General features: G+C 35.2%; 1 protein-coding gene across 8 annotated transcripts; it reads right to left on the bottom strand.

Annotated features, from left to right (window-relative positions):
• Positions 1-28,858: 28,858 nt before the first annotated feature.
• LOC145693646 (uncharacterized) lies at positions 28,859-70,037 on the bottom strand. 8 transcript variants are annotated; one of them, XM_081769848.1, is made up of 4 exons: positions 70,018-70,037; positions 59,467-59,594; positions 55,720-56,259; positions 28,859-41,507 (listed from the first exon to the last, which is right to left on the bottom strand). In XM_081769848.1, the coding sequence occupies exons 3-4, from the start codon at positions 56,097-56,099 to the stop codon at positions 40,328-40,330; spliced, it is 1,560 nt and encodes a 519-aa protein (XP_081625974.1). In that variant the 5' UTR covers positions 56,100-56,259; positions 59,467-59,594; positions 70,018-70,037; the 3' UTR covers positions 28,859-40,327. The 8 variants fall into 8 exon arrangements, with proteins under 8 accessions (XP_081625974.1, XP_081625967.1, XP_081625972.1 ...); XM_081769841.1 differs by lacking the exon at positions 70,018-70,037 and adding an exon at positions 67,395-67,552; XM_081769846.1 differs by lacking the exon at positions 70,018-70,037 and adding an exon at positions 67,037-67,150.
• Positions 70,038-72,089: the final 2,052 nt, after the last annotated feature.

Genomic DNA, 72,089 nt, shown 5'->3' with positions numbered 1-72,089 from the left:
ATTTTTTTTTTAAATTTCAACCTCCCCCCCAATTTTGAACTTGTCGCTTACGATTTATTTAACGTACAACTCTGAACTGAAATTACCAGCTGAGATGTTGCAATACACAATTCATGGATAAAGTAGATAGTGATTGGGTCCTGCATCACATTTTGACCTATCGCCGAAATGAACAAAGACTTCATAGTTGACGACACTTCGATTACGTTCTTTCACCGTCGTCCCTCTTAAGTTTTTTTTTAATCCATTGGTCACTTTTCTTTCTGTTTTGGTTTTTGTTTACCTTGTAGTTGACCTGGGCCCGGAAATTGTATTTTGGTTTATCTAGTTATATCTTTAGGAATGCTCTGTGTTACGTGCCTGCCTCACAAAGTTTTTTTTATTTAAGCACGAATTGATTATATAAAAGTTGAAATTTATAGACGCGCGGTATCAGGTAAAAAGATCAATTTTCTTTTTCAAATGTAATGTCGGAAGTCATTTGTTTTCTTGTACTTGCAACCTTTTCAAAAATTATTGTTGGGGTGATTAATTTAAATGTGTGCGCATTTATTATAAATATATATACGTCGAAATGTATATGTACTTAGTATGTGAAGATGATTTTAAAGTAAAAGTATGATATTAAATGTATTATATGAATATATGTGAGAGCGCTCGTGTCTGTCCCCCCAAACGTGTATTGGTTGCTATAGTTTACCAGTAAGTTTTCCGACGAATATAAGAATGTAGATTTTGTCAAGAATACCGCCGTGCACTCAAGTAATTTTCCTTTTCTTCTGAATAGATGTAAATGATAACCTATGTAATTATTTAATGGCATATATTAAAAGTAACGGCAGGTCTAAACGTAACCCACATCATGATGAATATTATCCCTGAACTACCAACCTAAAACCATTGTGGAAAGTGCACCTTGAATCCTTCTCACCTGCATATGTATCCTGTGACTTGACCAGTTTTTTTTATCCTCAATTTAAACCATCACACTTCGTACACCTGTGGAAGATCGTTTTAAATCCGAACCATGTATACATATATACAAACGTGATCTAAAGGAAAGGTCTCATGACGTGTCCCAGTGTTGAACGAATAACTTGAAATTATTCAATTAATAAGCTTGGAAATGGACTGTCTAAGAGGAGAAACATCCTCTGGCGAAAGTGATTTTTTTCGAAATCCCTAAATGGGTATAAACGTCGCAGTGTGCGAGTGCAGATATAAACTGCTAAGAGTGACAAACTAAATATAGTCGATGAATGGTTCTTATAAACCAATAGTTATATACATACATATATATATATATATATATATATATATATATATATATATATATATATATATATATATATATATATATATATATATATATAAACACAAACTAAGCTAAATGGAGCGAAATGTTTTTGGACACTACGAGTAGTGCGTGATTTGTGATTTGAACGCTCAGAATTATTAATATTTTATTGCTCAATGTGAGGTAGAGACTCATATAAGTTTTAATACACCCAAAAGTTTTTTTTTCTTTTTCTTTCTTTCCTCTTTGTCCAATTTTTTTTAAAGTGAAATAAGTGTCTCCTTTGCGTATGTCGCAAATCATAATTTTGCTTTAGCATGCCTAAGATACAATATATGTAATTATTTTTATTTGTCAAGATGATTGGATATATAAAAATTTACTAGAATATAACACTATGTACTCTATTAATATATAACCAAGAACTTGTGCTTTTAAGATTTTCTTTGTAATTACTTTTTCCTTTTCACTATGAATGTAATGAACTATTTGTATCTTTGTAGTTAGTTGGTTTCCTTTAAACATATATACACTGTCCTGAGTGAGTGAGCGTGTGAATGCATGATAGATTTAATATAAGTAATTTTAGTGATATCATTTGTCATATTAACATCTGTAATATATGTGTCATGTTTTAATATATGTGTTAAGGTAAATAACCTAGGTCATGAAGGACCGCTACTAATGGTTTAAATCGGCTCTAGGAGTGAAACGGAAATAGCAGGATGAGCCTAAATACATCTTTCTTCCAGGAAGTTGAAATTCTTATTGATACGATACATAAATTTATATTGAGTTTATAAGTTTTTTTTCTTTCTTTCTTGGCTAATTCATATGTGTGGTCGATCCTAGAGAACAGAGTTCAGATGCTGGATGGTTATCAATCACCGGTTGGAATAACAGTACAAAGAATGATTTCACTTTTCTCGTTTCCAGGTCTAGGTCTGGGCAACCCCACGATCGTGGTGCCTGGAGCTGGGTCTGGGTGGTATGAGGGAACATGTGTCTATTCCGAAGCATTCCAAAATTGATTAGTCGTTAATAACATTTAGAATGATTCATCTTTCAAGGACTTTCTCGAATTCTTACTATATTTCCGGAATTATCCAGTAATCTGTTTCTTATTAAAATACCCTCTGTCTTTTTTCTTTCTTCTTTTTCTACCTCCTTCTTTTACCCTTCTACTTTCTTCTCTTTCTTTCCTATTTCTAAATGAAAGAAAACGGAGTCATGATTGAGAGTAGTCGCTATTGGCACGGTCAATAAGTTGTTTCGATGAGTTTTCTTCGGGAGTCCGATATGGGATAATTAACAATGAGATGAGTATGCATTGAGGGACGAACAATAACAAGAAAGTTTATTGGAATTTACTTTATTGGAGAATAATCTGGATTTCAATTAGTAGGTGATGTTTCGTAATCGCCCTCGTTCAAAGAGAATTAATTTTAGCGACTCCTCTACATTGCTCTTTTCTTCGTTTACTACTACTTTTTTTTTTACGTTTTCTTTCACTGTGTTGTTTCTTAATATAATTGCTGAAACAACTTAATTTACTGTGCGTATTCCGTTCGATCCTGGATGTAAACAACCATTAGCAGGATTGCTAACTGCCTTATAGAAAAGTTTCATACGAACTATGTTACCAGCTCATGTCAATTTTGTCACACAATCCAGTGATTTGTGAATCATCATAAATAAACTTTGGGAAATAAATACAGTATAAGATATGGACATATAATTATGATTACCTTCAATGCTATCAGCATTCTGATTATTAAACAGTAAGCGAGCGCTACAAGATTTATTTGTTTTTTTTTCGTTTTTCTTCTCTCTTCTCAATATGGGTGTTTGCAGTAAATGTTCTAAACCCGTGGCGCGGCAGGATATTAATTTGAAAATTCAATGTAGTGAGTGTAATAATATATTTCACAACACTTGTGTTAATTTGAATGAAGAAGATGTAAAATATTTGCGATTTTCAAATACCATTTTGGATGCGGAAATTGTGAGAAATCGAGGCGAAAATTTATGTCCGGTAAAACTTCAACGAGTGTTGAAAAAAAACCTACATTGGAAGAAGTGTATCAGTTGTTACTTACCATAAAGAAGGAAGTTGATGATATTAAAACGTGTAACACAAAATTAGAGAACGATTTGGGGAGGTCATTGAATGTTACACACGAAAAATTGGATGAAAACTCAAAATTACTGAAAAATCAAAATGAGGAAATAATGAAATGTAGGACTACCATTGAAGCGCTAAAAAATGAAAATTCTTTATTGAAAAAACAGGTTGACAAGTTAAAGTTACAATTAGATGAAGTAGACCAATATGGTCGGAGAAATACTATTGAGTTACATGGTATACCCATTCTTCAGAATGAGGATGTCAACTCTATTGTCAAAAAGGTTGGTTCTGCATTAGATCTTAATGTAACAGACGATATGATAGATATTTGCCATAGAATGAAAAAAAACACCTACTCAGCCTAACCCATGTATAATAGTTAAATTTGTAAGAAGATGTGATAAAGATTCTTTTATGAAAAAAAAGAAAAGTTAAAAGAAATTTAAGTTGTAGTGATATTGGTTACACAACTGGTGGAACTATTTATGTGAATCAGAATTTAACATCAGATAGGAAAATGGTATTCAAAGAGACAAGGAGGGTTAAGAAAGAAAAGAATTATGACTTTGTCTGGATAGATTATGCGGGTAATGTTAAACTGAAAAAAGAGAGGGAGTGACACCTATGTGTATACACTTGGTACTATCGATGAAGTTAATGCTTGCTTTAAATACAAAAATGAATCTTAGTCAAACGTTGTCAATTTATTATCAAAATGTTCAAGGGTTAAGGTCAAAATTGAATGAATTATATACAAGTGTCCTTGTCTCTCATTTTGATATGATTTTACTTACAGAAACCTGGCTGTTGGAAGGTATATTTGATAGTGAATTTATAGATCATAGGTATGATGTGTATCGACAGGATAGAAAGAATAAAAATGGGGGAGGAGTTCTGATAGCAGTTTTAAAGGATTTCCAGGTTGAAAATATACCTATACACATTGATTCATTAGAGATTGTATGTATAAGGTTAAGTTTATTATACAAAACCTATTACATATTCTTAGTATATATACCACCAAAAACAAAAATTGATAAATATAATGAATTCTTTTTAAAAATTGAAAGCATTGTTACTTGTAGTAGTAAGCGTAATAATTTGATAATTTTGGGAGATTTTAACATACCAGCGATTACTGGTTGCGATTATAATTTATTACAGGGCGATTCAATATGTATTTCGTTAGCAAATTTCCTTTCTTTATTTGATCTGAAACTATTTAATAATGTAAAAAATGATAATGGGAAGACTTTGGATTTAGTTATAACCGATATTCAAAATGGAATTACGGTAAATAAATCTGAATTTCCACTGCTACCTGAAGATACACATCATCCCTCATTAAAATGTGAATACTTGTTAAAAAAAAACCATACCAAAGGTTTTATTAAGCCCAGTTACTGTATATAATTACATTAAGGCAGATTTTTTAAATATATACAAAATGCTACAGCTACAAAATTGGAAAAGTTTACTAGAATGTAATAATGTTGATGATGCTGTTAAACAATTTTATGATATTCTTAATTATATTATTGACAAAAATGTGCCTAAGAAAAGAATGTTTAAAAAGAACAGATATTCAAGTTGGTTTACCTCTGAAGTTGTTAATATTTTAAAAGAAAAAGAATATTATAGGAGGCATAAAAATGAATCGGACTATAACTATGACAAATATGTTAATTTACGTGGACAATTAAAAAGTAAAATATCTCAAGTTTACAAATCATATATAATGCAAATTGAGGATACAATAAAAGGCAATGCTCAACCGTTCTGGAATTTTATTAAACGTAAAAAGAAAAATAATAACAAAATCAATTGTATGTATTATAATAATCAACAGTTGATTACTAGTAATTCTATTGTAGATGGTTTTGCACGATATTTTAGAAGTGTATATCCCGTTCACTCTGCTACATATGATTTCCCTCAAGCAGGTAAATTGGATGTTTCTCACCCGTTATTAATTGATGCAATTACAGATAACGAAATTTTAATCTCTATAAATAAGTTAAAATCCTCGAAATCAAGTGGTCCTGATATGATTCCAATTCATATTTTTAAGGGGTGTGCTGATGTATTAATAATACCTCTTGCTCACATATTTAATCTTATTTTAAGAACATCCACTTTTCCGGCATTTTGGAAGACAAGTAAGGTATGTCCAATACTTAAGAAAGGTAATCCAGACAAAATAGAAAATTACAGGCCGATTTCTTTGATTTCAGGCCCAGCTAAAATATTTGAACAGATATTATATACAAAAATTTTCAACCATGTAAAACCATATATTTCGATTTATCAGCATGGATTTTATGCAGGACGGTCTACCACTACGAATTTATTTACATTTATTCAAGACATTTTCGACTATCTTAATAACAAATCTACAGTTGATGCTATATACACAGACTTTGCAAAGGCTTTTGATAGACTTGACCATGATATACTGCTAATGAAATTATCAAATATGTTTTTTTCTGACAAATTGTTGATGTTGCTATGCTCTTATTTACAAGGTAGGAAGCAGTACGTAACATTCAATCAAACTAACTCAATAGTATATGACATAACTTCAGGTATACCCCAAGGCTCTAATCTTGGCCCATTATTGTTTTTGTTATTTATAAATGATTTGCCTACTGTCATTAGATATTCAAAATGTCTACTATATGCAGATGATATAAAAATATATAAGGAGATAAGAGATAGTAATGATGTATCACAACTGCAAGCAGATTTGGATAACTGTTATGCATGGAGTATTAAGAATAAGTTACCATTTAATATCAATAAATGTGTATCAATTTCGTTTTCGAGAAAGGTCTCTAATTACGATCATGACTATAAAATTAACAATATTATTATACAAAAAGTGTATGAAGTAAATTATTTAGGTATACTTGTAAATAGTAAATTATGTTTCAAACAACATATTGACAATATTGTAAACGATGCATTTAAATCTCTTGGTTTTTTAATACGAAATACAAGGGAGTTTAAACAGATTAAAGCTTATACAACCCTATTTAACAGTATGGTTCGTAGTAAAATTGAATATGTTTCTATTATATGGCCGCCTTACTATAAGTGTTATGAAAAGAAAATTGAACGTATTCAGAAGAAATTTTTGAGATATTTGTATTATCAAATTTATAAGCTAAATTCCATTAGAGAAAACATATCTTATAAGGAATAATTAAATACATTTAACTATTCTATGTTATCTGTAAGACGGGAGATTTCCCTGTTACTTTTTTTCTTCAAGCTAGTAAATGGCACTGTAGATAATCAGGAATTGCTGAGTAAATTACATTTTAATGTAAAAAATACCTATCTTCGTAACAGGGTGCCATTCCATCTCACAAGAGCTAAAACTGAAGCATACTTGAATTCACCACTAATGAGAATGTGTAAAACTTACAATAATTTATCGGTAACCAATATTGAGTTAGATTTTTCATCATCTTTTTCATCTGACATAAAAACAATTAAATCTATTGTAATATAAGCAGTGTGTGAGTAAATACTAAGCCTTGTTGTAAAAATATTTAAGTTGAATATTATATTTTCAAATCATCTTGTACGCTATGGAGTTACATTATTAGTATCTTTTTAACTGTTATTTATCTGTTTTCTTTTCTCTTTTTTCTTTTCCTTTTTATATTATACTCACTGATGTTTTACTAATATGTAAGCCTATTGTAATTGGGATTTATTTCCTGTAATAGGTACAAATAAATAAATAAATAAAATAAATAAATAAATAAGTAAATAAAATAAATATGCCGGAAGACCAACAAATGTACAAAATGAAGATCTTCACGCAGCAATTGAGGCCAACAGTAGCCAGACATGTGAGGAACTTGAACTAAAATTCAGTGTGAGTGCAGTAACTATTCGACAGCACCTCCAAGAACTTGCGAAGCACTACAAGTTAGGTCGATGGATCCCACATGATTTGACTCCGGGCCATAAGGCAACGCGAGCAGATACCTGTTTCTTTGCTGTCTCGTCTGAGGAAGGAGCCATTTCTGGACAGGATGTTGACATGTAATGAGAATTAGGTCCTGTACGAAGCTACACGGTGCCGTCATCTTTGGTTAGCATCCCATGAACCGGTTCCAAAACAACCAAAACCAGCACTACACCAGAAGAAGTTCCTCCTGTGTGTTTGGTGGACTACTTGCGGCATCGTGCATCGGGAACTGGTACCAGCTAGTCAGAGCATTAATACAACTGAGTACTGTCAGCAGTTGAGCCGTGTTCAAGAAAAATTCAAAGCTCTGGAGCCAGCACTTCAGAATCGTAAAGGGTCCTCCTGTCAGAGTACAATGATAAGCCGTACGTACCTAAGATGACCCGGGACACGTATAATTTGTTCTCTTGTGTAGAGATTTCTTAAGCATATGATTTCCTTCTATTACGTTTCTTATTATAGATTTATTGTATTATAGCAACTGTACACAATTCTAATAATAGGTAAGTGATTCTTTTGTAAATAAGATTTAAACAGTTTAAAAACTGATCATTTATAAAATGTGTTAGGCATATCTTATTTTTTTGCTTTTTTTCTACCGTTACAATAAGTATTAAGAGGTAAAGGTGGTAATATATATATAAAAAAAACGTGGATGGCAAAATGTTCATAATTATCTCTTCAAGGCTATTTGATAGGTTGGTAGATCCACTCTAGCGGCAGTGAAAATATTCCCAGTGGGAAGGAAAATATAAATGGGAATATTCCCGAGTTTTTTCCCTGGCATATAAATTCCCGGGAAGGAATTTATTTCCATTTCTTTACTTTCTTTTTAAAATTATATGAAGCAAATGACTTATTAGTTTATTTTCATTTATTATCATTTAGATCTAGGTTTTAAATAATTTGGAGGTTAAGAAAATTGAAATTCGTTGACTGTAATATACACGGTTTTTTAAATTTTCATTTCCATTTATACTAGAAAGTAGCAAAGTACTAATTTATGAACCAGTTTTAAAGTAATCTAGTAATCCTGTAGAGATAGAGGTGAAATACTGTCAATATACCCCGAACCACCGTTAGTAATAGATGTCGAACTGTCTGCTGTCTCTGATTCGAATTTCGAGAAAGAATCAGACATTGAATTTAAAAAAAAAATCTCTGTAGTCGTAAATACATATAATTTTAAAATGTAATGTTTACATATCAAAATTAGGGTTGATTCTCAGGATGTTTTATTAGTATCGTTGTTTCCGGACTTGTATTAATTAGCATTTGTTTGCTTCGTTTTACGGTGTATTCATGTATTGAGACCAAGCTTTGTTGGCGAATTTTTGTAACACCGTGTATATTGTTTGAGATAGCATATCTTCGTAAATTAGAGTTTTAATAGTACACGGTAAGAAGACAGTAACAAAGCACAGTGCACCTCAAATTTTGTATATATGCCATCCCATACACTGGCAACCTTACTAAATGTTCATGTTTTCTGGCAGTTACCAACCTAATTTGTTTATAACGTTTGAAAATTTCTATGATTATATTAGTAGTAGGGTCAAGTTTAGAAAATCCACTTACATATAAATTTAAACTGTTTCAGCGGTGTAAAGGTATGTGGACTTTCTATACTAAGTACATATTTACTTAATAAAACATATAGTAAGTAAACATACGTTTATGCGTAGTGTCTAAATAGAATAAAATAATAATAAAAAACGTAATACCGTTCAGAATATACATTGTAAAGAGTCCTCTGGAAACAACAGTAATAAGTATACTGCAGTAAAAACCTATTTTATTTTGAAATCATAATAGAAATATATAGAATCATATAGTAATAGAATGAAATTTTCTTTGTGTTTGTACATAAATTTCCGGAATATTCCCATTTTGGGGAATCTTCCCGGGAATATTTCCTGGGAATATTCCCGAAAAATATCTTCCCGGGAATTTACCCATCACTAATCTACCCTACGGTTCTTTATTTGCGCCGTTGCCACATTGTGCAATTCGTGTCTCCAGACGAGGACCCGAAAAGTATACAAATATATATATATATATATATATATATATATATATATATATATTCTTTATTTTGACTTATAGAATAGTGCTCTGTGGTCCATGGGCGCCATTTATAGAACACCTGATATCCATCTATCTATCTATCTATATATTAATCATCATCAGCTGCTAATACCTACCGTTTGAGGGAAGGCAACTTGGGCTGCTCCGTGATCAGTTTCGCAAACGACAGAATAAAGTCGCTTATAACTCAGGCACTATTAGCCCTACACTAATATAAGAATACATTTTTTTGAAGAGCACAAAATGACGAGAAATGCTTGAAGGAAACATTTTTCCAAATTCGATCTTGGAAAGACTGTTGCTAAAACAACTGACGTCACGCGCAACCAATACTGATGCAAATGAAAATTTAAAAAAAAAAATACGTCAATCATACACTAGAATTAAATTTAGAAGACAATTAGACAAAAAAAAGAAAAAAAGAAAAAAGTTTGGATGCTCTAGCTCCAATGGTTACGGAGATATAGCAATTAATAGTAACGGCTAAAATTTCGGCTTTCTCCTCCTCCCCTCCCGTGAAGTGTTTTTTCTGGCATCCGGCATTTTTGTGATCAGTGATGAGTATATATTAAAACAAATATCGGATGCCAAATTGTTACATGATTTGCCTTTAGAACTCAAGTTTTAAGCCCCGATGCCTAGACTATTATATATTTATAATGTTATCAAATCATCATTGATCATATTGAAAAATAAGCTAGTTTTTTGTATTTTTACTCCAACAAAGTGATAAGGAAACTGGAAGAAAGGTTTCTTAGTCTACCTGAATACATTTCTGGACCATGTAGATCATTATGACTAAATTTGATTGATCATAAGGGTTTTTTTTTTCCCTCAAACTACTAAAGCAAGGAAATATCGTTGCTGTGTATTCGTAGTTATTTCTCATTTGTATTCTTTACTGCAGGAGGAACGATGACTCAGTGGAAGTGCGCTAGTATCCGGTGTGTGAGGTCCCTGGTTCGATGCCTCTCCAAGTAAGTTTGTGGTGGACAACATCGTGTCTTTTGCATAGTACTCAGGCCTGAAAACGTCATTTATGAAAACAAGTAGTGTTCTCCATAAAAGGGGAGCGGATCAATCATCTTTTTCAGACGCTATAACGTTAACACTGACATTTAAACAGAGTATTTCAAAACAAAACTGACAACGTTTGGAAGGTGATTACTGACATCAAGATAAGACAAAAAGTATAAACCAACCTGGGTGCACAAATGCTTTCTTTTGGAGTTATAGGCTGCCAAAACACGAACAAACGAGCTTTAAGGATCCATAGATCCGAAACTATGAGACTTACCGTAATGAGACGAAGACTTCACTTAGGAAATAATATGTGCGCTATCCAAGAATACGATACATGTTTCACAATCCTAAGATACTCAAGCAACAATTTTCATAGAGGCAGTTTTTCTATGGGCATATAATTTGAAGAACTCACCAACTACGTCTATAAAAAATGCTGCGAAAATACCGCAGAATTCTGAAACATGAATATTTAGATAGGGCAGATACTAGTTTCTGAGCAAAGTTTTCACCCGACTACGGCAAGACCCGTAGTTTCGGAGCTATAGACATTTATAGTTAAATTTTTATGTTTTCGGCAGCCAACAACTCCGAAATGAAACAGTTGTGCACCCAGGTTGGTCTATACTTTTTGTCTTATCTTGTTGTAAGGAATCACTTCCAAACGTTGTCGGTGTTGTTTTGAAACACCCTGTATATATAACATACTCCGCGAAGGTTCCACCCCTGGATAATTTACAAAAGTTTCCTCTTGTAATAAAATAATTATATAAGAAATGCACCCTCAAATTAAGCAATATCTGTAGTTAATGGTAGCACAGCCTAGCAAGATATAATCAAGGTAAAAGGTAATGATTTATATTAGCTTTCTTACAGAAGCACTATTATTAATTAATAATTCTACCGTACTTCTTTTTCAAGAAAAAAGTCAATTTTCAGTAGATAACACAAGTTTATTTAGACAAAATACAACAAAACAACAAAGGCAAACACGTAAGGTAGCTTACTACAAGTGTCTTTACTAAAGACATCCAATTTTATATACTATGTATTTAATAAAAGTGTCTTTTTCAATTTTGTTTAAGAGGATATATATATATATATATTATATATAGATAGATAGATAGATAAATAGATAGATAGATAAAATCTCCTGTCTACGCCGTTTAGAATAATGACACTTGGAATATACCGACATGAAAATTTGTCAATCTTTTTTTCGAAAGTAATTCTTCACAATTTTAAATAAACTCCAAAACAAGATTCAAAGCAATTCATATTTGAAATTACAAAATATCTGACAATCATGAAATTACAAAAAGTTCAGTATTCAAGCAGTTGAGAATGCTTGAAGAGCATTGCCAGAACGAACTTAAAAAATAATATTTTTTACGAAATGTATACGAAACAGTAGAATCAATAACTAATGACGCAATAATTATTGAATCAATAACTGATATCAGTATTTATTAACACCAATATCATCTCTCTAAAATTTACGGTTCCCAACATATGCCCATTAAATCTCCCGAAATCGGAAATTTTTTGGACAATATCTCGGGAAAAGAAAGTGTGTCGCAAAAAATTCCATCATTTCTTTCAGATAGTTTTTAACCCGCCATCGGTAACTTGTGAGGGAATCCCTCACTTCTGGTTTTATTTCCTTTCTATATTTTTTAAAACTTTGTCAATTGACCTGTGCTGCCGTCTACCGGGAGATTGAAATACTGTGCGCGATCAGAAAAATTGTCAGCGACCTATCACGTACGCAGTGTGAATGAGAGCCTTGATAGTGAAAGGCTTTATTCTGTTTGTGAGGGAATCCCTCACAAGTTACCTATCGCGTTTGTTTTTTCGACTTTCTGTTGGTGCGCTTAAGTGATTTCGAGCTAAACTGAATGCAGAGGCAGACCAGATACGGCAATGGTTAATGGAGGAAGATAATGGCAATGACGTTTGTTCAGACATGCTGCTGAATTATATGATTCTGCAGATTCTGATGTAGATGAAAATATTATTGCGGAGCATGACAGCCGTAGTGAACAGTCTGCTGATGAAGGTGATGACATTTCTCCTAGCTCCGATGTGTATTTTCTGGGGAGAGACAAGTTGACTATGTGGAATGTTCACCCACCACGACAATCAACACGAAGACGAAGGAATATTGTTCTTTGCCCTGCTGGCTTTAAAGATAAAGGTACTAAAAACGCCCAAAACGTTCTTGAAGCTTGGAAGTTATACAGATGGGACAATAGAACAAATAACAAACTATTTGAACGACCGTTTTCGCAAAATGAGAAGCAGTTACAGCAGGGGAACTAATACAGCTGACACAAGTACGGATAAGATTTGCACTCTCATAAGACTGTTTTATTTTGTCAGAGTAACGGTCTCATCAAATAGTACAAGATCGTTGGAATACAGATAGTACAGCACCAGAATACTTTCGACTCGTTATGAGCTGCAATCGATTCTTGCTCTTGTTGACGGATCTGCGGTATGAAGCCAATACAAGGCAGATAAGAAAGGCTGTAAGCAAACTGGCCCTTATTCGAAAAGTATTTGATGAATTTGTTGAATGACGTACGGACTGTTACAATGTTAGTGAGTATGTGAATATTGACGGAATATTGGAATCCTGTAGGATCTTAAATCTTCCTGTAAAATGTTCAATAGTAAACACAAGAACAAATTGATATGCAATATATTGTAAATATAGTTAATTATCCCTATTAACTATCCATATCTCTGTAAATATAGCTAACTATCTTTCGGAATAAAATTTAATGTTACTATATTACAACATTATTAATTCAAAGTTACAACCGAAAAAGATTCCATAGTGCAAAACATCAACGAAAATTACCGAAATTATAACAATAATGATATTGTAAACGCATACTTTTCGTATGATGACGATACACAAAGTTTTAAGAAAACAGAAACGAAATAAATCAAAACTGAGAGATTCCCTCACCAGTTACCGATCGCATTACAAAATAGAAGATACCGATGCCGCGTTAATGCCCTATCGAATGGAGGGCTCAAAATTGGATCATCAATACCAATATCATCTCTCTTTGAATTACGGTTCTCTAAATATGGCTCCTTAAATCTCTCCAAATCGGAAATATTTTGGCCAATATATGGGGAACAGTAAGAGTGACGCGAGAAATGCCAGCATTTTTTTTTTTAGAAAATTTATCATGTTCTATCGATTGGCGGACTCAAAATGGAAACATTCACAAATAACACATACACGCACACATAGACACATATACACACATAGAAAATTCAGTAACGAACTTTGAAGTTCATTGAAAGTAAGTAAAAGAACTTGCAAAATTTATTGTATAACATTGCGCAAAATACTTATTTATTTTTTAAATATCCTTCAATTTTGTCTCTTTACCGAACTTAATTTCTTTTTTTCTAGCCAATGATAAGCAATAATGTTTTAAATATAGCCGAAACAAAATTTTATCAAATTTCCAATTTAGCAAATTCTGCTACAGGTAACTAGTATGCAGCTAAGCAGGTGATTAACTTGAAAGAAGACACAGCTAATACGTAGTCGAACTCCTAGCAACTGCTTCCCTCTGGCAAGGAGATCATTTTGATAGCTGTTGATATCTAGTGATTATCCATCCAATATTAACAGTAGAGATTTCATTTACATTTTACAAATTTATATTATTCTCCTTAGGTAGCTATGCCAAAGCGGACAAGAGTTATCAGGCGATTGCAAGGTGTCCGACAAAATGAATGCGTACTGCATCCAGAATTGGAAATGTCACATTTAACAGTACACAAAGTCTTATACAGTTACGTCTTTATGCCTACAAGACGCAGTTGCTTCAGGCATTAAAATCTAAGAATAAACCTCAGCGGGAGTAGTTTGCTGCGGATATACTAGCTAAGATTGACACAAACAATGACTTTTTGCAAGAGATTTGTTTATCGAATGGATTAACTATTCATGTATTCAGCAAAGTGAATCATGATAACGTTCTATATGGGATCAGAGCTTTCACACATTACACATAAAATGTAAAGACAGTAACAAGGTAAATGTATGGTGAGAACTAATGTATACACCACTCCAAAAGTGCATTACCACCTGCAATTCTTCTTTGCTTCAATAGTAGGCAACCCAACAAGTTCGGTCGTTGGGTTGGTTGAGAATTCGAAAGGCGTTGGACCAAACCTCAATTTTGATACAAATATATCAGTGTGGAAAACTGCAAATAAGAGAATAAAATAAATTGTTAGGAATGACGGTTTTCTTATTGTAAGGGAAATGGATGACACAAAAAGTTGTAAAATGATCTTACTTAAGCATTTGAAACAAGATGAATGGTAAGGAAATATATAAGAGGAAAGCAGTTTTTTTTCCTTTTCAAAAACAAAATAGGTTAAATAGTGCAAAGGTTTAATATAAAAGCCTAACAGCACAACAACAGGAAACGGAAAGAGAGACAAACACAGACTAAGGGACATCATTAGGGTAGTAGATTTTCGGGAGTCCCATGCAAGATAAAGAGACGGGACCCTACTTGTAAACCCAATTATTGCAATAATAATAATAATAATAATAATAATAATAATAATAATAATAATAATAATAATAATAATGTAATAATAATAATAATAATAGTGATTATTATTTATATTATTATTATTGTAAACATTTTTCCTTTTTAAATCTCTCATTCTGCCTACATATAGCGGTCAAGTGTGCATTTTTTGTCATTGAGCGGTCTCAAAGGTCAAATGGGATGGAAATCTGCGAGAGAGAAGAGCAAGAAAACTTTCTTGTGATAAATTCAAGGTCAAAGTTCGAAGCACTTGTTTTTGACAGGTGCCTTTTTCTTTCTTTTTTTTAAGGAAGGGAAAAGTATTGGCGCCTAAGAAATTACAGTATATAATATTGGAAATTTGCAAGTAGAATTATTTAGATTGCTAATTGTGGCAATAAAGAAATTCTCATTGAAAGAGATTATTGTAAAAATTAAGTTTTGTTTCGATACCCATCACAAGTCTTATTGGCCACCTATGCCTCGCTCATCTCCGAAGATCGATATTGAAAAATGAGTATACGGATATATCGATGTTGGTATATATGAGATATCGAATGTTGATATGTGTCAATATCAACGTCGACGATCTCGATATATCGACATTTGTTAAAATTTGTTAAAATAAAAGTAGTTATACTTCCTCCTTAATAGAAAACTGTTACTGTAATTTATCTTTTACTTCTGTCTAATTGTCATCAGAAATCAGCGACAGTACACATACTTTACATAGTATAACAGTATACTCTATAATTTTTCCCAATGAAGAAAATCGGGAGATAAAATTCTTGTGATAATAAAGTGTCCTACAAAGTAATAATAATGCATTGTCCCTATTTCTGTCAGTGTAATATTGACACTTGATAGACCTAGAAATGAGAGATCTAATTCCTTTTTTTCCTCAAACACTAAAAGAGATCTGCATTTTGCTGAGATTGTCATTTTTTAATATATAAGTCTTCTATCCCGGGCTAATTCAGGCTACTGGGGTTTCGAGGTAATCGGTAGCGCAAAGTGTAAAGTTTGTCAACTCTCAGATCTCGACAGTTTGTTAAAAGAGATTTCACAATTCATGTTGATATTTCTTCGTTACAAAAACACTTCTGATTGACTATATTCATGGCGAATTACTGAACTTATACACTTCACATAAAAAAACGACACCTAGTACCTTGCTACTAGGCCAACCAATATATACCTTCTTATCCCACAATCATATCTAGTAGAGAGAACTCCTTCTCTCTCCTCCTTACCTCTCTCCCATATTAAAATCAGCAACAACATGAACACATTCTAATTTCAAAATATATATATGTTTGTGCCAATAAACTGAAAGGATAAGAATGAGACGAAACGATATACATAAGTTGATGTAGAGAGAAAAAAACATATCTCAATGAAAAATTGAAAGCAATAGCTATCTGGTAGAGGTACGGGAGTGTGACAGAGGGAGAAAAGGAGATAGAAGAAGAAAAAAGAAATGGTCGCACAGATAAAAGCATTGGATTTAAACGTAGTAAGAAAAGAACCTAACATTATAAAGCTCTGCCTCCAGAAATCCAACAGTAATATAGAAATAATGTATTTTCTTTTAAAAAAATCAGAACTATTTGAATAAATAGGTAGAGGATGCTTGAAAAATTTATTAAGTCTCTTCGAAAATGAATACCAAACTGGTGATCAAATCAAGTACTCAATTTCCAGTGAAACTGAAAAGTTCCGAGACAGATCTTGGATCGTGCCAAAAATTTAACACACATCCTGTCTTTGCGCGTGCTTCAGTTGCAAATTGGATAGTGTTCATTAAACGTACTGATCTGAAATACATTATAATAAACCTAGTAGGTTATGTAGCTAATATCTTACATTCGAGACTACTAATGCAAACTGAATAAGAAAAGAGAAAAAATAAAATATGGAAAATAAACAGCAAGAAAAATTGATTGAGTCCTATTTTACTGTTAAAATTCTATCAGAAAGAGCGTACATTAAAAGTCCAAATTGTATCATAATGAAAAGTTACAAATGTTTAAAGGGAAACTTGAATGTTTGTTCCTTATAGACGTAGCAAATTTTGCATATTTCGTTTTTCATACGTGGATAAAACAAATTGAATAATTATAGGATGGAAACGAATTTTGTGTTAAATTAGTATAAATAAAATCTCTTGAAATAAGCCAAAACGGACCATTTTCTAGTCATTTCTGAACATTTCTGTTCCGAACATCCACTCTCGATTCTACCTATTGCGGATATTACGTTGTAATTTGCAATGATACAATGAACACGCTAGAGCTGGAACGGGTCACCTCAGTGACAACGGTGATTCGATTGAGACTCGAAAACCCACAGGAAAAAAAGAGACTTTATTTATTTCCTTGAGATAGACTGGGTATTTGTGTGCGTGTGTGTGTGTGAGAGAGAGAAGAGAAAGATGGAAGACATGATAAGGAAACGTCAAGAATGATGGATAGAGTGAGAGAGAAAGAGAGCGAATATAAATATGAAAACTAATTATTATTACTCAGTGTGATGAAGACTGCACACACTATTTATTCGGGTTCTTGCCTTGTAACTTCTCCAAACAACGTTGGTACCGAATGTTTTATGAAAAAAATGTACCTGATGGGGATTTTTCGTTTGCAAGTCTAGAACGGTACCAATACACCAACGGTTACACTACCCGAAACAAAAGGTATAGTGTTTCTTTCTAAGAACAATAACATGAGAAATGCATACTACAGACCTATTAAGAGTTTTGAATTATCCTAGTAGCCCGCATAGTTATTATTTACCCTTTCCAAAGATTTGTAAATCGTCTCTATCATGAGAGGTATTTCCTTCCATATTCTTACGGATTGCTCATTTAGTATCAAAAGTCAGTCTTCGATTCTTCGTGATCACTTTATGAGAAAAAGACCTGTCTTGACGAGGATTCGAACCTAGGTTTTGAACCTATTCAACTCGTGAGTCCAGGACTTTGCCCCTACCGTACCCTTCCACCTGAAATTATTACTCAAATCTTATTAAGTTCAGTTCTGCTCTTTGGAACGAACCTGTTCCTTCCTGTAAGGTTATTTACACCAAAGTGCACGCCGAAATTCATTTATTTGGACCTGGAGACAAATTAGTGCCCACTAATAAACTAAATAACATAAAATCCAGAAACAATTACAGAAGTAATAAATACTATGCAATAATTACGCCGTGCAAGTTGAAAAGTACGCTTATAATAATAACAATAATAAAAGTATTAACAATAATGAATGTGTAGTTCTCATTCCAACGAATAATATCAATATGCGAAGTCAATCTAACGAACTTTCTTTGAAGATTAGGCAGTTGTTCGATTTACTTCTCCGTTTCCAAAAAATCAACGCAAGTGGTGTTTAGCCACCATAAAGTTCGTATGACATTAGATGGGATAGATCTTATGTATACATAAAAGTCGAGGCCAATACTACACATGTTATTGTCAAACAACTGAGGCTTGTGTATACCGTTACAAAAATATTTACTTACATCTTTTAGGAACCATCGGATAGACAGAATGTGTGTTAAACTTTTGGCATGATTCTAGATGTGTCTCGGAACTCTACACTTTCACTTAAAAGTGAACATTTTATTTGCCCACCAAGCTTGGTATTCATTTCGAAAGTTACTTAATGAATTTTTATGCATCCTCTACGTATTTATTCGAAGTGTGACACTTTTCTTAAAAAGCACGTTATTTCTACTGTATATTACTGTTGGATTTCAGGAAACGGAACATTATAATGTTAGGTTCTTTTCTTACTACGATTAAATTCAATATTTTTATCTGTGTGTCCATTTCTCTTCTATTTTCTTTTCTCTCTCTGTCACACTTCCGTACCTCTAACATATATCTACTTTTTTAATTTTTCATTCAGATATGTTTAAGTTTCTCTCTACATCAACTTATGAATCTCGTTTCATCTCATTCTTATTCTTTCACTTTATCGACACAAACATATGTATATTTTGAAATTAGAATTGTGCTCATGTTGTTGCTGATTTTAATATGGGAGAAAGGAAAGGAGGAGAGAGGTGTTTTCTGTATCAGACACGATTGTGGGATGAGAAGGTATATATTGGATACGTGGGAGGGTGACATTTAAGATTGCTATATTTCTATCAGATAAGTGATAATATATAATCTAGGAGGATGTGCGAATGGCCCTAGGTACGCCTCATGAAACATTTTCCATTTGTTCTACAGGATGATTTTTTTAGAACTCAGGGATTTCATTTGGGTCTAGACTTTCTACCTGAAGTCCGATTTTCATGTAGTTTCTGGCAAATAATCATTGAAGGATGGGAGATTTATGGGAATATGTTTACTAGTTTAAATACATCACTGGTAATATCGGCCACGCTTGAAGAAAAACAGCAAATATTGAGCAGTGAAATTTGCAACTGGAATGAGGCTTCGATATTTGAAGTGGAATTGCAGAATTAAGTGTTAGTGGTAATACTCATAAACGTAAAAATGGGTAACGGAGATATTTTTTAGGCGATCTAAGGAGTCGATAACTAACATCTTCCACAACACATGCTTGCGGGATCCGACGCTTTCCTGTTTCACTCAGAAGCGAACCTTTTTTTTTTCAACTTATTCACAAACGAGAATATTGTGTTCCTGTCTGGGGCAAAACGTGAGGCAAATTTGTTTCTAAATGCCCTTTGCATAGCAAAAACAGATTCCATTCTTCAAAAACTTTTGATGATAATGTGTGCTGATCAGAATCACTTAATAACACACAACTGTACAGCGCTACAATTCCCAATACAACGGCAAAGTTTCCTGTTGACCTTGGCGATGTTGTAATCTAAGGGAGAAAACTCAAACCTTCACACCACACCACAGCTCATTTCAATTGTAAGGTACACTGACGAATATTTGCTGTTTTTCTTGAGCTGTAGCCGATATTACTCTGGAAGAATTTAAACCAGTAAACATAGTTCCATAAATCTCCCATCCTTTCTTGATCGCTTGCCACAAACCGCACGAAAATCGGACTTGTTAGAAATTCTAGACCCAAATGAAATCTGACTTTTTTTAAAAAAAAATACTGTATTTGGAACATATTTCGAATTTTGATCTAATTATTGGCGCCGCTTACCAGTCTAACATTGCAGTGTCTCATCTCTAGTAGGGATGTAAGCGGTGCTCCCTTGTGAGCACTGAAATGCCAACCTCACTTCATCATAGTGCACCCTGGAAACTGCATTCATTACAATGCAGGCTAACGAGGCTCTGGCGACTGGTCACTCGACGGTAATCAGTCGGCGTCGGGAATTAGCGCTCCCATCGCCCAGTTCTTCGGAACTGCAATCAGCCACTGGTCCTCCAGGTTGGAAGGTGGGTAGGGCTGATCACCCTGCCTGTAAAACTCATCGATCGATAGTAGCAACGTAAGCCTCGGATGAAGCCGGCTGCATTTCGTACCACTGCTCTGTCCTGGATTGTTTGGATGAGGCTCGGACCTGGGATCATTGAGACGGCGGAGTGAAACGTGTGCGCACCCAGCGGGGACCGGATGGAGTGATGCCCTGAAATGGAACGCTCGGAGTCTGCAACACTGGGATCTCTAATGGATAATGGATCTCTCCCCTAACACGATGGGATGTGGGTCTTCTCAAGAGTACCCATCAGTAGGCGGTGCAAGTGGCCCTGGGCCCTTGTCAAGCATGACTAGGGGTGATGGCTTAGATTGCTGACAAGGGTCATGCAGGTAGGACTTGCCAGCCTTGTTGGCCACTATGGAACTCAGACGGGGAAGTGAAGAAGATTTTGGGCTTAATTTGATTATGGCTTTGCATCACCGTGCTTCGTCCGTAGCTCCTGAACAAAGCAAAGTAGAAGAGAATAAAACCATCACTTGTTATCTGATAACTAAACATAAAAGTGCAGAGACAGCTGGTTCTTTAGTAAAGCTCTCGCCATTTGTTTTGTATCGGCAGCTCTGTCACATCGTCACGGGCTTTCCCAGATGGGCATATTAAAAAGTTACGCAATGGCACTTTACTTGTCAATACTGTCAGTGACAAACAGTCGCGGCTGCTGCTGAAGTGTAAGACCGTCGGCACTGTTCCTGTCCTGGTTGGAGCTCATAACCAGCACAATTCCAGCAAAGGTGTGATTACCTGCCGCGAATTGCAAGATGTGACTGTTGATGAAATCTGTGCAAAGCTCCGCGACTCCCATGTTACAGTAGGGCCACGGTGGCTTAGTGGTAGAGCGTTCACCTCTTGTGCATGAGATCCCGGGTTCAAACCCTGCTCCCGCCAAGTGAACTTTGTGGTGGACAAACACCGTGTGCGTGGGTTTTCTCGGGGTTCTCTCGTTTCCTCCCACTTTCTTCATTAAACCGATTCATTCATTTCTCATAATCACCGTCTCCTTTAGCCTAACCGGCATAACCGTGGGACGTAAAACTCAAAGATTTCATTTTTTCCATGTTACAGGAGTCAAACGTATCCACGTTAAGAAGAATGGGCAACTAGAGTAGACACATTTTTATATCGTCACGTTCGACCTGCCCACATTACCTCCTGGTTTGAAGGTTGGCTACTTCTCTTTGAAAGTCAGACCGTACATTCCTTTGCCGCTCCGACGCTTCAACTGTCAACGCTTTGGCCATTCTGCGCCTACTTTTAATGGGACGGCCACTTGTGAGAACTTTGGTAGCCCTCCACATGGTCCTGCTCCATGCACGATGGATCCGAAATTTGTCAACTGTACTGGTGCCTATCCTGGTTGGTCTAAAGATTGTCCCAAGTTCAGAGAGGAGAATGTGATTAACGAACTTATCGTGCCCGAGAAGATTTCTGCAGCGAAGGCCCGCCGTAGAGCTGCGCCGAAGTTACCTTTTAAAGCCAGTTTTTCTTCCTTGGTGAATTCCATGTAGGAACTCAGACAGCAGATGCATCCACGCAGAGCAGTCCGAGTTGCAGCTTCTGCTGGCTGTTGCACTTGTGGTTCCGTCTCAACGCCTCGTGCGACTCCATCGACTGCTGCTGCCTCTACTGTTTCTGCGCCTCGGTCACCCGCCAGGGCTAGAGCCTCGCAGTCCTCTAGTAAAGCTATTTCTGTTCACTTTCTACGCGACCAGTTTCTTAAATCTTCTACTCCTGGCACACTTAGCAAGCCTCCGAAGAGCGAAAGAAAAAGACGGTGACCCCAACTTCTCAGTCAGCATCCTCTGACCAAGCTGGCAAGTCTAAGTCATTCCGTAAGCCCTCTTCGAGCCCTCACGACGCAAAGAAAATTAAGCAGAAACCACGCAGTCCTTCTGCGAGCGGTATCTCTCTATGGAGGGGGTGAATGTTGACGATCTAGATGCATTTCAACTTGTGCCTGGTCGTAAGGAGAAGCATGCATTGAAACTCTTTGTTATAGATTCCGATTAACTTAGGTTTTACTACAGTGGAATCTCCTCTCTCATCATGCGGAACTTCATCAGCTCCTGTCAATGTAGATCGAGTGAGCTGTCTCCAAAAGACTCTCTTCACGTTTACCACCACCTGTTTAATCTCAGGACACAGGCTATATAGTAACGACAAGATCACGGATGGTCGTGCGGCCGGCGACGTCGCTATTGGAGTGTCTGACTGCTACCATTCCTCGATATTACATGTTACGAGTCCTCTTCAGATCGTTGCTGTCCGTATCTTTCTGCACCAGCCTATCACCATCTGCTGTGCGTATATTCCCCACACCGATGCTTTACTGCAGCCGATCTGGAACATGTCTTTCACCAGCTTCCCGCCCCTATTGTTTTCGTGGATGACTTCAACTCTTATCTTGCCGTATGGGGCTTTTGTCGGAATGAACCTCGTGGCCACGAGATTGTAGCTTTCCTTGCCGAGACGAACCTGACTCTGTTGAACGATGGCAGTCCCACGCACTTCACTACTGCTACTGGGACCTTTTCTCATTTGGATTTGTCCTGAAGCCCATCTCTGGGAGCTCAACTTCAACGGCGTGTACATCCTGATCTTTGTAGCAGCGATCATTTTCCACTGGTACTTACTGGGTTTCAACTCCTTCCAGCTGCACCGTCATCAAGATTCAGCCTGCGCCTAGCTGATTGGGCACGGTTATCTGCAGCTTAGACTTCACTCCAGATCTGCATCAGTTCGTCGAGGAACAGTGTGCGGTTTTTCAGCGGTGCATCTTGTTGGCAGCCATTACCGTCCACCATATCTTTCGTCGCAAACGTGTCGTTTGTTGGTGGTCTGCATAAATTGGCCAGGCTATCCGTGCACGTCGATGAGCCATGTGTGCTTTTCGTTGTGATCCTAGTGATGCTAAGTTGGAGCAATTTCGCCGCCTCCATGCTAGAGCTAAGTATATCATCCAACAGGCCAAACGACGCAGCTGGCGCGTGTATGTGTCTTCACTTTCTACCCAGAGTTCAATCTCTGAAGTATGGTCCAAGGTTTGTCGTCTACAAGGGCATTCTCGTTGTAGTGGGATTCCTGCTTTGGTTATCAATGGACTCCTGGTAACCGACCAAGATCTTAATTTCCGAATTGGGTCAACATTTTGCCGATGTATCCAGCTCTGTGCATTATCCAGCAGCCTTCCTGCCCATCAAGCATCGTGACGAGTACGCCTCTTGTCTTCCTCTGTGCTAACATCAAGAGCTACAATACCCCGTTTACTGCTGCGGAGTTATCTACTGTTCTAAGCTCCACAAAGGATACTGCGCCAGGTCCGGATCATATACCTTATGCTATATTTCGGCATCTCCCGCCCGAAGGTCACCGCCATCTTCTAGATCTCTTCAACCGGCTCTGGCTGAGGACAGTTTTCCTGTTGCTTGGCGTAAGGCTTACATTATCCCGATTCTAAAACCTGGCAAGCTTGCTACGTCTCCTGCAAAACTATCGACCCATCGCCCTTACCAGCGGCTTTGCAGTTTTGGAGATGATCAACAACCGTCTCGTTTGGTTCCTTGAGCATAATGACTTTCTTTCCAAATTCCAATGTGGCTTCCGACAATATCGCTCCACGACAGATCACCTTGTTCACCTGGAGACTGCGATCCAGGACGCCTTTTGCCAGGGTGAACATCTTGCGGCCATCTTTTTAGATTTGGAGGTTTATAACACTACTTGGTGCTATGGGATCCTGCGCCAACTACAGACTTGGGGCCTCCGTGGCCATATGGCTGCTTTTTTACAGAACATTTTTCGCGAGCGTTCCTTCCGAGTGAATATTGGATCCACTTTTTCTGCGTCGTTTCGGGAGAAGAATGGAGTTCCGCAAGGCAGTGTGCTCAGTGTAACGCTGTTTGCTATGGCTATGAATAGTGTGCTGCACGAACTTACACATTTCGTTCATGGTTTGCTCTACGAGGATGACTTCACGATCTACTACCGATCGCATGATCTTCGTACGCTCAACCGCCTGCATCAGTGGTCCCTTCGCTCTGGCTTCAAGTTCTCCTCCGCCAAGACCAACTGTGTGCACTTATGTCGTCTCTGAAATTGTGCTTTTGATCCAGATCTTTGCATGGGACCTGATCACCTCCAGGATGTTGAGTGTATTCGTTTTCTGGGCCTCCAGTTTGATCGCCATCTTACTAGGAATCAGCATGTTCGCGCCTTGAAGTATAGCTGTCTCCGCTCCATGAACTTGTTTTGCCTACTTTCTCATACTACCTGGGGTTCTGACCGTCATTCGATCGAAGATTGATTACGGCTGTATGGCTTATAGTTCTAGGCGCAACGTACTACGCCACCTGGACACCGTCCATCATCTGGGTCTGCGAATTGCCACTGGGGTATTTTGTACGAGCCCCATCCTTGGCCTGTATGTAGAAGCTAACGAGCCGTCTGTGTTGCACCGTCGCCAAATCCTGCAGCTAAGATATCTACTTCATCTGGAGGCCATTCCTGATCATCCCTCTGCGTTTACGTTGGAAGCTGGTCCTCGCCTTCAACGATATCAGGCACAGCCTAGTCACCAGGCCTTTTGGAATCCGTGCCTTGGAACTTCTGGCAGATCTCGCTGTCGAGCTACCTCCAGTTTGTTTTGGGTTACCTGTCACTTCCACCCTGGCAACTGCTTCCACCGGCGATCAATTTCTCTTTCGCATGGTAGAAGGCCACTACCAGTGACCAGGAATATCGCCAGGAATTTCTCTTTCTCATGGCCTCCTATCCGGGCTATCGTTTCATCTTTGCCGATGGCTCCAAGCAGGATGACTCTGTTGGCTGTGCTTTTGTTCTGGAAGTCCCAAGTTCAGCTTCATCCCTTCTGCACCGTTTACACCACAGAATTGGTAGCCATTTTGGAAGCTCTTCAGCATGTTCGTTGCCGCCAACTTCGCGCTATTGTGATCTGCTCTGATTTTAGCAGTATCCTTCATAGACTTGTCGATGTCTGGTCTCCGCATCCACTTCTCCAGCAAGTATTACTTCAGTGCCATCGCCTACTTGCTGAGGACTATGCTCTTCAGTTTTGTTGAGTGCCAGGCCATGTCGGCATCCCTGGAAATGAGTTGGCCGACACTGCTGCGAAGGAGGCTGCTCTTCATGGTCGTCGTTGCCGCCTCCGTTCCCAGCATGATGTTCGTCACGTCTTTTCTAGTCTTCTGCATCAGCCCTGGCAGTCATCATGGGATCAGCACACAAACAACAAACTCTATGCTGTGAAGCCCCGTCTTGGAGTCTGGTCGTCGAGCTCCCGCTCTTTACGATTGGAAGAGAGGACTTTGGCTCGTCTTCGGATTGGTCAGTCATTTGGCACACGGACATCTTCTACAGAGAGCTCCTCCTCCTGACTGTCACCTCTGTGGTCAACGTTTGGCTATTCGTCATCTTGTGGACTGCGTGACTTGTGCGCCTGTGCGTGCTGAGTTTGGCCTACCGCTCACCTCCGAACTCTGCTCAGCGATGATCCTGGCATCGTCTGGAAGGTGTTCCGATTTCTGCGACATCAGCAAGTTATATCCGCCATTTGATTTTTATGTGTGCCTCTGTGACTGTGCAGTGTTTTGTTATGTGGATGCACCGCTCTTAACGTTTCCTGCATTATTTATTATTTTATCTTATACTTTTTTTTTGTGCACTCAGCCTGGTGCTCTCCGTGACTGTTTTAGTGTGTTACTTATGATCTCTTCTACGGACAGAACGGTTTTATTTAGCTGTGTGTGTTTGTGTCTCTTCGCGTTTACTGTGTGTCCTCCTACCTAGTGATGGGTGTTAAAAGACCTCCGTTGTCAGCACACCAGCCCCGACCCTTTCATCTTTAGCAGATGAGTGAAATAAATTTATGAATTATTATTCTCTAGAATCTAGAATGATGAATCAATATCCTCGGGTAAGCGTCACGAGAAAGTCTCTGTTCCTTCAAAGAAATTCCTAATTTTGACTTGTTACTTCGCCAAAACATGTTTATTTGCGCCACCCACTGTTGCAGCAGCGATGCACACTTATTCTTTGGTATCATTTGTAATTGTTATATATATATATATATATATATATATATATATATATATATATATATATATATATATATATATATTAGTTACAGAATTATACAAATAGCCTTCTGAATTATAGAAGAGGAAACGATTACCAATATATGTTTACCCAATTATCTTTTGAATAAATTTCTATTAAACACTTAGTATTCGATAGATTGATAGAAATGTATACAATTATACAGTACCGTAATTCGCGCTCGGCTCAGTGCCAAATACGAAAGCAATAAACATCTAATTAAAAGTTGGGGTAGGAAGATGTTGAAATTTAGGTCCTGTTGGGAGTTAGCTTGACCATATCTATAAGCTATGCTCGTTCATAGATAACAGCAAATTTCTTTAGTATATCGTCAATTAGCTAATAAGTGTATCCGTCACGAATCAAACTATGTCTGGAGTCTCGTTTTCCGCTTCAGCCCTATTTATTCAATAGATAATTATTCTGACAGGTCCTGAAACTTCTAAGAACATGCGATCAGTCTGGCCCAAACTCATGATGTCTTTACTTCACAGTTTTATGCACTACTTAACAGATCGTATCCATCCTTTAAGATAGCAAAGTCCGGAAGTAGTCGTGGGTTTATAGAGAACCCATCTAGGCACGCTGGACAACGGATGTCATTGAAATGTGTCCAACACTAGAGAATAATTTGGGTACACTTGATGGAGTATGGGAGGTCTCTTGGCTTTATTACAAATCATTAAGTAGTATTACAGCAAGTTACATAAAAAAACAGGTCCTCCTGCTAAGAAAATTCGTTGTTTATTATTTACATCGTGAACAGAATAACAATTGTACAGCGTAAAAGAAAGCATGTTCAATCCTTCCAGTCTTATCGATTCTAATCGATAACCGACCAATAATGGAACGTTAAACGGGGACGGATTAGATCCATCAGTTTGATATTAAGGTAAGCTGATTATCGATTTCTAGTAACAGCCAATTCCAATCGATGTAAGTTTGTATGATGGTGTAAATCACATATTCAGATCCCATTAAAATATTAAATACCAATAATTCCTTTTCATTAACAGTGATTATCTGAGGAAGTGACCCGAGGAAAATTGCAACCGAGTTATACAATTCTTTGAAATGGAGACATATGTCTAATGAAATGTAAGTATGCAGTCTTTCTTTTCACCTTTTTTTTTATTGAAATCTACCCCTCCGGGTAAAATCTAAAACTGCCAGTATTCGCTAGTATATTTGTGTTAATGCTGTATTTCCTACAAGTGGAAGTAATTTCAGTTTATCGAATTGTAATTAATTTCCTATGGGCAGTTCCAGTATACGTATGTCATTGAGCTAAACGTACATACTTATTACTTTAATAGAGCCACATGAAAGAGTACAATTTCCAGATTGGTATCCTCTCCTTCTGCTAAGAGAGCCAGCCGTCAAACCAGATGCTGCCCTTAGGAAAGCTCTAATGCGATAAGAAACGGGATCATTAAGGTCTTGCATGTTATGAAGTGTAATTTAGCATCATTTCGCATGCAGTGCATCGACTTTAGCGAAAGGATAGGGTGGAAATTTGTGCCGGATTCGTGTCTTTAGAACCGAGAACTGGTGCCATCTGTCTTCACGGTCGCGTATTTGGGAGGTTCAACTTCATCAATCGATGTTTCTCAAAGTAAGACGAAACAGATCCAGGTATGTTAATTGCTGGAGTTCAATTCTAGAATAAGATGCCATTGCCCGGAAACAACATCTGAGTCATAGAACGCATAGATCTCTAGAATGGTGATGTACTCATGAGCAATAATGCAACTGATAAGCATCAGCACAAGAACAACTTATAGTCAACATATTGCGGTCCAAAGCATCACAGATTTCCTGCTATGTTTATTTATTTATTGGAAGTACACAGGCATCAACAAATAATATACCTTCTTAACTTAAATAATTAATTACGTTATATGCAAGAAAATTGCAAATAAAACATGATAAAACATAATTCAGCACACATAAGAAAATAGGTGTACAACGAGAAGGAGAAAATAAATGAATTAACATACAGAAATATCGCATATATAATCATTATGCAATATTTCATACAGATGTTTAACAATCTCTGCCCTTGTCTGAAAACAGTTCTATTCTATTATTCAACTTGTTAGGAGTTCTGAACATTCTTCTGGTGGGTGAGTAGATATGTGTCGAGCTTCCACCAATGACCTTAGAATATAACTAGGTAACAAATACTAGGGTTAAAAAATTCTGTAATATAAAAAATACAATTTCCAAAACATGCTAATTCTTTATTCAAACTGAACATTTAAACAAAATTTTTGAGAATATTGAACAAAGTTTTAAAAGTGATTAGCCAATCACATTGCACGCAGAATAGCTTTCCTCCAATGACTTTACTATGACTTGCAATTAAAGTACAAAATATCAAATTGGTTTTCTTACACTGGAACCGGTTTTAATAACAACATACTAGGTTTCAGGTCCTAAAATGTTCTACCAATGACATTAAATTGAGTCATAACTTCACACCTAAAGTTCGAAGTGTGGAATAATTCATCTACCAGTTAGTTATAATAAATACCTATTAGGTATCAAACCACATATTTGAATTTTAGACAATCAAACTTCACCAAAGATAACACTTGATAAACAACCTTTGATTTGGACCTGTACTCATCCACATAATCGTAAGCTACAATAGTCTCTCAATTTAGGTGAAAACCCTCAAAAGTTTGATTTTTTTAAAGTAATAATTTTATTTACGCAAAATATCAACCTCAGTTGTTCAAATTTGCAACAGTATATCCTAAAGTTTTGGATATTAATTACCAATTTTTTCGGACAATTTTAAAGTTTTAGGGTGGACCAATGTACTCAAAATAAAAAAATGTCCAACAAACCAAAATGCGACCCTATATTCATCCATCTAATCATGTTACAATGAAATAACGTTTCGTAAGATGAATCAGGTCATACAGCTCCTAAATTATTATTATTATTATTTTGCCAACATACTTTACATAGACGGAAACAATATGGACCAAAGATATTTACAGAAATATATAACTTAGTCCAAGAGAACATTTACCAATTTTTAGTTTCGTCAATTTCAAAAATTTAAGGGTGCCCTTTCCTAAGTTTTTGCAGGTGTATCAAGACACTCCTATTCTATTCAAAACATGGTCTGGTCTTTGAGATTTACGTCCCACAGTTATGCCGGCTAGGCTAAAGGAGATGCTTCCATTCAAAAGAAGAAACTAACATACTAATCCATATATGATCTATTTTGGAACAAAACCTAATTTAATAGACTTCGGGGCTCTATCAAGATCCCATCTCATGCTAATTAAAACTTCCCGCCAAAGAATAAGTGGTTACTTCAGGCTGGCCACTCATTTGGAATTTCAAAATTCCCTGACTTTTCCAGAAATTTTCCCGGTTTTCCACAAAATTTCTAGAGATATCTAAAATTGGTATATCATTGTTTTTCAAAGCTTAAACAGAAGCTACAAGTGAAATGCAATGTGGACTAGAGGATCATTATTAAAAAAAGAATCACAAAAAACACTAGCGAAAATAAATAGTCTAATTTTAATCACTTATTTGCCTAATTTTCAATTCTCCTATGTGTTTCCACTCCACTGTAACCAACTGCTGCACAGAAGGAGAAGAGGAATGTCTATCCCTATCGCTTTCCAACCTTAAGCTTAATACTAGTTACAAAAGTACACACACTTACAGTCCACTATTAAAACACAAATTACTGGAACGAACACTACTTTACTGAAATGTTTTAAAACCTCAAATCACAGATTTGCAGTTCACTAAAATCAAACTGAAGTTAAGACCACATCCACTTAAATGTTTTAAGACTTCAAACCAATAATCTCATCATCAATTGCAGACAGTTTCTCCTTGACATCATTCAACAACTTCATTTTCTTCGCCTCGAGTTCAATAACTTTATCCTTAATGGCATTTCTCTTCTTCTGTTTCTTCTCTTCCTCTTCTTGATTCCTCAAAGACTAAACATATACTCCATGAGCATTGCGGGCAGCATGGACAACCCTCTTTGTAATTGGAAACTTATCAATACCACCCACAGCTGAAATTTTATCACGTACCTGCCTGAGTGCAATTAGACTCAACTCATTTGATTTTCAATTAAACATTCTTTGTTGATTGAAAATCCCCTCTCCACACTAGCATTTCCATGAGATAAAATGAGGAGAAATTTCACAAAATCAGTCATATGTATTGAGCATGCGCCTGAATGCAGCATCTTCATCCAATGGTCATCTAATCTCTTACTTTTCCTGTCATAATTCCTCATTGCTTCCAATACAAGAGGATTTTTAGCAAAAACTTTGAATTCACCTTGGATTTCATCAGCTAATGTTCTTAAAATCCAATTTTTGGATACTACAATTTCTAGGCAATTGGACAATCTCTTTGCAGCTACAGTGTCATCCATAACAAACACATTTGGATCCAGGAAAGAAAAATGAAATGAAATCTTTGAGTTTTACGTCCCACGGTTATGCCGGTTAGGCTAAAGGAGACGGTGATGATGAGAGATGAGTGAAATGGTGGAATGAAGAAAGTGGGAGGAAACGGGAGAACCCCGAGAAAACTCACGAGCACGGTGTTTGTCCACCACAAAGTTCACTTGGCGGGGGCTGGGATCGAACCCGGGACCCCAAACACCAGAGGTGAACGCTCTACCACTGAGCCACCGCGCCCCCCTGGATCCAGGAAAGAAATTGCTCTTGCCAGGTTGAATTTTAGAGGTGACCTGTCCATTATTTTCAGTATGAATTTCTGACATCCTGCGCGAGTCTTGTCGAAATTCAAGAGTCTGTCTATCCGATACGGTATTGGTTTTTCGTATAGCATCCTTTGATGTGTACCCAATGTTTACAAACTTGGCTGGCTTTAAGTTTTCGCTATTATTGAAATCAATCTTAACCAATGGCCGGCCTTCCAAAACACTATCTTTCACAAAACGACCTGCAACAGACAATACTATGGCCTGGAGCAAGTTGTAAAGGAAATGAGCTAATGGAGCTTCTCCCTGAAATTCACGCAGGAAAGGTTCAACAGTTTTTGCTAATGTTGTGAAAAAGCCAAGTTTTGCACCAAGCAGGTTATCATTTGTGAAATGTCTTACAGTATCAAAGCTTTTGCACTGTGGTACTTTCTTCTCATCAACAGCCCACTGTACGTATTTCTTTACGTTCGGTAATATTTCCATCGCCCGGCAAGCAACGACTGAATTTTCTGTCCATCTAATGCTGCAAAATTTTTTTCGGAAACACAGAAGACCTTGTGCATCTTATGTAATCTGCACGACGAGCTGGAACGTCTTTGAATAAATTATAAGACGCCCTTAGGAATTCTTCTAATTTCCAACCTGTTGCTTGCATGGCAGCTTTAAAAGCACAATTCATAGTATGCAGCCCACAACTTCCAATATCAAGAAGAATTGGATCTGAAGGTAAACTTGCAAGATCTTTCTGCAGGTCACTTAAAAATTTGAAGTTAACATGTGGGCCATCCATCGAAACTTGAACAATTTTCTTGAGGTCCAAACCTAAGATACCATTCTTGAAACTAACTTGAATGTCTGCTGATGTTGAATGTCCGAGGAACACTGAATTTAAATACCGTCTTTAATGGTCACACAGGCCTACATGTAAGAATAGTTAGGCCTATCTACATCCTTATTGCAAACAGTGTATCACAAAAATTCAGTAGGTACACCCCTATGGCTCTATAAAGTTACGTATTTTCATTACTAACAATTCAAAGTATTCACAAAGCTGAACACAAACAAAAAATAAATAAATAAATCAACAAAAGATAAATAAAAATAGATAAATTTATAACTTCGCTGTTGTTACAAGCCACACGACGTGTGATCCCCCTCTCACACGCAAACATAAAACAGCACAATCGTGACTCGTATGTATTCTGAAATAACTCTTAATGCTTAATATATTTTTTAATAACTGCATATGCATAATCTATCTTTACTTACCTCCTTAATCCTCAACCTCTTAAATCCAGCTGCCGGATCACAAGGTCCAAAATACACGCGTAGCACGTTTAAATACCACACAATTTCACACAAGCACACATCGATGCGGCGTAGCTAACGTACATTATATATATATATATATATATATATATATATATATATATATATACTGAACCGGATGGTTAGCGCGTGTGCGTACGATGCACTTGGTAGTATATGCAGTAGCGGAATTGGGTGTAAAAACTAGGGGGAGGGGAATGCCATTACTTCAAATTGGTGGTCAAAAGGTCAAATATCTGTAAAAAAAAAAAAAAAAAAAAAAAAAAAGCATGGCCAATTAATCGTGTGTCGCAAAAAGTACTGCCGCCACTTAGTACAAATGCATGTGGAATCCACACAGTTTTTGGTTCCACATAGAAATACACGCATTAACCAAAATTCCACACATTTTGTGGAATTCGACACACATTTGGAACTCTTCCGGCAGAAATACTCAACTATAGTTTAGCCTTTATATTAATCACGTGACTACCAAAACGGGATGCAGGGGCGCAGCCCCGAGCGAATTCTGAAAATCAAGCAGCCATCAAACTAAACAAGTGTGTTAATTACAAAATGGTCCCGATTTCGCTCCAGCTCAATTCATGGGCAGCACTAAATGACAAAAGAATATGAAGAAAATATGCGCAGCCCAAACCAGCAGAGTTAAATAAACGAAACCTGGAACGAAGGAGAAATCTGGCGGCGAAGCCCCCAGCGACCAAAGCTATTTTGTATATAAATAAACCGGCTAAATGGCTATGAATACAGCAGAACGTAAATTTTCCCCCGAGTAAAAATTCCATGTTTTTCATCAAAATTCCATGACTTTTCCAGAATTAAAAAATTCCCTGACTTTTCCCGGTTTTCCAGGTTTTCCAGGTGAGTGGCCACCCTGTACTTGCATGTAATTTTTAGCATTCTTTCATTATAGTCGGACACAAGGTGAAAAACTCAAATTTAGTTAAATATTCGAGTAAAATGGAACATTTATGAAATTTCACTTTTTGAAAATTCGTAAATTTTGAAGGTTGGCTAACACACAATTTCCAAATATTGAGAAGTGAACATCTAGGCCCATGTCCTCCAAAAGAAAATAAGACTCCTGTACTTGATAACATAATCATTGTTATAATCATTGTTAGCTTCTGGCTCATAAATTCTTTTTTCAATATAGCATAGAAATTCAAGTATTTTTACAAAAACTACAAGACTTAATCTGGAAACATCCTAACAAAAAGTTTATTTTATCGGCAGATGTAAACGCTAAATCCATTGCCTGGGGTTCACCTACCACAGATATAAGAGGTGAGGCCGTTGAAGACTTTATACAGGAAAATAGATTATTACTACTAAACAGGGGAAATAAACCAACATTTGTGGGTCCCGGAGGGGAATCATTCATAGAAGTTACGTTATGTACTTTGGACTTAGAAAATAAGATAAGTAATTGGACAGTCTACGACAGAATAACTGTAAGTGACCATGAAGTAATAGGTCTGATTTCTTTTGATTTGAAAATAGGCGAAATAGAAGCCCATAATGAGACAACAAACATTCAGAAAACAGACTGGGAATTATTCGAGAAAAAGCTTATCTTACCTCATATAGAATATTCAGAAAATGTGAATGGATTTGCGTTACAAATTGAAAAGGCCACTAAGCTAGCTTTACAGGAATCGACACCAAAATGTAATCCAAAACCTGAACACAGCGAATTCTGGACTCCTAAATTAGAGCGCCTAAAGAAAATTCTAAAAGCTAAAAGAAAAAGTTCTCAAAAAATCAGCTTTATCACCAATAATCACACAGAGAAGATTAATCATATATAGAACTACGAAACAAGAATATACTGAAGAATTGCTTGAATCTTTGAAAAGAAGCTGGGAGAGATTTCTAAGAAAAAAAAAAAACAACATAGAACTGGGCCTCCCATATAAACTAATAATGCAAAAAATAGACCCAACGACATTATCAACTATAAAAGATAATGACGGTTCTTACACCCAAACTTGGGAAGAAAGCCAAACTATCTAGCAAATTTTTTCCAAGGGCCTTACAAGATAATGAAAATGAAAATCAACGCAAAATAATAAGAGAATTTGAGAACATTCAACCCGTAAAAGTCTTACACAATATTCAGGAGATAACAAATACCGAAGTAGAAGAAAGTATAAGAAAACTGAAAACAGGAAAAGCCCCAGGCTTGGATGACATAGAAAATGAAATTTATAAAATGAAGAAAAGTATTTGGATTCCCTACTTTACAAGACTGTTTAATTTTATACTTCGGAAACAGAAATTCCCAACCATTTGGAAAGAAGCTAAATTAATAATACTGTTAAAAGGACAAGATAAAGTCCCAACCGATGTAAGTTCGTACCGTCCTATCTGTCTACTCAGAAACATCGCGAATTTTTTTTTGAAAAAGTCATAGCTAGTAGAATTAATAATGTTAGGAACATTGAAAATGATAAACTACAATTTGGTTTTAGGCATGGCAAATCGACAGAAGATGCTCTCAAGACCTTTGTAGAACAAATTATAAGAATCTGTTCAGTAAATAAATACGCGTTGGCATTATTTGTGGATATCGAAGGCGCGTTCGACAATCTTCGAATTCCTTCATTAATTCAAAATCTCATCAAAATAAATGTACCGGAGTACTTATTAAACATTATTAAGAATTACTTTACAGATAGAAAAATAATTAAAGGTGAAAAAGGGAATATTGTAGTTAAGACAGAGAAAGATGCCCCCAAGGATCGATCTTGGGACCGTTGTTGTGGGACATAGAATTGCAGCCCTGTCTGGAAATTCTAAATAGTAAAGAAATAGACCGAGTAGTGGCTTTTGCTGACGACATTGCAATTATCATCTCAGCTAATTCACGAAGGGAATTAGAAATTCAAGCAGAATTAGTCATTAATATCACAAAATTGAGTAACAAAAGTAAGCTAAGACTATCTGCGAAGAAAACAAATTATATGTTGTTCGGTACCAACTGCGTAGGAATCCAACAATTGAAATTAGAAACTAATACGATAAAAAGGGAAGCAGAATTCAAGTACTTGGGTATACAAATTGACGAAAAACTAAATTTTGGGCCACATATAAGATATATAGTAGACAGGGGTCATAAAGTTGCAAACAAGTTAATATCGATAGCAAATACCACGTACAAACTACCAAGGAAAATAATTAAATTATATCAAGAAACTTTATTAAGTGCAACAATGGCATATGCTTCAAGCGTGCGGGCCTACAGATTGTTGGAAAATAATACCTTAAAACAAAATGTCGATAGACCGCAAAGGAATTTATTAATAAGATTAAGTGGAGCATTGAGTACGACACCTCTTATTACGTTAAATGTTTTGTTAGGAGTCAAACCAATAAGTTTAATTATCAGAAAAAGAGCTGCAATTTATTGGTTAAAAAAATCAAACATAGGGAAGTACAAGAATTTCTAAGTAATCAAAGTAAAACGATCGAAGGTATAGAAAACGAACTAATAAAAAGTTTGGAACAAAGATTGGCAAGAAACCAATGTCTCACGTAGATTGTATAATATAATACCAAAAATTGATATTCGTCTCAAATGGCAGCACTTTGACCCCAATCCAGGACTGATACATTATCTCTCAGGACACGGGCCATATGAACAATACTTGTACCGAATGGGTTTGAAAGAACATCCCAGATGCCAATCTCAAGAACTAGGCACGCCGGAACATCATATTCTATGTTGTCCCCTCTTGGAAGATCAATTACAGGGAAGAGGTGTCATCAGAACAAAAGAAACAGGGGAAGTCTTTGATAAGGAAGAGGACTATAAAATATTAAGTACAATAGCGAAGGACTATTCTGATCTAAGAAAACAATTATATAAAAGGCAACAAGAATAAGATAAAGACTTTTTGGAAAAGTGATACAGGAATAAACAAAATGTAAAAGAAAACAATAATAAGGAATGAAAATGAATGTGTCAGAGTGCAAAAGAGTACCTTCCAGGACTGGAGCTTTTGCTCCAGGAACGCTGGATTTTCGCGTGCTTCGGAAGAATAATGTGAATGTGCGCTCGACGCATCCCCGGCATCCAGCCGGATTGGAACTCCGGATGTGTTGAACGGGTGTGCACGGAAATAGGTGGTGGAAAATAGCGTAAACTTCAAAACAAAGCAAAAATAGCATATATACAAAACATACACTAAAGATCATATGCACAACAAAAGCCAATTACTCGGTAAATGTTATACAATGTCCACCTCGAACCTTGTTCGTGTAGGTGTCAACACCGTCCCATCGCTCACGGCGGCAGGACACAACTGACCAGGGCCTGCACTAAGTGCTCCGAATGGGTCCTGGACCTCAAACAGTTGCACTGAGAATCAGAACCATATAAGTCAATTGTGGAAAATTGAAATAACTAACTCCGCTTAGGATCAATAAGGAAATCAAAGTTTGCGCGATGGAAGAAAAGCGAATGGGTGTTGTAGTGTGCAGTGTGGTTATTACGGAAAAGTTGTGTGTAGTGCCTATTTAAGTGTGCAATATTTAAATGTAAGTGTGCAATAATGATGCTGAGTTCAATGATGCGAATATTAACATCCTCTATTAGAAGAATGTAGTAAAAATTTATTTTAAGAAAAATCACACAGGAGGAAACTTAATTTAAAAAATGTCAAAAAATAAAAAGAACAAAATAAAATAGGTGGAAAGCCTATCATACAACTGAAACCTAAATCCAATGAAGATGATAATACAAAAAATAGGTCGAGAGGTTATTATATAGGTGGAAAGCCTATCACGCAGAAGGAAGGCCATCACAGGTGAAATCTAAATCTAATGAAGATGATGATAATACAAAAATAGGTGGAAAGGATATATAGGTCTCAATGACTGACTGAATGAGGGAGATGATCATAAAAACTATGTGGAGAGCCTATCATACAGGTGAAACCTATGCCAATGAAGATGATGATAAACACACGAGAAAGGCTAAATATGATAAAAGGAACGAGGATGAAATAACTAAAGACTAGAGTAAGCTAAACTTGAGTCGAGAATAGAATAGAATAGGAAAATTAGAAGATGAATTAATATTAGGTAGTTAGGAGTTTATATAAAAAAATCTTTTTCTTTCTTTCTTTCTTTGTTGATTTTATGTAAATTTATCTTCTGTTGTTTCTTAGTGTTGTGGTTTCGTCCATTTTTCCTATCCCTCGTCTTTGTCCACCTTGTCTAAATGGAAAAACAAATGAATGATGAAAAAATAATAAAGCAAAGAAGAATGCAATGATGATAGCCTTGTTTCGGTTAAACTTTCAGGTGCCGAAACAAAGTCGTGATCTGAGAAAAAAAATCATACACAAGATAAAGCCTTATCAAAGATAAATCAATGCCCGACCACGTGGTAAACCCGCGGACGTTAGAATAATTTGACACACAGAAAGAAATAAACAACACTAGCCAAATTTACAGTCATACATTTTTTTTCTCATAGAAAGGGGCAAACCTCAGCAATCAAATTTACAAGAATAAATGTTCAAATTCTAGAAAACAATTACGAAATTGTTTCTTTATAATGGACGGGTGGGATAACAAATTCCTCCCAAGTTTTAATCCCATACAACTGATAATGCCTAATCAAAAAATATACACTAACTCAAAAAGCTCCAACATTTACATATTCGGCAATGATTTACTCATGAAAGATACGAGGGCAACGAACTAAAATTAGATTGGTATACCTTAGTCCTATACTACCTTGCCAAGATTCTAAATTTGGCAAATTCCAAAATTTCAAGGGAATAATCGCATGCACACCTCCCAAAATGTTGGTGGTGGGTCAAGATACCCTTTTCATAATGTAGGAGTGGTCATATATACTCCTAAGAAATTCATCATGGATCCCGAGGCAGGTCCCGCCAAAATTTTAATTGATGAAGCAGGCAAAGTGAGGCTCATACAGAAACTAATGTCTTGTCAGATTTAAACTATTAAGAGATGTATATCTATCATTTTATAAGGAACATATTGATATGATTTCTTTTCTCGTTACCTTATCAATTCTTATGGTGAGGCAAGGATGTCAGGCTATTGAGCGTCTTCTTCTGAACTTAACGACTATTTTTTTTTTAATTATAATGGGGATTTCTTTTAATATTAGTCCAATAGTTAATGACATTTCCTAGCAAGAGCGATCAAGGAAGGGCGAGTAGTAGACGCTAGACATCCAGACTATCAGTGGTGACTCGGGGAAGAGAGCCATTATGAGTGTTTAGAGGCCATATGATATTAGCTTTACTCTGGCTATGCAATGACGTCACTATTAGCTGTTCTATGAGTTAGCCCGCACTAAGTGAGTGTGAAATATTTACGCCAGATCTACTAACTAGAGATAGCGTCATCAAGAAGTTAAACCACGTCGGGATTATGTTATACCGAAGCTCAACCGTCTAAATGGTCGAAACGCCTTGACTAGAAACAGTACAGGCGATATATAGGAGGATGTCCTTACGTGTTTTATAGCTTAGGTACAGAATCACAATGGCTGAACATTCGATTTAATCCACGCTTGGAGACAGCGTGACATGAACTGGACTCGGAGGTCAAACAAACTACTCAACAAAAGATTATCAATTGAATATACTAAATGATCTGAGGCAAAAGGTTATTGAAAACTATAATTAGTTTTCGCCTCTGTACAAATGAATGTATTAAGAAGACTTACTACACTCTTGTTTGCTAGGAGAGTCATTGCGTAACCAATGAATACTTCTGCTGTACGAGTTGTCAATGGTCGTCATTCAGATTCAAACATACAACCTTCTTTATCTGTTTAACACTTTCAGCCCCATGTGTATCTTTTTGATACACAGTGAGGGTTTACTGATGGACCACGTGTATCAAATAGATACACATTGGCTGACAGTGTTCATACCAAACTGTAGTCTGGTCCCGGGGTGAAATTTACTCAAACAGGGTTGGGGCTGATAGTGTTAAACAGGAAAATTAACTACTCGACTTAATTTATAAAACTAAAAGCTTATTCTCTCGTTTTATTCTTCGTAGTTTGGACAAGGAACTGTTTGTTATTCTTTGGTTCCCGTAATTTTGTCAGCTAAATTTTAATTTCCAACAATTGTATTCAATTAAAAGATTTATTTTTTTCTTATAAACTAGATTCATGTTTCAGTTCACGGAGGAATTTGTTTCGATATGTGTATAACTGATCGTTAGTAGTTTGTTATCTATTTCGAGACAAATTTCCGCGAGTTGTTAAGCAGGAATAAAATTCTGCACATGTGACTTTTTCAAAATATATTTGCCCAGATGCACAAGATGAAAGACATTGAAGGAATACTGGCGTTCTTACATTTAGGAAAGAGTATGACATATACTTGAAAACAATAATTAATTGTTATGAAATAAAATTACTTACCGTACGCATTGGGAGGAGTATAACATAGTAGTGCTTCTTTACACATCCTTCCTAACTCGTACTATGTGAAAGAAAGCGTTTTATCATATGACTCTTTTGGTACAAAGATTTTCTGGTTTTACGGAGTACTTGACTGGTTTTACATGACTCCTCGATAGAAAAATTTTCAATGATTTCTCACCTCTTTGCATCAATAAGTATTTTCGCAATTCATTCTAGAAAGCAAATCCCTTCTTCCAGCTTTGTCATGGGTACTGTTTCACCTGTATGCGTCAGTACATGCACTCGCAAAAGACATTTTCGAACAAATGATTTTCCGCAATGGTTACAAGAATATGACTTCTCACCTGTATGTATCATTAAGTGCCGTTTCAACCAACACTTTTGATAAAACGATTTTCCACAATGGTGACAGGAATATGGATATTCACCTGTATGCATCACTAAGTGCTGTTTCATCAAATCCTTGCGATAAAATGATTTGCCACAGTGGTCGCATGTAAATTGTTTCCCCTTATGCATTTTTGAGTGAACATACCACTGACTTCTTCGAGTACAAACTTTTCCACAACTTTCACACAACTTTCTCCCACAAAAGTGTTTTTCAAATAAAAATTTTCGATGAAATAATTTTTTACATCCCTCACATGTATACTCCTCTTTGGGTGTACGGTTTAGTGAATGCTTCTTCAAACTTGCTAAATCGCGGAAAGTTCCCCCACAATTTTCACACAAATATTGGTTTCCACTTTTATGTACTAACGAATGCAAATGCATTGCGTCTTTTCCAATAAATGTTTTTCCACAATATTCACACAAGTATTCGATTTCATTTCTATGTAATAATAAATGCGTTTGCAGAAAAACTTTTCCACTAAATGCTTTTCCACAATATTCACACGAGTGTAACTTATTTGACAAATGCATCAATGAATGTAGTTCCAAATGAGTGTGTTTTGCAAATTTTCGTCCACAATCACGACACTCATACACTTTCTCAACTCTATGTTGTAATATGTGCCGGTTCTTACTTTCCATAGTTTTGAATGTTTTACTGCAATATTCACATGCCTGTAATTCTTCATCCATATGGTTCAGTAAATGCTTCTTCATAGTAATCCATTTAACAAATCCTCTTTTACAAAGCCGACATAAATATTTTTTATTTGCATGTGCTCGTGAGCTAGTTGAACGTGGACTATGTGGAACCATCTTGACAAAATCTTGTAATTGAGACTTCTCTGTTACTTTATAAGGCAGGTGTTCTCTCACATTTCTAATTTTAGGGGTTTCAGTAAAGTGTTTGACAGCATCTTCAACACTTAAGATAAATCTCGGAAAATCGACATCACTCGAGGTGCTTCCACTACATTCCGAAGATGTGGTCATCCTGAAATTGATTTTTGGAATTTTTAATTATGTTTAGAGATAGAAGTATATCTATTTACTAGAATGCACTTCATCTACCTGTTGCATTATTACCTAATTATATAATTATTACTGTACAGTTACGTGGAAGTAAAACATGTCACCTACATTTAAAATTATCAAAATTATCGTAAAAATTTATTTTCTTTGTAATTGTGAAATGTTTAAAAGTTTCCGGAAAAACAATAGGAAAAAAAGAAAGAAACACGAGAAATATCAGTGCCAACCATGTCTCCGATATTTTTCTTGGTTACTTCCGTAACAAATTTGAAACCAAACATTTAAACAGAGGGAAATTTTCTTTGACAGCAAACACTGTGAAATATATCAAACTAAAAAAAAAAAAAAAAAAAAAAAAAATCAATATCCTTTATAAACTTTGATCGGTAAGTAAGTTAGAAGCTGTTATTAATCTCTTAACGTATATATTGTGTACGCAGTATTCGTAGAAAACGAGCGAAATATTTGCTTTGAAGATTTAAAAATGCAGTTTTTCACGCACTTTTTAAAAGATAAGCTATAAGAAAATTATTCCGCTCGGATGCGCTAGTCCCAACGGTCATAGAGAGACTTCACTTCAAGGAACACCGCTATCACAGAAGGAGATATAGAGAAAGAGCATTTCATGAAACCAGTTATGACATAAAATCGCTATCGATACTCCTTACAGTATCCCACTGATTGCAAGAACCTAAATGTTGATATACGTATTCATAAAGTAAACAATAGAAAATTAGTGAAAAGGAAACTTTCGTGATATCCGTTTGCACTAACCCATGAAGACTTAGTTGAAGTCAATATAAATGAAGATGATATATGGTTCCTGAAAACAAATATGACGAAACAAAAGTTTGGAAGATAGAACAAGTCTTAAGAGCAAAAAATTATTCGTAACTTGTAACTTCCTACAATTTTGAGGCTGATTTCATTGGAATTTTCATTCACTACAGAGTATTCTAATCTTCATTACTTTCAAAAACAGACACTACCTTTCGCATAGCGACAGAAGAGAAAAAATTAGTATTCTACACCGATTAATGCACCCTCCCAACAGAGGTTACCAACAGCAACCACACACGACACACCAAATATCCTTAGCCATCTTGATTTCCTTCAAAATATTGATGGTCTTTCAACAACTTTTTGTTATTTAGTGGTAGGTTCTCTGTCATGAATTGGACCTATATGTCCTAATGGAATATCCGGGACCCCCACTTCCTCTAGGGACTCCCTTACGCCGCCACTGAACGATTCAGAACCATGCATTTTTTGATAGAGGAGGTTAAAACTCTAAGCTAATGACATGCTGCATCAGCTTAACAGATAATTGTTTTGGAGATATTCGCTCCCAAAGTTCATTTTCACACGGTTTTGGACAGTTCTAAATCTAAAACTATGCACTTTTGACCACGGGTCCATATGAACTTTTTATCTTGATTTTGATGTGAGGAATCACCTGTTTCAGTTCGTCCGTCTAATCAGTAACATCCTATATATATATATTGGAGCTTGATACTGGCATGAAATACCTTAGTTAATTTCTATCTCGAAATTAGGCCGTTTATTACAAATATTTGAGCCCGAAGATGTTTAACACTCGTTTGCAATTTTCTTGAATTGTAATTATTCGTTTATCATTTTACATTTGCTTTCAATATTTAGAACATATCCTTTTGAGGACAACCGTCTATGCGAAGACGTGGCTGCTAAACTTCCTATATTGTTTTTTATACGCGGTTAAGTGACATACTGTGGATCAGGAGTACCTGACCTCTAACCCGTTAGGAGTGTTCACATCTGCAACAGTGCGTTATATCGTACAAATTTCGGTGTGTCACAAAATTTTATCCTTATTAACACGCAGAACAATTTGTAGTTACGATGTACTAACGTAAAATTTCAACAGATAAGCCGCACCAATTTATAGAAGATATTTTTATTAGTCTGGAGTATGTTGGCTAGTGTAAAATACACTAAACTTGTAATGAGACTTTTAAGAAAAATACATCCATGTGTTTAGAGTTCTTTGCGAAGAATATGTTATAACTGAAATGCTAAGTGCTATATTTCGCGTTAGAAAACCATGACTCTTTTGGAATATTCTATGTTTGTTGCCTGCTTGTGTTGTTATTTGGACTTATGTTAATGTTGTTGCCTTGTGTTGAATTGTTTGTTTCCCCACAAACATTAATCTTTTCACTATTTTATATACTTAAAAGATAAAATTATATAAAAAAGTATATATATTATAAAGAAAAATAATTATTTTAAGGCGAGTACGAACTGTCGACTTTTGTTTTAACTAGTTTCGTTTCAATAATCGCTAGACATTCTTTGCTCTGGCTGGTAGCTTTCACCTGCCGATGTTGGAACAAGGGTAAGAAAGTTTGCTATTCACATATTCTGACAGAAATACTTCCTTGCTTACTTGATATGTAAGTAAATCCATATCAGGATAGAAATGTCGCAAACCCCAAGTAATAGCTACAATAATTTCGTCACAGAGAAAGATTGGATAAGATCTGGTAAAAAGTACATTTTGTAAACTTTACTTACAATATTTTTGTTATACAGAGCGAAGTTTGAATGTACAGCAGTGTAGAGTAATTTCGACTACACAATAGAGAAACGTGTTTTCGATAAAAGGCCATTTAAAGGACAGTTTTGCATTGCACATAGTTGTTTATAAATATTGACTCATTGGCTACAGCCCAATAATGCAACACTTCAATTCTTTTAGAAACGTCGCTGACTCTACCTCGATTATGACTTTATGGCGAACAACTCAAATTTTGAAACAAATATATTTTGTTAGTTTTCAATAGTTTTTCTAACTTACTACGAAAATACTATTATAGTTTGAATAAAACTAAGTGAAAGTGTAATTGTTTTAAGCTTGTTTCTCATAAAGCTCCCCTATAGAGCAGTAAGACTTTGAATCTACCATAATTTTCCAGAAAAATTTCATTGACAGTGATTTCGAGAATATTCATTCGTGTTGGGCATATACTTAAAATATTATTCATACCTGGTATTACATTTACATTATACAAAAGCTAAATTAATAATGCCTTACTTTAGTACTAAAAAACAAGCAAGATATATTATGCAGGCTTACAGTATGCCTGACTGACAGAATACATGCGAAAATATAGTTTTCTACTGAAGAATAGCATAAGTTTGACACACTACTCGACATTTTATAGTGTATTACTTTCTAATGTGTTTCACCAATATCGCATTTTCCAACTCACATTTAAGCTTGTATGAGAAACACATGCAACTCTCCTCTAGAAGATTAGAAGTACAGATAAGTCTCTCTTTTTCCAGTACCTCACATTTGTAATCAACTTTCAATTTCCAATGCATATATTGCTTAAATATTAAAATAGCTACGCGGCATATTTTATACTTTAAGTTGCAAACTGTATTAGAAAAACAATCTTCCAGCTTTATAAAAAGGGATGTTCCAGGGTAAATTAATTGTTATCATAAATACAGCTAGAATTAAAAGCAGCTGTATACACCCTGACAACGAAATACTGAAAGAAATAAATTTTAAAAGAGAGAGAAAAAAAGATGGAGGTCGTTTGTCATTTGAAGATTCGGGAGGAGAGACATAGGAAACTTACGAACGCGGGACCTCAAGACTGAAAATATTATGGATAATCCTATAACTAATTCTCGATGTATAATGACAGTGCAGATACAATACTGCATTCAGAATGGTTTATGAACATAGTAAACAACTTGAAGTCACATTTCGTCTTCAGCCCGTACATTATCTATCTATATACACACAGTGTTGATGAATTAACCCGACAAACTGAAACAGTGATTCCTCACATCAAAATAAGGAAAAAAATACATATCGACCCGTGGGCAAAAGTGCAAAGTTTCAGTGTCAGGACTGTTGAAAACCCTTGGAAAATTAACTTTGGGTGCAAATATGTCCAAAACTATTATTCAGTGAGCTGAGGCGGCAGGTTATTGCCTTTCTGCTCTATCCAAAAAAGCATGGTTCTGAATGGTTGTGTCACAAACTCCCACACGTTGTAAATAATTTGTTGCTCGTTATGTAGGAGAGAGAAGAAGGGTACATGGTAATTCAGTGATAGTGTGAAGCTAGTGGCGGGAGGTCCCACTTTAGATTTACGACCAAGTGAGTTTGTGATGAGAAACATTGTATCTATTGTTCTTATTTTCTTTCTTTTTTGCGGGGAACGTCAATTTTCTTGCAAATCCTCGTTGGATCAATTCTTCGAAAATCATCACATATTACTAATGTCAGTCTCTTCTAGCACGCAGGTCATGATTGTAGACCTTGAACCTTGCAGCTGTAATAATTTTATTTCATTTCCTTCTATCCACTACGTTCAATCCCTACTGTAGTTAAGCAACACCGCAGAACACACCAAAAATATTTCGCCATCTTGATTTTTTTTTCAAAATATTGATGGTCTTTCAACGACTTCTTGTTAGTTGGTGGGGCGTTCTTTCATGTCATGGATTGGATCCATCTGTTTTACGGAAAAACCGAGACACCCATTTCCTGTGGAGAACTCTTTTGCACCCTACTGAAAGACTCGGAATCATGCATTTTTGGATAGAGCAGATTACAAGTCTGAGACAATAACATGCCGCCTTATTTCAATGGCTAATAGTTTTGGAGATATTCACCCCCAAAGTTCATTTTCCCACGGGTCTGAAGAGTCCTAGCGATGAAACTATGCACTTTTGACTACGGGTCGATATGGCCTTTTTCCTTATTTTGATGTGAGGAATCACCTGTTTCAGTTTCTCGGTCTTGTGCATTAACACCCTCTATTTATATATATGATGAACTATTTACCCTGTAGCGGCATTGTGCGCTCTAATAAAAAACACTCAAATCCTGTACAAAGCATCGCTAATGATCACTATTAACCAACAGAAAAATGAATTGTGAATATATATATTAGATTTCTACATGTTCAAAATCAACATATTAAACTAGCACTTCTAATGCCACAATTAATATTCACTGTTGCGGAATTTAAATGCTATATTATTAAAAATATTACAACTTTAGAGGCCTACATGAGTAATGATACAACTGGGACAGGTCTCGCAATGCGTATCTAAAGTATATCGTTTTGCATACTTGATCATATGACGCAAAGTGTTGGATCTAGCCCGGGGCCGGTGGGGCCTAGGACTCCCAGCTTTTGTGTGACAATAATAATTTTTAAGTTGAAAGTGTATACTAGACTCGTGATATACGTATCATAGTCTGCGGTCCAGCTGCCTCCCCCCAGTCTTTACCTTCTAGATCCGTCTTTGATGACGCCGTTCGAATAACGAAAAGCTATGCTACAAGCGATTGAAATTCAGACACGACAGAAAAAGCTTTATTCATAAAATATCCTGAGATATCTATTAGACCTAAGCAATAAGTAATTTTTAACAGGCAGAAACTATATCGTCCTGTACAACTTGAAACAATGGTAAAACTATATTGCGAGAACTTCTAATTAAAATTATTAGAAAAGTATTGATGTGATGCTAGAAAAGGATACTCCAAGTTAAACATGTCCCACAAATACATCTTATGTTAAGCCATGCCCCATATGTTAAGCCTTATAGTAATGTCTAAACACAATTTTCGTATTACCGGAACAGTTTGAGATATAAATTGCCATAACGAGTTTTGGAATCCTTAAATTGAAAGTGGTACTAACATAAGAAATTTTTCTAAATAAAGGCTTTTGATAAAGTAAAATTTTAATATCTCAGTTCCTTCAGAATGAGGCATATCATGACCAATTATTTGAGACTAAAGTAGTTTGAATCGACCTTCGCCCGGCATAACAGTTGTGATATTGACGCTGTAGAAGCATCCAGACTAGAGACTTTTTGGGGGGTGGGGGTGGAAACGGTATTGTAGCATCCTTAATTTGTAACATTGAATGAGAAATGAGACACTGTATATTTTGGTTTAATATGGTGATTTCAATATGTAATAACTGAACGCTATAATTTAACATTTAAAAAGTATATGTTCTGTTACCAGCATTGTTCCTTTACTATTATTGATGGGTATAATAAATAATTCCCCTATTGATTATTACAGCATGTGAAATTGCAGCGAGTTGTTGTCCTAGTTAGTTTAGAAGTTACAAAGGACTTTTAGAATTATATATATATATATAAAGAAAGAGGGATATTTGTAATACTCATGTGTAAACTTTATCTTAGCATTATGTAATAATAACGATGAAACCTTGGAGGACCACACACACACACACATATATATATATATATATATATAATGATATAACCTTGGAGGACCAATACATAATGATTAACGATGTGGGGAGATCAAGGACCATCATAAGATAAAGCAGTAAACTGATAATATATATGAACGATAATGTACAAACTGATATTTCTATTCGGAAAGGCAAGAAATAGGATTTGGTCCTTAGCAAATAATCTGTTAACTATATTGTAACAGCTACATCTTCAAAAACGGGCAATATAAAATAATTTCATTGAAACAAAATATACAACACATACATATAAATGGGTGATCCCATGGCAAAACGTACTAACTTCATTTTGGATGTTTTGAAATAGAATGACATCAAAACAACATATTACACTCCTTGGCAAACTTAAGAAGCTAGAAACTTAGTTCATCGTGGCATAAAACTCTCAGTTCACAAAATGTCACTAAATCTCATGGCATGGGAACACCAAAATAATTTACCAAATCTTTAGATTAAGCCAAAAATACGTCGTCAATGTCACGCTTGCTGCTTGAGGTAATTTAATCAACTTACGAAGTAGTAAGCTGATGACACATTAAGTTCAAAATTTGTTAATCTGGATTATGCGAAAGAGACTGTGACATTTTTTGTTTGTTTGTCTAGTTACTTATTTATACCTATCTGGGCAATACCTGCATCTATGACCTTAAGCCCGTCACGTATAAGGGATGACGTCCCTTGGTGAGCATACTATCTTGGGATGGAAGCAAGCGTTCTGGGACTTGTATGTCCGCGTTACTGCAGTATCTACGTGGTGGGAATGAGTAAAGCCCACGAAAATCTCATTAAGGTTGTCTGACTGAAGACCCACGCACACGGCGTTTGTTTATCATAATACCTACTTGGTGAGAGATGTGGTAGAACCACACACCCTACATGAGCGCTCTACTAGTGAGCTACCGCTGACCAAATCGCATTTTCAAATAGACAAGAAACTGAGAAGAATGGAATGGCTAATTCTTTGATCACTAAGGTTTAAGGCTACTCAAAATAATGATTATATGTTTAAAAAATAATAAAACATATGAGTGAAACGTGGTATGTCATTCCATCTGATAGAAATGACTAGTTATGAAGTTATACTTCGTGAAATTGTAATAGGAAATATAAATTATGTCCATGAACAAAGTTGACGGATGGTTCCTCAAAACTCTTTTGTAGTAGGTTACGGCAATCATCATATGCTATTACCAGTATTTTCTTGTGATTACTTTCACATCGTGTTTCTACGCTGGATAAACCAGTCTAATTATCTTTCTGACAACTAAGGTACAATTACTTCTGATTTTCTCACAGTATACTCGTTACTAGTCAACGTAACACTTAATAAATTACTAATAACTCAGGAAGCATGTGAAGTAAAATTTGCAGACATCATGAACGATATTCACGACTAAAATATATTTTATGATTGTCTAATGGTCACATATTATCGTATTTTGTGGGTGAATTACCCTTGAAAGGGAAATAGAGTTCATAGAAATAGAAATAGAAATACAACCAAAGACGCTTTAAGATTATTAGTACAACACCGTATCGTTTGTACTTGAGGTTAATATTTCCGTAGCTTCTTTTATTGAAGTATATATTTCCTCCTCCTGTCTCATATCGCAGCAATTACTTTATTACTCACTTTTATTTATAATTCGCGTCTTTTACCTAAATGGCGAAAATATACAAAGTTAAATATTTCGTTTCACTTTTTACGATTATTTGTGCATATAACGTTAGAATAAAATATTTGGATGAAAGAATGACGTATTTGCTTCTTAATTAACTCACTATTACTTAATTAACTAACTATATTTCTAAGATCTGTAACTAAATGAACCAATTACTAACATCTCTTAACTAAATGAATTTACTTCATAGCAGACGAGTAACTCGTATAGGGAAGCTTCTCAATACATTGACTTCTCTCAGCTGTAACATCTACTATTTATGACTCTGATGCCTTCGACTATAACCTCTTGTTAGTGCAAATTTCCATATATTTAGGAAAAATATGACATGAAAAACGTCTCATTGCGATCTCATGCAACGTTATAAAATATTCATGAGTTTGTCCTCGAGTTCTTACTGAAGTACTCTAATAGAAAATGGTTAGTGACATTAACAGAGAAAATGTTAGCTGTCAGTATGTTGCAGGCGTTTACTACATCAAATGGACAGAGTGCGTGAATATCAGAAACAGAACTGATGTGTGTAAGTGAATGAATCTAAACAAATAAAAGAATAACTGGATTTTACCTGCCATGCTACATAATTCTACGGATATATAGCTTCCAAGTAATTATGTGTGGTTAGTTTTAACTAAATCAGCTTCCATTTCAGTACTTGTTTTTTTAACAATCTTAAAGGCTCATTTAAACCGTGAGATATCCTATTCCCCTTTTTTGTTTTCTTTTCGTGTTAAATTACTCTTGGTATTCTTAGCATTTATTAGCATTCGTAGTACTCATGACGATAGCAAAAATTTTTCTGTTACCAAGGACAGAGTAGCATTTGGAGGCGGTTTGAAACAGCATTTTTATCATGAAAATATACTATCTGAGCGTGTGACATTAAAATATACTACTGTATCTGTTGTTCTTTCGTGAGTTTTCTTTAAAAAAGGCAATATCAAGCCAAAATAATAAATGAGGAAGACCGCATTTCATGCTTAGTAAATGAAATTTCTAAACGGATCAAGCATAAACTAACCAAACTGAATAATAATTAACTGCAGGCAAGTTTTATTTGGATGTCACCAAATATCCAAGACAAATGCAGTAATGTGAACAAAATGAAGAATAACGGTGCATTATACGAAAACAAAAAATAGGTATTACATATCTCAGTATGATAATTTAGGTGAGATACGCCGGGAAAATTCTTTATCGTTGTGTGACACATTGAAAAGAGTTAAATTTGTATGTTTGGATCTTAATTGAAAATGGGAAAAATGGGTGTTATTTTCTAAAAAAAGAAAGCAATTTTGGAAGAATACACTAGTTTAAAAGAAAAGAAGCTCCAAAATATATTCTTACGAAAGCAATAACGGATTGATAGCCCTAGAACAAAGCACGATCATAAATATAATGAATATCAGAAAGTTTCATAAAAATGGAAATTGGAGCTAGTCTAGAGAAGCACTTAAATAGGTATTTAACATTTCAAAGACAAAACAGCACAAACATTGATGTCTAAGACTATTATATGTGTGGTAAAGGAATTGAAAATTAGGATTTTAGTTGCCAAGAGTATAAACAAGACTAATGTATAAATGGAAGAAGAGTTGGTAACATTCTAATTCCTACGTATCATCAAAACTTTTCACACACTTAAATGTAACGCTGACTATGTAGTAACTACGTGCACAGCGTAAGCATTTCATAAAATTGTATGGTATTGTGTAATGTAACATAACTTATATGAACCAACCGCAAAGGGCTTCTTTTTCTTTTGCAAGTGCACAAACATGTAAAATCTAACCTGACAATTGGATTGGAGTCAAATACTAATGCTCCACTGTTAGAAGTTTTGATCTGTAACCCAGGGCACAAAGAAAGAATAAATGAGTGTGATAGGATAATGGCGATGCCTGCAAATGTAGGAAGGAAGAAAAAGAAAGTGATGGTTATTCATCACATTTCAAGCAAAAGAATTTGTATATTGAATAAGAGCAAGAAGGAAAAACTGTTACGATAAAGAATAATGAGAAAGACAGCAAGTGCAACCATGAAGCAAATAAATCAAGACAGCATCTCGCGGAGAATTAGAGAGATTACTAACCACATCCTAATAATATAAACTCCTTTAGCCTAACCGGCATAACCGTGGGACGTAAAACTAAACACCCTAATAATGTAAAGACGAACTTGTTCCGAAGTGTACTAAAAGAGCGATTTCATTAACAAAGCAAAAGAAACTGTAAACAAATTTGCATTAGCTCAAAGATATTAAAATATTACGTATTGGTAAGAAGGCAGAAAAGCATATGTATAATATGAAAAAAACAAATATTAAAGGAACAGAAATATTTTATACTAAAACACATCGCCACTAAACGCAACATAAAATGTCATGGCAGTCTCTGAGAAATAGTAAGGTCGGGAAGAAGAGACAACTTTCATGTGCAACTAACATAATATGTTCCAATTATGCGTAAGTTTATCTTCCGCACTAAACTGCGTAACAGGTAATTGAAAACAACTTTAAATCCGAACTTAAGCCATCGAATTTGGAAGACAAACTTAGTTATAATGTATTCAAGATGCGTAATGAAGAAACAATGGAAAAAATGAGTAAACAATTACGATATATCAGGAAACACGTTGTTCTGGCACACAGGAGTAATCAATAATGGAAGAATAGCTTTCCGTTCGTTCTTGAAAATAAATTTTGGTTTTCTCATCTCTTACAAAATTGTATAAGCGAGATCAAGAATCAACGTCATGCCATCGACATTGTTAAAATGTAACAATTTAAAAGAGTATCAAAGTAATTAATTATACTGATATTAGTAGATAGACATTTATATCAAATAGTATTATTCCTGGAAGAAAATTTCGAATAATATTCGGCATGGCACATATTTGCTAACCGAAGAGCGAGATTCATACTTTTACATTGCCTTAAATCCAGGAAGTTGAGAGAATATTATAGACGTAGCTAATTTTCGTTATATTAATTAGTATTCATATAGTAATCAAAACAATGAAAACACATAAAGGATATGCAACTAGCTTCATTAATATGGTGTGATACCACAGTTATCCTACACATCAGATTTGTTTTTTCATAAAATGGAGGCATATAGGTCATTTATATTTTCTAAAGGAGTAGTATGCCATTTCTCAGCAGAAAGGATTCAATGAAACTGTTCCATCAGCACGGATGGAGAATATTTGGTCCGGAATTTTAATAGCAGCATTAACCATACATCTTCTGTAATGATGAAGACTTAGATATTTGTTGTTGAGGAGGGATTTTGTAATATATTCTGAAACAAATAAAAAAAAAAAATCGCCTTAGCAGCTCCAGCAGTACGAATTGCAGTATGCTGGGTAATTGCGACCTCTACTAGAAATGAGCACACGGTCACCTTCAGAAAAATCACTCGCAGTATACACACGGAATACAGGGATTTTATGGGATACAGCACCATAGAGCTAAGCCATGTTTAACGGTAGGGAGAAAATAGTACATAGTTTCGTTAGTGGTATGTTATACATAATCAGAGTTTGTTGAAAATGATGTGACATAGACCTCACCGGACCATAATGCGTTTCCATTTGCTGGCGATTCACTTTCTTTAGTTTCGGCAATATATTCTTGCACCAAAGCGTTGTTAGCGTTGGTAAGAATTTCAGAAATTGCTGAGTACGGAACTCGTGTCGGACTCATATTTTTGCAATAGAATGTTCCACGTATCGATTTTGATCCATAATCACTGTTGTCGCATTCGCCCAAAATTTCTTGGTGAAAATCTTCTTGGCCATTGGAAGATTTCTGTTATTTAGACTCTTCTTCCTTCTGTTATTACTCTTCGGAAATGTTCTGCTATGAGTTTTGTCGATTATCTTGGGTATTGTTCATTGCGACAGGCTTAACCCGTGAGACTTTAGTTATACTTGGGCCAAATAACTACAACAAAAACTATTAGCCTTTGAACCTGAGAAACATACAAGTTTACCGAAACAAATTACGCTCTTTCCAACTCTGTGATGTACAATCCGCGGCAAAAAACCTGCAACATGAGCATATAAGTTTATTGTGAAATGACGAAGTTTTTTGCTCCAAAATAAGTGTGCACGGGAGGAGGCAGAGAGGTTTATCCTGGCGTGATTCGTTCCACTTAGATGTTATGTTCATTCCCTGTGCTGTTAGGCGTAGTTTCACAATAAACTTACATCCTCATGTTGCAGGTTTTTTTGCCGCGGATTGTACCACAGACTGTCAATAAACACATCGCTAAAGAAAAGGCCAGGCGCTGAATATGCGTTCTCAGGGTTACGACTTTACATGTTGCATATTCTAAGCTATATGTGTTTTCATTATATAGATAAAGTATATGCATTCGTTTATTATACTATCTTTGGATTACCACATTCTGAAGTGCTAAAACGGGGCACAATTCTTTTTGGATAACACCTGATATAAATATTAATTTGCGACTCAAAAATAGTAGGTTTTAACATTCACTTTCAAGGTGTCTAAAAACACTATGAAAAATATATTGGAACACGTTGAAAGGAGTTGAGTTGATTTTCAGTTTAACGTCCCTTTCAGCAGGTATGCCCTATGAGACTGGATTACTCATTAACGTGGAATCCGAACCACATGAGCCCCGCTGGGAATCGAACCCGGATCTCTCACGCCAAAAAGCGCATATGCTACCCACTTAGCCACGAAATATGTTTAAAAGAATTTTACAAGAGTATTCACACAGCATCACATGGAGTTCGCCTATTAATGTTTTTAAATAGAACTGACCTTTTGAAAGAAATCGTTCTTTAAATACATATAGCCAAATACTTTTACATGTGGGACGTCTGAAATTTAATTTACAATACACTTGAGCTTACGAAATGCGGACAAATGAAGGCCTCTCACAAGATGTATGCAGACTGAAATTTTTTGTTCTCGAAGTGCGAAAATACCCACATAGATGCTGGCGTAAGATAACAATATAATATTTTGATACACTAAGATTATCAGAGGTACTTTGGCAAGACGCAACACGCAAACATTTATTGAACAAAAATACAAAATTGGTTTGATTTCTCATTTTGCAAATGACTTTACAAATTATTCATATTCAATACCGAAACGTAAGTAGCAGAGCAATAATTTCCTGCTGCAGTAGAGCAATTAGATAAATGGGACATGCTCATCAGACCATAGATTACGCCAGCGAGGCGTAAACATTAGCCTAATTAACTTCGACTATTACTAGTTATCATAAATTACATTACACATTCATTAACATGATTTTTGAAGTTCGTCTCTATTCCTCGTCTCATACATCACTTTCATCATTATAAGGTCAATTCATCGTTTAGCGCCATTCAATGAAATTCTTACTCTGATAGCAATGCAAGCAAGATCCCAAAGTAGACAATCTTATCCCGTTGTCGCAAGCGAAAGAAAACCTACACTATCTTCTATGAAACAATGTAATGCTTTTCTTCATTCTCAGTAATTATGAAATGAGGATCGGTAAGTATATGGCAAAATGTTGGTGTGTTCTAGTGTGAGATTTATAGGCATTAGTTGCACGTAAGGAAACAGGAAATGTTATCAAATCTGTGCTGCAAACTATCCTATGATAAAAAAGCTACGACTAACAGAAGCTTGCGATTTCTAAATATGTCTATAAAATATTACGAAATATGTTGTATGTAAAATTTCGAGCATTCGTTGGGACCCTTGGAGTATTTCATGCTTTGAGAAGTTGCTGGACCAAGCTACATACCACGAGAAGCAAAAAATACAACTAATACGAACTGACAGAACAGAGAACGAACATACTATATATACGGAACAACAGACTCAGACCTGAGAATAATTACAGAAATAAAGAGAAACGCAGCTGTTACTTTGAATACTGGTAATGATATCCAAACAAAATGCTCAAAATGCTGGTATAATTGAAACTATCTGAATGCACATTTACTCATTTACTTTGACTTGTGTGATTTTGGTAAGTCTCTCTAGGGTTAAAATGTCCATAAAAACTAAGTGATAATATATTTTACATGTACCTTACACTAACAATATATATATAGGGGGAGAGAGAGAGAGAGAGAAAGAAAGAAAGAAAGAAAACTAAGTGATTACTCATTCTATACCAAATTTAGGACAAAATCGAAATCTTACCTTTCAGTTTCACGATTATTGATAACTAGATCTGTTTCCTTCGTTTCCTTATTTGAAAATGATCCGGATGATTTCGTAGTTAAGCTAGATCTTTCTATCAATTCAGAATCGATCTCGGACGAATATGTCGCATTATTTTTTATTTCAATATTTGGTTTGAAATCATATGATGAGTCGAGAGTGGTAGTATACTTTATGGTTTCAAATATTGTTAGGTTCTCTTCAGTGGATTCTCTCAACTTCGGGAACTTGATTTCTATGCATATTTCATCTTTAACTTTCAGTGGATATTCAGTAGAAAGAACTTGATCTTCATCTTTCAAGGTAATTTCAGATTTAACATTATCCCTATCGTACTTCATTTTATGTTCATCTTTCATTCTGACTAAAACGGTTATAAATAATTATAATATTCGTTAATGTAGAGGAAGAATACAGTCCGAGTAGTTTAAAGTATGTCAACAGTTTTTGTTTTCCAATTAGTAACTCATTGTGAAGTGGTACATTCTAGCAAAGTAAGAAACGGTTTTCGATGAAAATCTGGAAATAGAAGAAAGTAAAATGATTATAATTTCGGTTAAAATACTTAGTAAAATCAACCATTACTTTTTTCATAACTCTGTCGCTTACAATCAACGTACAGAACAAGCCAGGATCAGATCCGACTCAAACTTCGCCCAGAGGACACATAATAAAAAAGAAGAAAAAATGCCAAATTTTAGCTGCCTATATCCAGAAACAACGGAGATATGCTCCGCAACATAACGCACCACGCGACAATATGATATAAGGTAAACGTCGCAAGATACCCATTTATGTCGAAAACGAAAAGGATGGGAAGCACCAAAATGATATTAAGATATTTGATATGCTATAACACTGACTCGGCAGCCATCTTGAATACCGTGATCTTGGATATAGCGTAAGGTATTGAAATGGGAAGCTGGATGTATGATATATCAATGTAAGGTAAAATGCAAAAGAAAACCAATGATGTAACCGCGAAAAACATATGTATAATGGTGTGGACGGGATGAAGTGTAAAGACTCGGGCAAAACAAACGTGTATTTTACCTTACATTGATATACCACACATCCCGCTTTTCATTTCAATACCTTACGCTATATTTAAGATCGCGGTATTCAAGATGGCTGCCAAGTCAGTGTTATAGCATATCAAATATCTTGATTCCATTTTGGTGTTGCCATCTTTTCCGTTTTCGACATAAATGGGTATCTTGCGACGTTCACCTTATATCATATTGTCGCGTGGTGCGTTATGTTGCGGAGCATATCTCCGGTGTTTCTGGATATGGGCAGCTAAAATTTGACATTTTTTCTTCGTTTTTTATTGTGTGTCCTCTGGGCGAAGTTTGAGTCGGATCTGATCCTGCCTTGTTCTTTACGTTGCTTGTTAGTCATGAGAACACGTATCACAAGAGAAAACACTGTTTAATATGCAATGAGGAATACAGTTTCCTATTTTACTGCTATTCTAGTGATGTTGTAAAATGTTAAAGATGGCTATTGATTAACGCCATCTGTAAACAGGTGGCGTTGTCTTGAGTACAAAAAAAAAAAAAAAAAAAAACTCGATATTGCTCACTATAAACAAGCAGCATAGTTCAAAAAACTTATTATTATTGGGAAAGATTTAGCTAAATATCGTTTTTGAGTATGAAATATCAAATATATGCTCTGTATATGTATATGTATTACTGTATATGTATTACTTACAAATAATACCTAAGTGACAAAAAGAATACATTCTGCAAAATGAGTAGAAAAGTTGTATAAAAGGAACTTAGAGTGGAATATATTTGAAAAAATGGAATAAAAGAAAATTTTCACTCCACTCATTTCAACTAAAAGCATTTCAAAAACATTTTAGAAATGCTCGTCATATTTCATTAACTTTTCTACGCTCCAATGGAATATCAACGAAATTGTAGACTCACTTTAAGGAGCCTGAAGACTACTTACTTTACATTGGTCAAGAATGTTCTTGTCTCAAGGAATCCGACAGTCTTCTAAGCTAGGTCGAAGGTGCTAAATTCGAAAATGAAATCAGCTTTTGTCCATCGGGCTCTGTGATATGATACCCCCAACTTATTGAAATCCTTCAAAGGCGATAAAAATGCTGCATACGGTTTATTCTACCATAGCTGAATTAAGTAACGGCATGTTTATTGATTGAAATAAAGTTAAGCGAAAGTGAAATATAGTCAAGAAAAGTGCAAGGATTTCCGATGCATGCCACTGACGTCAAGAAACATTCCAGGAAATGAGTGACATTTGGCCACGTTGCCCATGAGTCACGTTTAATCACATAGAATAGCATTGTGATTTTGCCACGTGTGTCGCAGCATTGTAAGTTCTGATAGCGTGGGAAGTAGTTGCATGTTGTTTTAGGTTAGTGAAATTTGAATGTTGTGGCCGTTCAGAAGAAAATGCCTCGTACCTGTGTCAATAGTGCAAATTCTTTTTGTGATATATGTGGAGAGGTGACTCTGAAGTCGCAAAAAGGACAACTGACCCTGTTCGTAAAGAAGTGACATGAACTTTATTTCGTGTGTAAGGTTGGCGACCAAGACAAGAAAAGTCCCCCCCCCCCTGCATATGTGCTGCTTGACATGTGTTACACTCCGGACAAGCTGGGCAAAACTTTCACGACATATGCCGTTCACTGTTCCCATGGTGAAATTATGCTCTTCGACCTGGATTCAGGGCCAAATTATTACCCAGAAACAGTTTGGTTAGTTCTTGTGACAGAAACATTATTTTATTTATTTTTGTATACCATTGTTATCAATCATTATTGATACGTTGTTGCAAAGCTTTGGAACAGAGATTCCAAGGAGGTAATGTTTGTACAATTTGAACTGTATTCGTAGAGGAAGAAGAGACAAAAATTCCTAAAAAATAAAAATAGAATTACGAAGGCTGGCAACCCCTTCAGTTACCTTACACTGACAAAATGATGCTAAATTTTAGGCCACGCTCTTGAGACAATAATATTAAAAAATGGTATCCACTGCTGGAATATCAAATGTAATAAATTTTAAAACGAATTTCTTACAAAATTACTCCCTGTATCATTATGGAGGATTGCTGCAGACCCCACTAATGGTCAGTCATGATTGATACATCGGTGGAAAGTATATGGAACAGATTCCAGCAAGTCCCACCCCATTCGTAGTAGTAGCAACAAAAGTTCGAAAACATTAGAATTTAGAGAACCCTGGTCACCCTAGCACTCACACTACGCTGAGAAATTGATGCTGGTGTGTAGGTAACATACATGTGAGAAAAAAAAAAAAAAAAAAAAAAGATGATAGCCATTGCTGCAATAAAAAGCAGGATAAAAGTTCAGAACGAGAATTATAGCAAAATGTATGTACTATCACTACTGGGGCTGTGGAACCGTCAATAGTAGCCTGGGATGCAGAGTGGGACATGGCAGCCAGTACAAAAACCCAGGGATTTTTACGAACATTGATACCCGCACAAACTAGATAGAGTATACGGGTGTCGAATTTAGTTGGAAGGTGTTCCGAGATGCTCCTGGATATGGATCCACGTACTGAGGCAAATTTGCAAGCGGACACCCTCTCTTCCACAGCGTTATCAATTCACGCACGACGTGCTTTCGAAATTTTAAATGTATAGGTGAAGCATTGGGACATACTACGAATGAGTTCATTAGAAGGAGTTGACGAAGTGGAAGAACAACTGTTGGCCACTTACCAGTTCTTCATGCTGTCGAATACAAATTAGCCATCCGATAAACCAGATCGACACACTGATTATGACCTTCTAAAGTGAAGCTGAACCGAGAGACGCTTCGATTTCTGAAGAAACTAAGAATAGATTTTCTGTAAAAAATAAATAAATAAATAAATAAATAAATAAAAATAAAAAAAATAATAATAAAAAATAAAAAAAATAATTTACACATGAACCGCTATTGTAAATTTGAATATTTTTTTTTTTTAAATAATTTCCCATCATTAGCCGTCAGTCTACATGCTAAATCGCTGAAACGTGTAACGGCATATTTCATTGCACTATTATTAAGTGTGACTACGATCCCTTCCAATGCCTCAACAATGTCAACTGTACAGCGTATATATTTGTAGTTAATCTTGAACAATTCAAGATACATACTTCTTCCATCTTACTTCTTTTGCGAACACATCCACTTGATTCCGATTCCGCTACTCGCTCATGCCCAGAGACGTCACTAATAATTATAAAACACTGAATGCAACTATATGACAGCCACTGCCTATTATTTAACTGTAAGCATATTAAAATATACTTAATACTCATTTCTTCTTTTTCTAAAAAAAGAGGGGAAACTTTACAATGTCCGTTCCAACTGCTATGCTCCCTCAGAAACGAAAAATAATAATCTATTAATTTTCCGAAAATGCTTCAGAACTTCTGTAACCTTAAGCTAACCCGTTCCTACCCCTACCCTGCTTCTCGTTATTCCTCCCTATTGTACTATACCCTTTTAACCCTTATCCGGGCAAGACATTTTTGTAACGTAAACGGACAACCGGGGCCTGTGAGGCCCAGGATATATTTTAAGTGCAGAATACACAAAATCAATGCCTATTGTCACTTACTGTTCAGACTAGTCTAGAATGTACCAGTATATTTCATTTCATTCATTTCATTTCATTTTATTTATCCTCCATTCTGTACAAACTTGGAAATAATTTTCCGATAGTACATGGGATTCGTCATGGTTAATTGATGCAGTACATATATATTAGACACATTTGTTAAACATAATTCATACTTTTATACATTACAGTAATTTGAAATATCATTATACAAATACTACAGCATACCTTATACATAAATGAACCTATCTTGTTACTTTGCTACTACTATTTACATTGTGACTATTTAATTGATTATATTCATCTATTGTATAGAAGCAATGTGACAATAGGTATTCTTTTAATTTTCTTTTGAATGTAACATTAGACTTGATTACCTTTAATTTGTTTGGTAACTTATTGTATAGCATAATACCAGCATATTTTACTCCCTTTTCATACATTGCTGTTCTATGGTTTGGTGGATGAAAATTAGTCTTATTTCTTGTGTTGTATCCATGCATGTCACCGTTTGTTATGTACTCATTTATGTTGGATCTTACAAATTCTATTAAGCAATATATATACAAACATGGTAAAGGTAGTATAGCTAGTTCTTTAAAATATTTCCTACAGGACTCTCGGGGTCCTACACCAGCTAGGATTCGTACAACTCTTTTTTGAAGAACAAAAATATCTCTACTTTTTAAAGTATTTCCCCAAAATATTAATCCATATCTTAATATAGATTCAAATGAGCAGTAATATAATATTTTTGCTGTATTTCGGTTTATAGTATTTTTGATGGTTTGTACGGCAAAACACATTTTTCTTAACCTATTCGCAATTTTTTCTATATGATAATCCCATTTTAAATCTGCTGATATATGTACACCTAAAAATTTTACAAAACTAACTTCTTTTATTTCGTTTTCTCCTATTTTTATACTTCCTTTATCTAGATTGTTGTTTGTTAATTTAAAACTTACTGACAAGGTTTTTTTCTGAATTTACTATTAACTTATTATGATCAAACCAGTTTGTTAGCTGTTTTACGGTGTTTTCTATGTTAGTATTTAATCGTTGCTGGTTTTCGCCTGTTATTGCTACACTTGTGTCATCCGCGAATAATGTGGCTTTAGCAAAGTTTAATTTATTCGGGAGATCGTTTATATATATCAAAAACAGTAATGGCCCAAGAATTGATCCTTGTGGTACGCCGCATTTTATTTTATTCATTGTAGATGTGAAAGTAGTTAATTTTGAATTTCTCCCATCTACTCTAGTTATTTCTACCACCTGCATTCTATCTGTCAAATATGAACGAAACCAGTTTCTTATTACTCCTCTTATTCCACATTTCTCTATTTTATATAAAAGTTCTCTATGAGGCACTAAGTCAAATGCTTTTGTAAGGTCTAAAAACAATCCTATGCACTTATTTCTTTTATCTAGTAGTTCGCTTACGTAATTCAGATATTGATAAATAGCGGTTTCCGTTGATTTTCCTTGAATAAATCCATGTTGATATTTTGAAATTGTTCCAGTACTTTGTAAATACAGTGTAACCTGTTTGTTCATTGCTAATTCTAATATTTTCGCAAATGTTGTAATAAGAGAAATTGGTCTATAGTTACTGATATCCATTTTATCTCCCTTTTTATAAATTGGTTTGACTTTGGTAACTTTTAATTTATCAGGAAATACTCCTGTTTGGAAAGAAAGGTTTATTAAATAGCATAAAGCTTCAGCTAGAGAACTGTTTACAACTTTTTTGATAAGCGCAGGAGGTACTTCATCAATGCCTGCTGACCATTTATTTTTCATTTGATTGATAATTTTTATTACGTCGGTCACATTTACAGGATATATATACATTGAATTTAGATTATTTCTTATGTTAACTTTCCCAAATTGGTTGCTATTTTTGTGTTTGTCATATATTCTACTTAAATTTGTGTAATAAGAATTGAATGTGTCTGAAATCATTTGTGGGTCATGAATTACTTCATCATTGCGTTTTATTTCAGTAATATTTTCTCTTGTTTCATTTATTTTTAGTTCGTTATTTACTAATGACCACAACGCTTTGGTCTTATTAGACGAATGCTGTACTATAGTTTCGTTATGCATTTGTTTTGCTGCTATAATTACACGTTTATATATATATTTATATTTCTTGTAATATTTTTCGAATGCTTCAGTAGTATTTCCTTCCTTCCTTAACAAGTTTAGTGTTTTCATTTTTTGACTGGAAATTTTAATACCCTGAGTACACCATTGTTTGGAAGCTTTTGTTCGTAAAGTAACACTCTTTTTGGGAAAAGCTACATTGAAATAGTAACTAAAGTTATCAAGAAAAACGTTCCAGGCTTCATTTACGTCATTGTGCAAAAATACTTCTTCCCAATTTTCATCTTTAATTAGCATTTTAAAGTGCATAATATTATTTGTATTGAAATTCCGCCTATATGCGTGTATTTTTTCTTGTTCCCGTTTTAAAGACGTACTTTTATTTATTGGTACATTAATAGTGAAGAGTTGACCGAGATGGTCAGAAAACCCAGTGTTTACTACCCTAGCATGACTATTTAATATTAAGTCATTTATCAGAAGTTGATCTATTGCTGTTTTGCTATTTTCGGTTATTCTAGTAGGTGTTCGTACGATTGCTTTTAAGCCATATGTTTCTAACATAGCATTAAATTTAAAATCAATCTTTTCAGTTTTCAAAAAATCAACATTTATATCCCCTATTACTGCTACGTTTTTTCTTCTTTCTTGGTAATATCTAACAATTGTTTCCAGTTTGTTTGTGAATAAGTCTAAGTTACCGTCAGGTGTTCTATATACACATACTATAGCTAAATTTAATTGCAATAATTCTACTATGCTACTTTCAAAATGTTTATCTACATTAAAATTTTCAAATTTCGTATTCTTGTTTGCATCCAAGCCTGCTTTAACCAATATGCACGACCCCCCTCTGTTCATGTGACATCTACATGAATTTGCTAGTAATTTGAAACCTTCTACATGTAGGTACTCTATTTCATTTACCTTGTGCCAGTGTTCAGTTAAGCATATAATATCTACATCACGTAAATCATCTAGCATCGCTATTTCTAACATAAGCCTTTTTTGAGTGTTCCACCCCTGCACATTTTGGTGATATACCTTTATTGGAATTATGTTTGGTTTGTTTTGTTTGTGCTTATCATCACTATATTTTTGTCAAGTAGCGAAACTTCGTGTCACGCTTTTGTAAGCCGACCAAGTAGAATAGCAAATCCGGTCCAGACATTTTTGTAACGTAAACGGGCAACCGGGGCCTGTCAGGCCCAGTATATATTTTAAGTGCAGAACACTCAAAATTCAATGCCTTTTGCCGCACACTGTTCCGACTAAAGGTTACAATAGTCACGTGTTCAATATATAATTATGTGACAATTTGATCTAATATTTGACAGGAATTTCACTAAAGTTATACGGGGCCTCCTAGGCCCCGGTTATGTCAGGAAAAGATTTTCAAATTAAAAAAAAAAAAAAGTTTTACTAACTCGTTATGTTCATGATTTTAACTTCGACGAAAAATAGAAGAATTCAGTATTTTATGTCTTCGAAATATGTATGGTTATTGAGAAATTTTAGAAAAATGAAGCTACTGTGCCTGGGAGGCTCCGGTTACCCGGATAAGGGTTACACCGGCCCTACTTATGGATGCGCAGCTGGATGGTGTATTTTAAAGTTAAGAAAAAGAAGTATTTCTAATGTCCTAAATGCGATCGGAAAATGACAAAAATCTGCATTTATTGTTACAAGTACAAAATGAAGCAAACTGAATGGATTTAACTGGCGTGACAACAAAGACAATATACAGATACTATTTACCAGCCAAAACCACTTTCTAAACCAACCAAATAATTAAAGACAGAATGAGGATACCCTTTTTTAAAAATAGAAATTACATGGTAGTTCATTGAATTTTAGCTTAAACCAAAGCATAAGAACTATATATCAGTAGGATGGCATTACTCGAGACGCGTTTAGTAAATTTTGACATTTCTTACATATTCAGGTTGGATTAGAGATTTGTATTTTCTTCCAGCACAGCATGCACTAAACGAGGAGCTCCATTACTACTTACGAATTAATTTCAGGACAGCGTGTGAAAAAAAAAAGTGCACAAAACGCGAACCAACTCCTGCTAGGTGCTCACTAAAAAGCACGAATGCTATCTAACTGAATTACAGCAGGGGGGGGGTGCTTAATGATACCGAAGGGATGTGTCTGTAGCAAGCGGGCGCATCAACGACGGGTGCATACGCACAAACGAGTATGATAGAACAGCACCCTTAGACATACGTACTTTCACGATCACTGAAAATACATTTCAACATGGTGTGCCTTGACAGTATTTACTTATATTCGCATTCTCATTCCACAAAAAATGTTTTACATCCTATGTACCTATATTGGAAAAAATGTCTTGTCTACAGAACCCAGTAGGATAATAGAATAGAATATTTTTATTGTCGTTAAAAAACATTTGTTGCAATAGACAATGTCAAGAGAGTGTACAAAGTATATACATTGAATATATATACAAGTACATAACTAGTCACTTTTTAATTTTAATTCTTTCTCAAATTCTAAAACGCTATACACAGCTGTTTCAATTAGCTAAGATTTACAGTGTTTCTCAAAGTTTCTATTACACATACCACGAATTTCTGTAGGTAGAAGATTATACATCATCGCAATGTATTTATAACTCTTTTGTGTTTTATTTAACCTGAAATATGGCGTATCGAGGTCGTTTCTGTATCTTGTGTTATAGCAATGAATTTTATTTCGGGTACTGATATTTTCGAAGTTTTCTTTAATATACATGAGACAGCTATAGATATACATTGAGGGTACTGTCATGATTTGCATCTCTTTAAAGAGAGGTCTGCAAGAGTCATTATCACGTAGTCCCTTTAACACTCTTAATGCCTTTTTTTGCCATTTAAAAACGGTTTGAGCACTAGTTGAATTACCCCATAATAATATACCAATAGAGAATGAAAGATAGCATAATAAGCTGACAGAAGTATTTTTTCACTAACAGCAGTTTTTAGTTTACGTAATAACTATTGGAGTGAATTTTGCATAGTTATATGTGTTGCATTTTAATGAAAACATATGGTTTTGCTCAGCAAATAATTAGTTTATATTTAATTATATTTTGGGTACTAATAATCCGTCAAAACTATATCAACTACGAAAGTAGAACCATATCAAATATTAGAAAACCGTACTTTTCGTACACTGTGTATCTTCCATGGTTAAAATTACTTGAGTTGTAAAAACTATGTATAGGTAAATCTACGGAGTATGTTTAGCACAAGGGGTCTAGAAGCACGTAAAAAACACAAAATTTACTGAAGAAATGAATGATGCAAGTAGTTAGACGTAACATAACGTAACCAAATCTAACCTAAGCTAACTTAACTAACCTAATATTAGTAGAAATAAGCGAAATTGTATAATTTTTTTGGAAAATTATGCTGTACCCATACACTAATATAACATAAACTAAGCGAACCTAACCTAATATTACCTAAACTAACCTAACCACCCTAAACTAATCTAATGTGAACAGAAATTACCAAAATTGTAACATTTTTTAGAGAAAATAGCTGGACCCCTTCTGCTAAACATAGGCCAAATCTACTTATGATATCAGTAAAGGAGTGGCGCCAAAGTAATAATAAAATGTACCGGTACATGTGGCATAATATGTATGGTGTGATATTTCATATCTTCACGCAAAATGAAGCCGAGTGTACATAGATCACAACTACCATACATGGCATGGACACTGCACATAGAGAATAAGTACCTACATACAATTTGTATTACCTAATATATTTGCAGGCAAAATGAGGTCAAACTGTGAAATATTACTGTATGGATCCATAGTATAAGTAGTAGTAGTAGTAGTAGTAAGGAGGAGGAAGAAGCCCCGCAGGGGTTGATCGAATTTTGTTTTCGACATAAAATGGGGAAATTATAAACACCAATGACTTTCTGGACTAATGGTTAGCTATGTGGCTACGTTTTTAACCAACATTTTATTCGGACAGTATTATCAAGCAAAGGTCAGAGCCCCAGAAAGAACGTTGTTTCGTTGACTCCCCATTACTAAACATTTACCTTTAACTATCTGCGGATCCGTATATTAAAACTTATCCGGCGAAATAAAACTAACTAAAGCACAGTTACGAAAGATTACATTGTCACAGTTTAGAGACTAGGTACCTGAAACACACTATACTACTTTTTGTTCACTTGTTCAGCTACGCAAGACTTGAACCTTCCAAGATTCTTGACAATTACTGATATGTTTACACACGTAATAAAAATGTATGTGTGGGAATTTTTGTAAAGCAATAAAATTTAGAAAGATTTTCATTAAGTAATCATTGGAAAAGACGAAGGTAGGAAAAGAAGTTCAGACAGTGGGCTACGTAAAAATTATACCAAATGGAGAAAAGGAATATATACAGCAATAATTTTGAAACATTTGTAATAATGTGGGAAATTTACAGAATGTACTGCACTGTATGTAAACATGATTACCAATCAATGCCAGTGTTGCCAGACAAGACAAACGAAATTACACACATCTTTTTTCCAAATTGCACAATTTTACACACCAACTGTAATGCTTCTTGTAGACGATCCAAGAAATTGAACAAGGCCATTCAATACCTCAAATTTACACGTTCAAAGGAGTATTGGGTAATAGTATACAACAGTGCCTCATGATCTGTGCGCGGTGATACTTCCTACTGTTGCACTACGTATAAAAATGATTTTATTACATTTAGAAGTAGTAAGAAGCATCCACGTGCACGTGACATGCGATATGTGTTTCAAATCCCCCACATATACTCATACACTACGTACAAGGGCACATTCTTCGCATACCATAAAACACAACGAAACGCAACGCAAACCGACGTACATTTTATTTTATATTACTCAGTAATTAAATGAAAGTCGCATTTTTACCTCATTTTCAAGTTCCTATATCCTCAATGAATAATCCTTAAAAGACTGCACTTCGTAAGTCCTCGCTAAATGATGAGGCACTCTCGTATACTATATCCGAGTATTGTTTGAGACACTTGGCGAGTCTCGAATGGACTTGAAACAACTTTTACACGAGCATAGAGGCATTGAATGTTTTATATTCTTGTTAATAGATGGCAGTCCAAAACAAGAGACTGTAACTATGAAAACAAATAAAAGCGAAACTGCATACTGATTTAGTTCAGATCTGTGCATGAATAGCTATAATATTAGCATATTTTTCGTAACTTTTTGCAGGCATTTGGAATCTAATAGATTATATTAAATAATTTAGAAAACAGGTCAATTGATTTTGCAGCAATCCCATCGAATTTTCACTCAGCAGTTTGTTGCTTTTGCATTAAATGCGAGTTAGGTTAGCTGGCGTTAATAAAGTAAAGTGCTGCTCAGGTATAAAATCGTTCCCTATACTGAGCTTTTTTTTAAAATCTGATTCTTCAAGTGGCGTGCTGGTGACAGAAGCACACTCAAAAAGAGACATCGAACTATTTCCTAAAATTGTGTGTATCACGAGGCAATGACTGACTTTTGATGTTATTTATGCTTTGGCAACGAAGACTAAAGAAAAGGCTGAAATCACAGAAAACCAAACGAAGCAATGATAATATGTTTCAGCTACAGGACTTCCTGCCAATATCTGCATCAAACTTTCTTCACGAATCTGTCCCTGTTTTGGTACTGGTTAAGAATAATCCGTCAAACGAATAGTAATTTTACTGTTAAAATATGTGAGTGTGTATGAAGGAGAATTATCTGAGATACCGTAATAATTCCCAATGTCGAAATTTGCCTGTATACCCTATAATGTAGGAAACCAGAATTTTATGTATAGAAGTTTAATGTTACCAGTATCAAATCATTACAAGAGCTATAGTTCAGTTCAAATGAGTGAATACGATGTCACGGGTTTGTTGTACTATTCTCATTTATACATGATTCTTACTCTTGTACTATCACCTCCGTCGATGACGCGCCTGCTCCGTACGGACGTACACTCCCGTGGACACCATTTAATGCTCGTGCCGCGACACTGTTAAATAGCATCTCGATTTTATTTATTTATTATTATTTTTGCACAGTCTTTTATGTTGCATATGTTAGGATGCACATTTGTACCTTACGGGAAAGCACTGGTAAAATAAATCTGCATGCGTGAAATCAGCCTCTACCTTAGGAAATAACTTCTCAAACACTACGTGTGGATTTCGTGGTAACATAATTAGATTACAATAGGATAACATGTAATCATTTCCAGGATACTTCAGTTTGCGAGCACATTATCATTCTGTACGCAATTATTTGATATTATCAGAGATTAATAACAGTACAAAACGTCTTATTAAATAAAGAAAAGTCAGTTATTTAATGGACTCTTCTTTCTTAATCTACAACCGGTATTCTGGTATTTTAAATTCTCAAATTAATACTTATAGGCCTACTTCTCATTGCGTCAAAATTTAACAAAAGTTATGGGCATGCATGCATTATAACTATATAAATCGTGAATATTATCAACAAAAAATACTAACAATATCTTCCGGCGCAAATATTAGCTTTTGTTTATTATAATGCACACTTGGAATATCAGATAATTATGGAAAAGAGTAACGAAAAGATATTTATTAAACTGCAGCTCTGGCTCAGGATGCCATCATACTTGTTTAGTATTTTCCTGCTCTCAACTCGAGCGCTGATTGGCTATTGAATGCTCTTGAATTGGATTGTTTAGAAGAGGACCAAAACGAAATCTCTTGAACGAAACTGTTGAATTCAAGGAAAAAATGACGTCAGTGTTGACGTCTTTTTCATCAAATAGTATTAAATGGTCTTCAACAAGAGTCTTGTTCAAACTTCCTTGGATCGTCTACAAACAGTATAAGGCCGCGCCTTCATTGCATCCGAATGCGACTGCGAATGCGAATCAAGTTGCAATGTTTCTTCCAAACCTTCAATGTGATATATTTTTGCTTTAAAATTCATATCTTAAAGTTTTCAGAGAAATGATAATAATAATAATAATAATAATAATAATAATAATAATAATAATAATAATAATAATAATAATAATAATAATAATAATAATAATTATTATTATTATTATTATTATTATTATTATTAAATTTCCTTTGTGTGCAAAATGGAGTGAATGTCGCTCCTGTTATTATTATGCTTCTGTGGAAAATAAATTATTTAAATAAAATTAGAGATTGCAAAATCAACCAACTTTCTAAGAAAGTTTTCTCCAGGAGTAAAAAAACCCATTTTTGCTGTTTTACACATATTAGTGAATAATTACATGTATTCGTAAAATCATTATTTGAGAAACGAAGAGGAAATATAAATTGAATAAAAAGTTGCGGTTTGTGTATTAATTAAATCTTCATATTTTAAAGAGAAAACAAAGAAAATTATATATATATATATATATATATATATATATATATATATATATATATATATATATATATAGATAGATAGATAGATAGATAGATAGATAGATAGATATATATAGTCTACCTTCCAAACCAAGTTCTTGACTTACATCTGTCCATAATTTGTTCACGATTTATCTTTTGTGGTAATCTGGATGAGCTTGGTTCACAATGGAACTTTATCAAATACACAATTTATTAAAGCATCAATATATATTCCCATTTTTATTTTTATCTCCGCACCACGCAACGTCGTCTGCTTTCACGCGAAACAAACTTTCTTCTCTCACGTAGCGCTCAATTTCCCTCCAGACTACTCTCCGTTGGCACGAGTTCGGAAGAACTATCCCAGCATGTTGGGATCGTTCGTATTCGCATCTTTTCGTCGGTTTTCGCATTTCGCAGGTCGGAACTAGTCGAGGCACTCCAATTTATTTACACGTGCTGGGAAATTCGCATCCGCATTCGGAAGCAATAAAGGCGCGGCCTAAGACAGTGCATACAAAATTGTACAATATATAACTATCTATCTATCACTAGCGATTCGTGGTTTGTAGAAGCACCGGTTGCAATGTTGCAATATCAAAAGTATGTAGTTACGCGCAAGTGTTCCCCCCCCCCAGCATTAAGGAAATATGAAAGGAAAGTCCTTTTAAGATCCATTTGTATATTTCTTGATTTAAGTGTATTCTCTAGTAATGATTTAATATATAAGTTATTTCCTTCTTTTGCAAACAACCACTATCATTGTACGTTTAAACATTATTTATATACAAAACTTTTACGTTCATGCTATTGAACAAGAGATAAATCAAATATATAGCATCAGTGGCGGCGTAAGGGCGGACCGAGCGGTGACTCCGCCCCGGGGCCCACTTTGTGCGGGCCCCCGACTGTAGATAGAAATAATTACTAAGGAACCTTGTTAGCATGAGCCATACAAGGGCCGTCAAGGCACACCTTCCCTAAATCTAAACACAATTAATTGTTAATCAATATTACACCAAATAACGGATGAAACAACAGAAATATCTGTGTAATAAAGCCAATCAGTACTGGATTTCCGTATAAGCTAAAGAAACTATAAGCTTCGGACCTCTCTCTCTTGGGGACCCGAAAGAAATTTAAAGAAAAAACTGAATGTAGATTAAAAATAAATAAAATAAAAGTATTTTTATTATCTTGGAGGCTCCCAAAGAAATTTAAAGGAAGAAGCTCTGAATATAGGAGAAAATAAAGTAAATGTTTCATACTCTTGGCCCTCCCCCCAAATAATTTTAAAGGAAAAGGCTGAATGCAGGCGAAAAAATAGAAGAGATGTTTCACTTTCTTGGGGCCCTCAAGATTTTTTTAAAAAGTTGAATGTAGGTGAAAAATAAATAAAATAAAAGTTTTACTCTCTTGGGAACCCAAAGAAATTTAAAGGAAAAAAATGTATGTGGCTTAAAATATGAATAAAATAACCACTTCGTTCAATAACCTCAGAGAAATTTAAAGGTAAAGTTGAGTGTAGATTAATATATAATGAAAGTCAAAGTATATTGTGTTATTTACATTCTAAGGTCTTATGATGCAAGTAATGGGGCACCGTCTGCTAACCTGCTTCATAAACTATCACTGTTATTTATTTATTTATTTATTTATTTATTCATATATCAGTTCAAGAGAAGGGTATTAAGAAAGGATCAACGTATATAATGCTTTATTAGGGAACTAGCATTCTGTTCATAATTAAAAGCTCTTTGGTGCAGACGCTCTAGTCGCTAATTCACATGTTTTCCTTCTGTCTTTATTCTTTTGTGCTTTACAAGCCGAATTTTCAGCGAGCGAAACCCTTTTGCTTAGCTAGTTTCCCCATTTCTGCTCTTGTTTTTTGGCGTATGAATTTACATTTCAGCCCACAAATTTAGAGTGAAGAAAATGTACAATAAGGAAACAAGTATTCAAATAATCAAAATATTTCAACATTATATTTAACTCCCGATTGTTCTCATATGTAATACTTGTCACAAATCATTCGATTTGTTGACATACATTCTGTTCAAGTTCGGGAAGCATTTATTGATTTTATCTCTGTCGAAGAAAAGACTGCTGAGAGTATTTCTGCTTAAACACTGAAGAAACTTCAATGTGATAGGGTTGGTATTAAGATTCCAGAGGCCAGTATTGTGATAATCTGGAT

The sequence above is a fragment of the Thermobia domestica genome, chromosome 8 (assembly GCF_964235325.1).
Source record: "Thermobia domestica chromosome 8, izTheDome1.hap1.1, whole genome shotgun sequence".
Classification (NCBI taxonomy): Eukaryota; Metazoa; Arthropoda; class Insecta; order Zygentoma; family Lepismatidae; genus Thermobia; species Thermobia domestica.
This window is presented reverse-complemented; position numbering and strand designations above follow the sequence as displayed.

What these genes read in the sequence shown, in the direction of transcription:
- LOC145693646 (XM_081769848.1), bottom strand. Translation starts at nt 56,099, where the DNA reads ATGAAAGATGAACATAAAATGAAGTACGATAGGGATAATGTTAAATCT. An exon ending in AATAATCGTGAAACTGAAAG is followed by an intron (nt 41,508 to 55,719) that starts GTAAGATTTCGA and finishes AATCAATTTCAG; the next exon opens with GATGACCACATCTTCGGAAT.